Genomic DNA, 69,588 nt, shown 5'->3' with positions numbered 1-69,588 from the left:
GGTGAGGGCTGTGGAGCAGCCTCTGATCTTCACCTCCCAGGTGCTGGATTTCAAAGCAAATCCCATCCCTGCTGGGGAGATGGGCCCCAGTTTGGTGTTTCAGTGGTGCTCAGCCTGCCTCTGGAGTGGCTGAGGAACCGGAGCATCCATTTACCCCATTCCTCAGCTGTGCCCACGTGTGATCACCTCCCTCCCACTCGGCTGAGAGCTTTCCCGAATTGCCCCATGGCAGCATCCGGGGCAGGGCACAGCCTCGCTGAGGCACTGCGGGTGGTCTGGCTCAGGGTTTGGGACAATTAGCCCTTTGCAGCAAAACCCTTGTGCGGAGTTAAGCTGTTCCTTCTACTGCGAGAAACTACCAGACGTGTAGCGTTCTGTTTCTGCTAATGGGGAAATTAAAAATTGATAATCCCAGTTGGAGCTTCCTTCAGCCTTCTGAAATGGCAAGTGTTGAAGGACAAAATAATAGGTTCGCTAAACAAGAATGCATTCAGGCCAGCTGCATAGGGGTGAGGAGCTTTGCTTGGCCCCTCTGCCATGAAAGCGCTGCGTTCCCTTCCAGCACAGAGCTGCGCCCATCCCAGGTTCAAGAATTCCCTCCAAGAAAGCTTAAGCTGCCATGAAAAAAAAAATAAAAAAAATGCTGCTGGTTACATTTTAAGGTACCTCTTGAAGCCAAAGTACAATGCAAACTAAATTGGCTTGACAAAAGGCTGGCTGGAAGCTTCCAAATAGACAGGCTCCTGTGAAAGCATTTAATCTGGTATTAAAGCCCTGGCTGGTTTGAACTGCTATTTCCTTTTCAGATATGAGTTCCCCAGACCTTGAGATACAGTAATGCAATTTTGTCCCATGCTTGGCTGCTATTGTGGGCCCAGCCGTGTGAACTACCCGGGGTGGTTAAGCTAAATTACCCGCTTTAATGTCACTGGGGGCTTTCCCATGCCTGGGGGAGCAGTGTTGGCATTGAAGTAGGCGAGCCCTCACCTCGCTGGGTGCTGCTGTCCAAACTGTGTCTGGTGTCCTCGGGGTGGGCCAGGATGTATCCAGGCATCCTGGTATCAAAACTCCCCTTCCTAAGACCTCACCTGGCTTGCTGGAGGGTGTGAAGGTGCTGTACCTCTGTGCCCTTCTATTTCCCCTAAAATCATCTTGGGGTTCATGCAGTGGAAATTGCTGTCTGCACCTGACTCAGCCACATCACTCCTGCAGGATTTTATTATTTTTCCTCATTAAATTAACTTGCAAAGAGGTGATGTGAAGAGTGGCACGTTCCCATCCCTGCCGTGGCCAGCCAGGGCTCTCCCAGCCTGGCGCTTGCGGTGACAGTGAGCTCCAGGAGCTGCCCGCCACGGACACGGGTGTGATACAGGTGATGCTGTCACGAAAGCAGGCTCTCAGATGTCCCCGACACACTGCTTTGTCCCCGCGAGTTCATTAGCGCTAGCAGCTCGCAGTGAGTCATCGCTGGGGCCGCGTGCTAATTTCTCGTTATTTACTCATTGGCAAAACCGCTGCAGGAATGGACTGTGCGGCTCGGAAAGGTCACACTGCAACAGAAGAAACCTTTATTTCTGGAGTGCTGTGAGAGCAGGCACATGCCCAGCCAGGACCTCGGGGCTCATCTGGCCTCATGGGGGGGACAACGTGGGAGGGAAGAGCCCTGCTGCTAAATGCAGTGCACCCTGCGTGGCCTGATGGCATGTGGGAAGCCTGGGCCACCTCCCTGTCACTCCCGAGAGCCTCTTGGTTAGGGGAGAGCTGCACTTGAAACACAAGGATTTGCTTTCAAAATAACCTGAGATCTGACAGCAGTAGTTCTCAAAATGCTTTCTTTAATCAAAATCATTTTAAATGGGTAGATTTGGGAGTTTCAGAAGCTCTTCCCGATGTGCGCGTGCATCTGCATGTGTCTTCTTTGTCCCAGATTTTTATGAGGATTGTCTCTGATTTCTGGGTCAGAGAATTAAGAGATTTGATGTTACATTAAAAAACCACACCAAACCACATATGCGAAGTTAAATCTAGTGCAAAAAACAAAGCAGGCGTGCAGGGGCGAGGAAAGAAGCTTCTGAAGTCGAGCAGAACTGGAGAGTTTTAGACGAGCGTCATGAGAAACTGCCTCTGACAACAGGTTTCTTCAGAGAGAAGTCCTGCAGTGACTGACACGTAGTAAATGCTGGAGTTCACCAAGGAGTGTGGTCTTCAGATGAGACTGACAGTTTGATTAGCCATGGTGATTTAATAGAAGAGAATCCGATTAAATCTGAGGAATTTCCTGCATCAGAGAAACCATGGGCACAACAAATTGTTCTTCCAAGAAATCTGGGGATGATCTACAGTGCCCAGCAAGAACAATCCCAATAAGGTGATTTGGAAAGCAGCAGAATATTTGGGTATGGGATTTCTTATTTTTCTTTCTATTTTTTTCAGGAGGGATTTTATGCCTGTTGACTGTCAGTGGTCAGGTGGAGTTGTTCACATCATCTGACATATTATTTCATCCTGACAATATTGATCTTTTGGGTGAAAAAAGCAATTTTACCTGTGTCAAAGGGTCCTTTCTGGAAGGTGATGGACATGTTTGGATTATATTGTCTTGTTATTTAACAAACCCCAAACGGCATCCCCTGCGGCTCAGCTCCCAGCTGCTGAAGATCACCCAACAGCCAGGGTCTGCTGTTACATCCTTAGTTTACTCTGCAATTCAAGTTCATCTTTGGAAACCTCCCTATGCACGTCCTTCTTTCAGGTGCCACACAAAAGCCGCCATCATCCAAAATACAAGAAGGAGATGAGATGTCTGGACTGTTTCAACAGAGGTCAGAAATACCCTTTGCAGCTGCTGTCCCAGGTTGTGTAGGTTGCCTGTCCTTCACTGCAGTGGAGGCACCTAACCCTTGTACAGTTTCCCAAGGGCCTCCATCCCAAACCATCCAGCTCTGGACTTTTTCCACCTTTCTTCCCACCAAGTGACCTTGCTGGAGATGGCAGATTGTTAACAGAGCAAAAGGAAACTTATTGGGTTGTCAGCGTTTGGGGACCTCACCATCTGAGGGTTTTTTGAAGTTGAGGGAGCAGATCTGGGAGCACTGTTGGGACCGAGTGACTTTGGAGGGACCTGAATGGGATAAAAAATGGAAAAGGTGTGCAAGGAAGGCAGTCACATGGGACCCCTTCCAAGAGGCAAGATGGACACACTCATCTGAAGGAGGGTTCACATGGTTGGCAGCTACAGGCTGTCGAAACCACCGCAACTCTCGGCAATACTGTTTGTCCTTGGGCTTGGATGGTCGACATATTGCTCAACCCTTCATAACAACTTGTGTTTCTCAGCAAGATGTCACACACAGAAGTATTAGGGCTGGTGTCCTGACTGAATTGCACCTCAGGAGGCTGTTTCTTGCCTTTCCTTCCAGGTCGGCGATGTGACTCCTGGGCTGCTCTGCAGAGCTCCTTGCAGCTGCCCTGGGGGCAGAGCCTGCTCAAAGGCTGGTAGTTACCAAAAAACTTGGAGGTATGCTTGTATGAAGGGCATAACACAAGCAAATGCTCTTTTGGCCCTACTGCAAAGGAAAAATGAGGAGCAAAAAGATAGTGACTGCTAGAGGTGGCCTGCCACTGCCCAAATGCAGTTACCTGTATGGCCTGGAGTTGATCAATCCAGCCTTTGGGAAAGGCCATCAGGTCTCATGTCTTGCTGAGTGAGAGAAATAAAGCAGTCCCTCCTGGTTTTCCTGAGCTGACCGTGAGGGATCTCCTCTGAAGGCACTACAGCCACCCAATAGTTGTGTCCCAGCTGGAGCTTGGCCCAGGCTTGGTGCACGGTGGGGAATGCGGTGAGGTCCCTAGGCCTTTTCCACCTCTTTCCCATCTTTGGTTAATTGTTGCTGTCCCTCTGGCATATCTGCTACTGGAAGGGTGGCCAGCCACACTGCTTGAGAAGCATCTTTGCTTCTTTGATGTCTTCTCTGCATTAAATCAGCTTTTATTTGTCTTGTTTGTTCTCCGTTTTGTTGTCACTTGGCAAATTCCCCGTTGCTCTAACAGATCAGAGTATGTTGCTGTCTCTTCCTTTGTACCCTTTGCGTCAGAGGTGCTTTTCTATGCAAAAGGAAATGGGAAAGGGAACCCCCTCACAGACATACTTGTGAAATGGCAATGTGATAGGAAAGCACAGCTAAGGAGAGTTAGGTGGTTTGGGACTTTCACCACATTTTGTTTACGCTGCAGAAATGTATCCTTCAGGCCTGATCAATGAGACTCTGAAACGAGGAATAATCTTGCTTGGCCTCAGCCGGCACTAAAGTGTACAGCAATCCCGTTCTTCCTCCCGGGCTGGATGTGTGTCATATTTCATGACAGAATGACAGCCCTGTCAGACAATCTGCTGCTGTTTGGCATTTCTAATACACCTCGTGCTTTGGTATGTACTCACTCAGTGTCCAGCAAGATCAAGATAATCTAGAGGAAATCAGCTGCTGTGCTCCAGGGCCCGGACAGGCAGTGAGCAGGGAGATTTGAGTAGTCTTCTGCAAGCTCACCTGGATTCAAAAACTCCCCCCAAAAGATCTTATATTTATTTTTCTGTGCTCAGAGCCATGAGCACCAGGTACCTGAGAGACCAGATGTAGTCGCTGACCAAACTGCATGGCTCTACGAGAGGCAATCTGGGCTCCAAGCACCAGGTCCTCAAAAGCTTCTCCTCGTGAAGGTGTCCGGTCCTGTCTGTTGCTGGATGACTTTCACAGAGTCCCTTCCTCTCCTCAAACTGCAGCACTGTGTAGAGTTGTGTCATGGTGAGCTGTTGGCCTGTGGTCAGTCCTGGCCCTGCTCGCAATGATGCTGTGGGGAGCCAGATGGGAAGGGTGTTTGTGCCTGGCTTGCTCGCAGCAAGAAGGGGAGGAGGTGGTAGCTGGGGCTGAGCAGCCTGAGAGCCCCTCTCATGTGTTTTGTGAAACCTGGGCTTTAAACAAGGGGATGAGTAAATACGTAACGATGCTGCATCTCCTCACCGGTTGCACCTCATCTCCTCACTGGTTTCACGGGAGGCCTGGCACCATGTCGTTTGGCTTGGGCACTGGTGGGCACCGCTTCCTTTTATCTTTCGTGGGAGTGGGTGCTAAAAATTTGCTGGTGTGTGAGGTAAAACAGTCTAAATCCTTGCTCGCAGCTCTCCCAGGTGATGCCCTGAAGTGGCTTCTGCCTCCCGGACACTGGGAGATGAGCTGGCTGACACTCGGGTCGGGGTAGGTGCATCCCCTTGGGTCTGCTCTGTGAAGTCCACGGGCTGAGCCGGGCCAGCCCTTCTCAGACAGCCTCCTGTCACCTGGGGATTTATTTACCCTGGTCTCTCCCTTTCCAGCTAGGTCTGTCCCCACATCGGTGTCTGTCTGGGGCACACCAGCACCCTGCAGACACAGCCATTTGCCAGAGCAGCTCCTCTGCTCCCTGCAGACCCCTACCTCAAGTAACGCCGCGGGCCTTGTGGCCTGGTGCTGCGTGCCTGTGGGACGGAGGGGGTCAGCAGAGATGGGTGGCGGTGGTGGTGGCAGTGATGGTGATGGTGGTGATGGGTCGCTCTTCCCATCCCAGGCCCCTCTCCGGAGACCTTTACCACTAGCAGAGCCTCTCCAGAAGAGCACCTCTTGTGTGCCTAGGGGCTTTCTGGAAGCCCTTTTCAGTGGTGGGGCTCAGCAGGCGCTGCCTGGGGACACCACTGTGTCCCCGGCGGTGTCGTGCCGGTGCCCTCTTGTGGAAACTGGGAAAATATCCGAGGAAACAACGCGTGTGCTGTGCGGGGTGCAGGCCTTGGGAGCCTGCCAGTGGGACACAAACAGATGCCTGCCCCTTGGTGCTGGCTTTTGGTCACTAAATCGCTGCGTGGTGACAGCAGCCCTGCTTAAGCAGGTAAAGTTTGCAAAATGCCTTATGCACCTCCATGCTCTTATTCTGTAGTTTCCCCTCTACCTCTTAGCAAACACCTTCAGCCGTCAAAGGCAACCTGTCTCCTGAATCTCCTGGGCACTTGGCAGCTCCATCCTCTTCCATCCATGGTTTCCTGGAAGGAAGCGTCTGTAAATTCTGATAGGCACAGGACGTGTGTCATAGGAGTAGAAAGGGAGCCTGAGCAGTGGCAGCTTTGTGTCAAATTCATCTGGAGTCCTTGGGGTGACTCGCTTGCTGTCCCTGCCGCATCATGCCTGTCTGTGCAATCACAGATAATCGTTTTTGCTTGTCTACTTAGAGGAATTGTTTCTCAGGGCAAGGACATCTGCTTTCTTGTGGCTCTGGGATCATTTCTCAGCCTCTATGTTATCTAGACCCACATGGTGTCTGAACCCTGACAGTCTTGAGCACATTTCCCTTCAGTTGTATTCCCAGCACTGTGTACAAGGAGCGAGTGCTAGGAGCCAGGTTTGTGCAGAGCCAGGTCTGAATGGGGGCAAGGAGCTGAGCCCATCTTCACGTGCTCAGAGAGCCCGGATTGTATTCAAAGTCAATAGATGCAACTGTAGAAATTTAATTAATGCTGCAAAACCCTTTAAAGCAGAGTTTCTGGCAAGACTGCCAGCTCCACCATACGAGCAGATAGGATGCCTGAGCAGCCTCCACAGGGAACTGTCACAAAATAACAAATGTTTCTTTGCCCGGATCGTTGCAAGGACAACGGAGGCGATCAATATGGCATGCTCTCCTTCTCCAGGGTAGCCTTGAACCCTAGAGAGAAAACAAACCCACAGCCATCTCCCAGCACATCACCTCAGGGTGCTCCAAGGAGCTGAGAGGTGCTGGGCGGCAGCTGGGGTAGGCAAAGTGCCCTCCTGGACCACCTGGAGAGGGTGCAGGGTCTGGGCATCATCCGTGGGTGCTGGGGTAGAAATGCAGCTGAGGCTGTGTGCCCAGGCTTCCTTACCTTCAAGGGCCATAAGGGCCTATTAGATAGAAAAAGGGAGCTCCTGCTCTTCATTAAGGATCACAAAGGACTGAGTTGTTTCCACGGCATCCTCCCAGCCAAAGGACGAAGCAGAGCCAGCACTGCGCTCTCCCTGGGCCAGGCTGGCGGGCACGGGAGCTGACCTCAGGATGAGCAGCCGCTGGAGCAGCTGCAAACAAATCCTTTAAGGACTCTCCTGACATAAATAAACATGGAAAATAAATGATGTCCCCGGCACGCTGCCCTCAGCGGATGGGAAACAAGCTGCATTACCATTGCAGTTCAGTAACCTGGAAGAGCTTCAAAAGCAACATGCTCACCAGCCCTGGGAGCCAGGGGAAAGCAGAGAGCTGCTTGGGACTGTGCAAATGAGGATTAGGAAATGTGGCAGAGTGCTAAACAGTGTGGGGAGAAAGTACTCGAACACGGATTTACGACTGACAACGGTTTTCCTACGAGGACAAGCAGAAAGAAGAGGTGGTGGATGTGCAGGGTGAAGGCGAGGGGAGGGCGCTGGGTTTCTGTGCTCAGCTTTGCAGCTGTGACCTGGGAACATCGCCTGTGTTCCCACAAGTAGTAATCATACTTTCTGCAGCAGAATACACTGAGCGTTAAGATGAGGTCACATAAATCCTCATAGAGCACTCAGTGATGTAAATCCCATCCCAAACAGCACAGAATTAGGTGCCCAGCAAATTAAAGGCTTTTTGTTTGTTTGTTTGTTTGTTTGTTTTGGCTACAGACCTCCCCAGAGGCACCTCTGGCTTCAGGGTACAGGCAGCTGGCATGGGTGGTGGAGACCATGGTGGGAGGACCCCCACGGGCTGATGTGCGCATGTGGGACATCCTCTGGTCCCTAATGCTCACTGGGTCTCTTGGGGAAACATTTGCCTTGCTCCTCATGGTGGGCTCATGGCATTTGCATGACTTAGCTGGGGCTATGTGTGGAGGTGCTGGAGCCTCCATCCCGCCTGTAACCAGCAGCACACTGTGCACGCTGTGCGCCCCGCTGCCACGCAAAGGGACATGTCCCACTGTTAAGGGACCTGCGAGCACACAGCCACTGCTGGCAAGAGCAGGGAGAGACAGGGAAACGACAAATATTCGAGCTTCGTGACCATTCATTTTCCTTGTGTTCTGTGTAGCCGCAGGCAGGCATGGTGAGAATGATATGGATTTTAGTTTTTAAAGCTGAGAATTTGTCTGGTTGTTGGGCACAAATCTGCAAGAAGGAGAAGTTTGTTTTCATTGCAGAAATCTCCCAGGGCTTTTGTGAGTTTTGTCTCCCTTGCCCCATTCCCTGGGGCTGCTGGGCAGTGAGGAACGTCTCCCCATCAGGGTGTGAGCAGGGAGCTTTTGCCTCCTGCTTGCTCCCCGCTCCGTGCCGGTGCTGGAGGCATCGCAGCATGCTGGGCTGCCGTGTCCTGCTGCGACCTTTTGCAGTCTGTCTCTACCCCATGTGTTTTACGGATGGGGAACCATCGCTTCCTTTCTCTGGTGAAGTCCTTTGGCGGTGACAAATGGGAAGTGCGGCCCATCCCACCTTCTGCAAACCTCTGGCTCCCCTATATTAACCAGTGTTTTTTCAGCCCTCCCTGAAAGCTCATCCATCGTAACAGCATCCCAACAGAGCAGCCACATTACCACTGCTATTATTTAGGCTGCTGCATTTCTCCTGCTCTTTTTGGAACACCCCCCAGCCGCCCATCTCCTGGCAGTGCTGGGAAATGATTGCCAGGCTTGTTACTACTGACCTGCTAATGAGCCAGGCCTCTGGACACAGGTACACTCGTCCCATGCATTCCCCGTGTTATATTGGGAACACATAACAGGGATGAGGGGACGTTTTGACCTGTAAATCCCATCTGGTTTATGACCTGCCTGCCTGGCTCCTTCAGAAGGGGTGCCAGAATCTCCTCCTGGCACAGGTGGCATCGCTGGAACCGCTCCATCCAGGTCTGCATTAGCCAGGCACCAGCGAGGCGCCGTTCCCCGTAGGTGAGCAGTGACACAGCTAATGGCTTCTGCCACTTGACAAATGTTCCCTGACACTGCTGGGGAGGTCATTGGATTTCCCCCAGAGCAATTTGTCTTCCCTTCCCTGCTGCACTTGCACTCAGCGCTGGTGAGGAGCGGGGGTTCCTGAGCCGTGCTGCTGATCCTGGGCACTGCCTGTCCCACGGCCCTGTGGGCGAGGAGCATTGAATCCAGCCCCATTCACACCCTGCATTTAAAATTATGGTGGCAGGTAGATGGAGAATAAACTTTTGGAGCAGCACTGGTGAGCGTGTCGCTACCAATTTGCCAAGGCAGGGAGCCTGATCGGAGGTGACAGCAGGGAAATTGGCAGAGAAGCAAGCTCCAGACCCAGTGAGCATCCCCGCGCTGCAAGGCGCTCGGTTCTGCTGCTGGGTGCACAACACCACGGCCAGCAGGATCTGTCCTAAGCAAAAGATTGAAACTGCTGTGAGCTCTGGGAAGTTTTGTCCTGGAATCAATACTTTTGGCTTCACTCCGTAATGCTAAATGAAATGCTAAGTTCAGCTGTTTAAAGGAAAAACAAGCAAATAAACAGAAATCTCTAAGCAACCACATAGCAAGACCTTGAAAACAAGTCCGAGTGAGATGTAAGGGTCTTGAATTTTCATGTTGGGGTTGATGCTGGGTTATTTGTGCCATGGGGAGGGCACTGCAGGGGGCACAGGATGGGTACAGAGCCCCAAGGCATCACTTGTGCTTTCCCTGGGCTTTGCTGCCAAAGGCGCAGAGCGTGGCAATGCCAAAGCCTTCAGGAGAGTGGGAACTGAGATCCAGGTCTGGAAGGATGGTGCTGCTGTCCCCAGCACCCCTTGGGTCCTGTTGTGCTGCTCTGCAGGGAGGTTCTTGGGCCTTTTCCAAATAGCTCCCGTGTGGATGGAGGGATGGGGTCTGCGTTTCACATCTCATCATCTGTGCGATGTGATTAATTCAGCCGTCTGTTAAAACCTCCTGAAATTGGCCAATTTTTCTGAGGTTTAAAATAGATTATATGCATCTCCTAACATCGGTTTTGCAAATAACTACTTGGCAGCTTCTTAAAATGTTAAAGATAGGTGCTAGGCTGCGCACTGCCAAGGAGAAGACATATTTAAAAGAGATAATATGTCTTCTGTGTGAGCTCAAATGAGGAAATAGATGTTTGTGAAGCTCTTTAAAGCATGGTTATGTCAAGAGCAAGAAGATCACATTTGTATGCAAGGTGAAGAAAGGACTAGCATTTTTATTTTCCTTCTCGTCTGAACACTTGCCGTCTCCCACCAGAGAAATTGGTGGTAATTCCTGCAAACCGAACTGCCTGGGTCAAGGTGTAATTTTGAACCTTGAGTACCTTTCACGTCAAGAGAAATTCAAATGATTTGATTTTGACACCTTGGCAACCCATCACCGGAACAAGTAGGGAGATAGAGATGGAATATGCAGATGGCAGCCAGAAAGCTGCATCGATCCGGGCTTTGCACAGCCCTGGGAAAGGCCAACTGCTGCTTTCCCAGCACCCGGGAGCCTTTTTAATTGATTCACCTCTGTTTTGGGTAATTGGCTGCTGCACATCAGGCCACGTGCATATGAAACTTGGGACTTGGGGTTCTTTTTGGGGGGTGTATTTTTTTTCCCATTTCTTTTCGGACAATTCTCCCAGTTTTGAACAAAAGAAGAATTAAGTTTTGAGTCAGAGGGTGAAGATGAGCTTGTCGCAGCAGGATGAGTCCTGGGGTTGTGAACGGGCTGGGGCTCAATCCCAAGCTCCTAACTCATCTCCTCACTCCCTAAACTCCTCTGTAACTTGGACTCCTCGCAGCTTGGACTTTGACAGCCCGAATTTCTTGTTGCTTTCTGAATCTTCAGCTTGCTGCCAGCCACGACAAAGCCCCTTGGTAAAGGCTGTTTGCTCCTGGGACAGTCCCAGCTGCACGGGGCTGGACTGGGCCCTTCGCAGGGCTGGGCAGGCGGGGCTGGAGGCAACCCAGAGCATCCCCCTGGGTTTTGAGGGGTCACACACTGGGTTCTGAGGGGAGGGATGTGGAGGAACTTGATGTCACCTTGAAGCCATCGGCCGCAAATCGCTGCTTTGCTGCTGTGTTGTTGCATCAGTTCAGGGAACTGCCAGCACCCAACATGTAATGCCAGCTGCGCTTTCATCAGTGCCACTGCAAAATCTGATGCTATCTTGGAGTAATGTCTTTGTTCCCAGCCTGACTCACTTGCAGGAGGACCATGCAGTGACTGCGCTGCCTTCCGGGCATGGTTGGCCTGGGGCACGGGAGTTCCCCGCACCTCTCCCCTTCCGAAAGCAGCAAGACATAAGCAGTGCAACAGGTCTTGGGGAAGCAAAGGCTTCTCCCAGGTGGTAATCAGACTGATCCACTTCAATAGCTTAAAAACACTGCCTCAGCAACCAGGAAAATATGCACATGTGTACCACCGTTCAGTAATGACTAATTTATTCACACACCTGGAACTTAGAAACTTAAGCACCTGCCTAATTCTCATTGACCTTGCTGGGTCTTGGACACAACTGCTTGCTGAAGCGAGACCAAAAGAGCAAGAGCTTCCACTGTGAAGCATCTTTTGTCTGAGCCATGCATTTTTAATGCAGCCTCTCTGTGGGAATAACTGGAAGGAAGGAAGGGAAAGTAAAAGCCTGGCTGCACAGATGCCTGTGGTCCAAGTCTTGTTAGTTGTGTTGGGACAGACGTTGTGCAGGTGGGTTTGTCTGTTTCTATGGGAAGGAAAAAGAGAGGCAGGCACATGAAAAATTAAGGTGTTGTGCTGCTGTGTAATTAGGAAAGCTGGCAAACCTTGTTAGAAAACTGTTTGTTAAGCAGGTACTGGCTGTGGGCTAGAATGAGTGGTGCCCCTCTGGGGGCGAGGCTCTGCCTGCACCTCCCTGGGGGCTGTTCTGGGGGCACTGGTGCTTAGCGGCTGTGTGAGACCTGCCCTGTGCCAGACACACCGGGGTGGCTCTTCTCTGTCTGACCTTGGTATCGTGGTGCCAAAGGGAATGTCCTTTCCCAGCCCCAGCTGTGCTGTGGGTGTCCAGGGCAGCAGGGACTGGGCAGCTGAAGGCTTCCCCTCCTGGCTGTGCTGGTGCTGCAGGTTCGCTGCCAGGCTCTCCTGCCTGTGTGCCTGCCAGGGACCTCTCCTGGGTATTGATGGTCTCCACGAGATGCTCTTCTTGCACAAGCTCCTCGCTTATGGCTTCTGAACGAGCATGTGTGGCGTGGAGGAGATGTATGGTGTTGTCTTCTGGGTACCCTGGTGCCCCATCAAAGTGTCAGGCACCAAGAGGGGCTCCAGGACTGCTGCTCTGGGAGGAATTGGTGCCTGGTGGTGTGTTAAATTATTCACAGGTAGTTTTGTTGGTGGCTGGGTATAAGAGTTACGATGTATGTGTAAAAGAAAGGTTTTCAATAATGAAATAACGTAACAAAAAGATAAAGCCATTACAGGCATAATTAAAATGATGCATAACTATGTGTTCTCTGTATGGCTGCTTCAGCTCTCATCCAGCTCGTTAGCCTGAGTAATCAGCCCACAGGCCGGGTTCACCCCCTGCTCTTGCTGGAGATGCTGCAGAGCTGCTCAGAGCAGGGCATGGCCGGTCCCTTGGGGACAGTGCTCCTGCCTACTCCCCTTCCTCTGCTTTCTGGGCTTGGAGAGTGGGCTGCTCTATGGAAAGGCAGAAGGGCAAAGTCTTAACTCTTTTTTTTTTTTTTTTTTCCCCCATATCGTTTCATTAGCATATTCTTGGTTCAAGGCATTCATAGCCTTTGAAGAGTGCGCTGGGGGAATTTTATACATCCCGTTATGGGAAACAGTAAATATTTCCTGCTCGCCTATTAACTAATCCACTTCTTGGCAGGGTGTCAGGACCAGGCACAGCACTGCAGTGCGTGACATGTGGGAACACCTCCCCTGGGAGCAGCCAGCCCCCAGGAGGCACGCAGCGTGCTGATGGCCGGGGATGGAGGTAGCTGCTGAGCACAGCTGGACCAGAGCATCCCGAAACACCACCCTGCAGCAGCCTTTGTCCTGATCGAAAAGGGGTGTCCTGCTGTCATGAGGGGTATGGGGTAGGAGCCAAGCACCCTGCATGTGCCCTGCCTGGGCTGTGGGCTTAGTGCTGGACTTGCACCTTGCTTGGGTGGGGAGCCCTGGGTGATGGCTGTGTAGGACCTGCTGAGAGTCACCTGGCCTTGTAGGAACTGCTCAGTCCCCCCAACCAAGCAAGGGGAAGGACATCTGAGGATGCTGCCCCAGTTTTCACAAGGCATCCTGGAGGTGCCTTGTTCAAAAATGCTGCAAAAAGAGCTTGAATAATGGCGTATTCAGCCAGCTCTTTAATTTAGAGGAAAAAAAATAATAAAATGTGGGGGGTGTCGTCACTTCTGTATCTAGTCACAGCTGGAGCCTGCATTGTGGTAAGTGCAAAAGTGCAAAGAAATCTCATCTCCTGCGAACTTCTTGTCTTTCCTTGAAGCCCCTGCAGCAGCCAGATCCTGCATGAGGCTGCATCTCCAGTACCTTAACAACATGAAAGGCGTCTCTCGAGCCTCCCAGTTCAGAGAGAATAACTTAAGCTTCTTTAACCTTTCCTTATCAGATGCATTTCAAAAGGAGCCTTTCTGTTAAGTCCACCCTTACGTAATATTAAAATGCACTCGGGGTGGCTCGGAGGATGCCCCCTGCTCACCCACTGCTTCTTTTTTTTTTTTTTTTCTCTCTCCACCTCCCCAGTTTCTCTGCCCAAGCAGCAGGGGTTTGGGGTTTGCCTTGGATATCCCTGGTGTCGAGGTGGCTGGCACATGCCCGGATCTTGCCCATACTAGCTGCTCACTGGGACTGTGAGTGGGGGAAGCCAGCAGAGCCCCTAGCAGCAAAGGGAGGCAGCAGCAGGGTGCTGAGATAGATGGCTGCCCTCGCTGCCGCAGTTTCCCATTTTGCTGCTGCTCTCTGCTGACACTTGTCCTCTTACCAAGCAGTCTGTGAGGTTCCCTATTGGGATGCGCAGTGCTTTCTTCTCCCCCTCTCTGTGTATTTAGTAACCTGCCTCCCCCACTGCTTTTTTACACACTGGTTTTTGGGAGGTGCCGTGGAGGAGCCTTTCCCCATAACACCCCGTCAGGCAGGTGCAGAAGCTGCCCTATCTGTCACTCACGCCATGCGAGCTGCAGAGCTGCTTTAATGCTCCTTGTAGTGCAGCATGAGGGCTTAAGTGTAGGAACTCAGACACGATGTGAACAAAGAGCCCATTAAAATGGGCCCTGCTGAGCCAGTGGGCTGCTGCTCCCACCAGCGTCTGCTCGCTGCTGCCATCCTGCTCATGGCTTTTAGTCGGATTAAATGCTGCCGGAGCACTCTGGATGTGTTTTCTGCTGTTCCTCCCTTTCCAGCCATCCATCAGCAGCCACCCTTAGCTGCCGTGCTCGTCCTCAGAGCTTTGGGCTGGGTCTGGCTGCAGTGCTGCAGGACTGCAGCTCCCCCATCTCCTGGTGTGGGGCAGAAATCCCAGCCCCTGCTGAGCCGTGGGGTTTTGCCCTGGTTTTGGAGGAGCTGAGGCTTCACTTGTCCTTCACCCACTGTGTTTCTTCCCAAATTTACCAGTCTAGAAAGTGGCAAATTGGAATGGATTTAAAGTTTTTTTGGGGGCTTTCACAGAGAGCCCTGAGGGTGCTGGGATCAGCACATCTCAATGCATCATAGGTGGATGGGACAGGAGAGCACTGGGGTGCACTATCCCAGCATCAGCTCTTTAACTGTACCCGTGTTTTGTTCATTTTTAGCCTAGTGAGCCTCCCTACCAGCCGGGTATGCGGGCTGTCTGCATCCACACGGCCACCCGCGCGGTGTCCATCAGATGTGTGGGCGGTCAGAAACATGATGTCCTAGCGGCTGGCAGCAGCCTGGATGAGCAATGCTGCCCGGCGCTGAGCCACCCCCGCTATGTGACGTGCCTGGGGCTGGCCGTGCTGCAACAGGGTCCCAGAAGAGCTGCCCTCACTGTAACTGCACCCACCAGGATCTGGCAGGGAAGCGCTGCTGGTGGGTTATGTCAGGAAAAGATCAGACCTCTGCAGTGGTGGAAGTGCCCTCAGTATTTGGGGACAGGCCAGGTGGGACAGTGAGGGGTGCCAGATGTCCTGGTGCTCCAGCGTATCCTCTGGGAGCACGGCTCTCACTGCTCCATCCCTGTGTCCATCCTGTGAAGGGCAAATATACTCTGCTCTCACCAACCGTGCATCCAGCAGTGTAGGAGATGCTGCTTCAGGACAGAAAAATTCCTTCCTGGCTGTTGTCAGTCAGTAATTAAGCCCTGATATATGTGGATTGATTTGATTTCTTTCTATTTTCCCCCATGTCATTATCTGGCTTTGTGTGGCTTGAAATATTCCTGATGATCATAAAATTATCTCGGCCTTTTTAAAAGTCAATACCTGCTACTTAGTGAAACCATAAGCCTACAGGCTGGAAAAGATTCAAGTCTCGCTAGCTTAGCTAAAAGGCATTAATTCACGCAATATATACATGACAATGCCAGCCTAACTTGCAGCAAGTTCTGCCTGCAGGATTTCTTCCCTCGTCTACAAGACAGACTTTGGACATCTTCTTTTATTGCTTGGAAAGCTCAGCCTGGGGGAAAGATTGTGCAAAGCTGAGCGAGGAGGGGACTCCGCACCTTCCTTTTGGTTACTGAGCTGGGAACAAGGCCCCCTAGTTTTGATGCTCTGTATGCAGGTGGAAAATGGGGATGAGGAAGCCCCAGGGTGAGGACTCTGCCCTGCAGCCTGGCTGAGCTACTTTGGGGTCCCTGGTTGTGCTGGGAGCTCCATGGGCTGCTGCCACCCACACGGCCAGCCCATGGTCACGCAGCCAGGCTAGCAGCTGGCTTGTGAGGCAGAAAGGAGAGAAGAGAGAATGCAAAAGGTATTAATTGAAGAAGAAACTAAGAAAGAAAGAATAAGGAAAGCCTCTTGTGTGTCCCCATTACGCTTGTCCACACAAACCTGGGTTTTTGCTGAAAATCCCCAGGACTTCTTGCATGCAAAGCTGCCACTTTTCCCAAGGGGCTTAAATACAGAAAAGCCAAAGCTGCCAAAGCAAAGCTGCTGTGGGTTTGTTAACCATCACGGCCCAAATATGTGCAAGCTGACAGCACGGCTGCCACACTGTCCTGCTTACCGTGGGTTAGTGGTTGTACTTTGCTGCTAGAAGAGTGGTGATTTGGGTGCTTCTAGATTAAGCTATTAAATAAGTATGTGATGGGCAATCGATGCAAAAGATTAAACTTGCATTAACTTCTGGTTTTACATTTTGATTTCTTGGTTATTTTGCCAAATAAAATTAACTGGGATTAATAGCTCAGTCGATGAAGTTGGTCTTCCTGCGCTTGGGAAGCTGCATCCCTTTGAGGAAGGGGCTGTGTCCGGCTGCTGTGGTTTTCCTGGGGACAGCTCAGCTCAAGTGGGTTAATTGCACTGCTGCAGCAGATCTGCTCGCACTGAGTCTGCATCCCTGCTATGGAAGAAAGCAAGGGATAATGTCTGTGCTGGTGGCTGCAGCTTCTTGTAGGAAAAATCTGCATGAAACAAGCCTGGTTTGTTATCGTGGCTAGATAGGTCGCAGTAGCTGACCTGCTTAGGGCTGTGTGAGTGCTCTCCATGCTGCTTCTGCAGGTTGGATGTAGCCCAGAACCCCTTCTAAGAGGCAGGTTTGGGTTTGTCGAAGGTTGCAGGTATCTGGAAAGGTCAAATTGTTGTGTTTCCCATGTTAAAGAGCAAATAACGCTTATTTACTGGTGCTGTTCTCTCCTGTGCTAGCTGCAGTTTGAGCACAGCAGTACTTTTCCTTTCCTGAGCAAAGCAGGAAGAATTAAAATGAGGACGATGAGGAGGCCATCACCCACCCTGCTCTGCAGGTCTGTTGCACGCTCAAGGCAAACCCCAAGCCCAGCAGCCAGCAGAACCTGGTGCTTTGCTTTATTCCTTCCGAGAACGTACCTGTTCCACCTTTTTCAACATTCCCAGAGGGTTTTGCTGGCCTCTTTTCATAGCAATGTCCTTCACCACGCCACAGCAGGGTGCGGGACCTATGGACTGGCTCTGTGGCTGCAGTACAATGCTGGTCACCTTCTCACTCATGCTTCAGCAAGAGAGGACCTTGTCCTCGTGGTATGTGGGGCAGGAGACAGCAGGCCTGGCCTGTTGGCTTCCACGTAGTTAACAAATGGCATGCTGTCCATAGGGCTGAAGTGCGTGGCGGGGCACGTTCCTGCTCCTGCTGGAGGAAAGCTGTGGCTGGCAGGCTGCAGATGGTCACTCTGACATTTTCAATCAAACGTGTTGACAGAGCTTGTGTCATGAGGCTGAGGTAGTCAAAATATATGGGCCTTAAAGGAAAAAAAAAAAAAAGAAAAGAAAACAAAGCTGGTATGATTAAATGGATCCAATTTAGCAGATGGGTTTTCTGCTCTGTTGTACAGGATGGCTGTTCCAGGAGTTTCTCGGTGTTTCACATCCACGCAGGAATGCAGAAGGCCTCTCTGTGTAATGAGTTTGGTTGGTGTCAGACATCACCCCTGTGGTTCCTGACAGAACGGGGCTGGGGGGTAAATTGCCCCATAAATCTTGGGTAGTGCATCAGCTGCTCGGGGCTGTCCCTCTGTCCTGCCATCACCAACGGAAGCCTGCTTGTAGCAGTGATCTGACAAGAGACAAACGCCCATTTCCCTGCAGTGCTCGTGCAATAAAACACAAGCCTGGTGTGCCAGAGATGTGACTGGGGGCTAAGGAGAGCAGCCAGAGCTGGAGCAATTAGATGGGGTCGTCTTAACTCCATCCCAGTGCAGGGTACTTGGCTGGGAAGCCCAGACCCCTTACCTCGACATCTGTCTGCAAACAGACCTAATGGGTGTGTGAAGTCTGGCTGTTTACACCTAGGAAGGTGAAGGATGCCTCCAGCTGTGTCAGGCTGTATCAACACCGTGGAGAGGCTGCAGAAGATTGGGGATATTTTCCCATTAGAGCCCTTTCAAATACATAAGTTTTATAATCTTTTCATTTCATCATTTGCCGAGCAGCAGGGGAGAGATGATCTCTATGCGTAAATGTGCCTGTTTCCAGCCGTGCTGGGAAGGGGATGTGCACGCACACAGGCTGGAAGGTGGGGCGAAGAAGGCTCATTTGTCACAAGCCGTGTAAACACAAGGAGTGTAAAATCGCAGGCAAGGCTTTAATTTGCATGTTGGTGCGAGCAGGATGGCAGCGAGTGGAGACACTGCTGTAACTAAGATCAGCTGTGGATCCAAGACGTCCCGTGGGGCTGGGATGGCACAGAGTGCTGTCATGGCAGGAGAGGCATCATCTGTATGTCAGGGCTTCAGATCACCCCCACCCTTCACCCTGAAAAGCTGATGTGAAAAATCCCACAGACTTTGAAGGGAAGAGCTCAGGGATCCCTGGGGAGCAGCACCCCAAACTGCACGCGGGCGCAGCAGGACACTTAGTCCTTCAGCTCACGGCTACCGAGTTCCCTGCCCGTTCAAATAGACATGAGTCACAACAACAATATTTTGTACCGGTGTTCTTCAAGGGAACATTAAAAGCCACTGAAATATTATTTATTGTCCGCAGCCGGAGTCAGGCCATGCATAAAGCATCGCCTCTTGTGTGATGACTGACGCGCTGCCTTGCCGATGCCATTGCTCACTGCAGCACCTCGCAGGCTCCTTGCTGCTCCTCTTTGGAGCCGGGGACAGGGACTCCTCATGAGGGACATTGTTGTTCACTCATGATGCTCATCATTGTTTATGCGTGGTGTTCGGTCAAGCCCAGACCCAGGCTGCTGTCTTTGATTTTTAGGAGCATGAGGATCCCTGAGTTGCACCAGGCAATTAACATAAGGTGCTGGCTTCAGCCCTGTGCATGGCGCACAGGAGCATGGAGGCGAGTGCCCCAAAACACCTCTGCTTAATTAAACACCCTTCTGTGCCCTGACCTGTTTCTACAGTGCACCACCAGCATGCGCACTTCCCTCTTCCTCCGCTAAATGCAGCCCCGAGCTTCCCCAAGGACAGGCAGGGTTCGGAAAGCTGGACAGCCGTGTGCTGACACCAGCATCCCACGTGGCCCAGGGAGCACAGAGGGTCCCCTGGGGAGCTGCAGTCCTGGCAGGGGCAGGAAAGGCGAACAGACCTAGCAGTGCACAAACTGCAGCTCGTACCCACAGCTCTCTGACCAGCAGCTGCAGGGGTCCTGTCCGCACACAAGCGGTGCTGCATAATTTGGTGCGGCTCGCAACGCCCAAGGGGTAACAGCCTGCGCACCTCTGTATTTATTTTTATGCAGATTGGTGTTTTGTGGAAGTGCTGGGTAAAAGCAAGCTCTGGGTTGCAGGGTTCAGCTCTTTGCCAAAGCCAGGTTTTGTATAATTGTAATTGCTCTAGGGAGGTGTATGAGCTGTGGTTTCATTCTGTTTCTGCTTTGTTCTGGTTGTTTTCTGCAAAACTGCTTTGGTCCCAGGCCATGATTAACACAAGTTCTCACTGAAAGCAGAGTCTTCCTGGTAGCCACAAGAAAATGCCCTGGACTAGTGAGAGCAAGTTAAATTATTCATTGCAGTGTGGTTGTTTAAATCGCTAAAGAATTTTGTCATGTTTTGCAAACTGTCCAACATTTTGTCATGTTTTGGGGGTCTTTTTTATCTCCCTCTGTTCAGTGGGCAATTTCTTACAGCTCCCACAGCCTGTGGTTGTTCCTGAAGTACTTCTGAAGAGTTCCTCCTGCCTGCTGTTTTCACCTTAGGGCTGGTCACCCGAGGACTGCGATATTATTGCTTCCTTTTGATTTAATAGCCTCGCTCCTGAACAGAAGGCTCTTTCTTTTCCCTTTTTTTTTTTTTTCTGTTCAGCAGTTGCCCACAGCATCAATAATTGTTCAAGACACTCGTACAGCTAATAGAAAGAGCCTGTCAACAAGAAAAGCTCATTGTAATGCTTCTGTTTTAAAGAGCTTGTGGGAAGCAACAGAGCCAGCCAGGTAGCAAAGGTGCTTTTCCTGCAGCCGCACAGACCCAGCGAAGTAAGCGGGCTAAATTCTTTCCCAGATGGATGCTCTATTTCACACTCCAGCAAAGCTTCAGATGTATTGATTTCTTAATGTCACAATATTTTCATTGCTAAAAACTAAACGAGAAGGAGAAGCTAAGACCCAGCCCGAGGGCTGCTGAAGTGAGCGCAGGGGCAGCGTCTGCTGTCAGCAGCCCCAGCATCAGCCCTGGCATGCAGCCATCAGAGACTTTGAATTCCCAGTTTGCAGGGGGTGATGGAATTCCTGCAGTGTCTCAAGGAAAAGCAAGCCGTGCTGTGAGCATATTTGAACAGGCAGTCTGTGTCCTGAGGTTGTCTCAAAAACCAAGTGTATGGATCTGGAGTGAAGTGCGATGCTACGAGGGGCAGGAAGGAAGCTGCTGATCTCACAACCAGTGAATGGAGCAGGAATGTGCACCTGGGAGGATTTATCAAGGGAAAATGTTGGCTCCTGGAAGGGGAGACAGTAAAGCTGTGCTGGAGGTGCCACTCTAAAACCTGGGATGGAGGCTGAGAGGGAGGACGTGGATGGCCGAGGCAAACACTGGTGTTAGTGGTCGTGCTGCAGGAATTCAGGTCCGGAGCCCATCCTGGAGGGGACCCTGTCCTAATAAAGGAGCCAATAAATGGAGTTAGTGAGAGATTTGTTTTGCTGTATAACAGACTGTTCAGTTAGCTACCAGACGTGGTTTGTTTAATGACTGAAACCGAAAGAGTAGGAGCTCGTCTTGGTGAGGCCAGGAGGGAATATAGATGAATGCCGCTGTGTTCTCGATGCGCCATTGACTTTCCCTACGTCCTGCAAGCAGACGTGCTCTTCGGGTCCAATGAGATGGGCAGGCTCGCTAAGCAAAACCAGGACCTCTAAGTCACCCCACAGGAGAGCCTTGCTGCTCGTTCTCACTTTGCTGAAGAGCGATTCATTCTTCTTTTCAAAGAATTCATCATCCCCTCGCTCGTCTTGGTCCCGATCCAGCTGGAGGATGGGAAGTGTTTGGGAGTTCGCTGTGCAGTCTGCCACGGTAATGTCAATGGCTCACCATCAAATACTCGGGAGGCCTGGAGATTTTAATTAACATCCAAACATCTGTGTGTGGAGAGGAACCAAGGAGAGCTGCCCTTGCAGGGTCACAGTCCTGGCTGGCATGGTGGAGAGTGCTTGTGGGGGCTTCCAAGGGGGGAACAGCAGCTGACCTCCCTGCCAGCCCCCTTTGTTTTGGGGAGTAGGTGAGAAGGGCTTCACTCCTCCCTGCTCCCTCGGTGCCTGTCCAACAGATGTTTCCTCAGGAGCATTATCCAGCTGGCCCTGCTTGCCGCAGCCCCTGGCTGCTCCAGACTCTGCTGAGTCTTGTGCAAAATTGTCCAGGAAACCACGGATGTTCCTGTGTCCTGTGCCCAGAAAACCCTGGATTCGCAAAGTCCTGGCTTTGGTTTTAATTCATACAGAGATGATGTGATTTCACACAGCCTCCTGCCTAGATTTATTTCCCCATGTTGAGCAGGGAGAGCTCTCCCTTGGTTACGTGTGGACATCAGCGGGGCACATGGGGAGAAGACTTCTCTTGGCTTCACAACTGCTGGAAGAACTGCATCTGGTGACGTTTCATTTAACTCCTTCGCACCGCATCTGGGGCTCGGAGTGATCCGAGGGGGGAGCTCAGAGCAGCCCTCCAGGTGCTGAGCGGAGCCAAAGGGGATGCCCAGGAGCACAGGAGGGGCAGGGCTCTTTTCACAGGTTGCATTCAGTGGCAGCTTACGTAGTTTTGAGCTATTGCTGTAGCGAGATAGAAGAAAATGAATTCAGTCATGTACCTAGCATCCCATTGTAGCTCAATTGACTGTTACATGCCAAGACTTTTTTTCTTTTCAAATAACTAATTAGTGACAAGGATGTTTCACCATGACAGGCAGCATTATGCAAAACTATTAAAAAGTAAAATATATAATATTTATATAAAAACTATTCCCTGTAACTCCTGTTTTGATGGTTATCTGGAGTTTCAGCTACACAAAAATTTTTGCATCATTCATTGCCTTTGCATGGAAGTTTTTGGAACATGATGAAAAAACCTCCAGTGACTGAAACCCCTCCAAAACCCTGGCATATTAAATCTCCACAAAGAAAAATGCACTTTTATATTGAAAATACAGGAGAAACTGTATCTTGTTTTATGTTTTGTCAGTTTTTCTTGCTCGGGAAAGAAACATAAACCAGCTCTAGTAAACATTGCTCTGTGCTATGCTATTCTGCCTGTCTCGTATGTATGGGAATTGATTCTTTGATCTGCAGTACAAAGAGGTTGAAAACACTGTTTCTTTGGTCCGCAGAGAATTTCTTCCTGCTTCTGCAGCATCCCTTGATTACCTCGGTGTTTCTGGGAAGGTGCTCAGGATCCATCCAACCAAAGAGATGCTGATAACTTGTGTAGCACCCACAAGGGCCTGGGGGACACTGCCTTCCAAATCCCAATAATATGATTTCATGCACATGTTGCACAGCATGATGTGTCATTCCTCAAAGCCCAGGAGAGCAGCAGCACATGCACAACCCTGCAAGCAAGCGTTTGAGGATACAGGGGAGACCTGAGCACATCCCACAAGACCTGCAGGCAACCAACCTGGCATCTGGGTGCTGGCTGACAGCGAGCCACGCCAGAGCAGAGATGCTCTCCTGCAGGTTCCTTAATGACCTGGATGTCCCGTGTCTCACATCACCAAGTGATGTGATTTGTCTGCCCCAGACCTTGTCGAGGGACCTGCTGTCTGTGAGAGCTGCAGGTCATGGCCATTTGCAACACCTCTGTTGTTAACCTGAGCGAGCATTTAAAGCAAGGGGAGGGAGAGGGCATTGTTAGCAGCTGCATTAACTTCTACCCTGGACTCTGCACATAGCGAATTAAAAAGCTGTTTGGATTCAACCGGCTCCTCCAGCATGAGCTAATGAAACCCTTCCCGCAGTTCAGCAGTGGCAGCAACAGGCATCCTGCTTCTAACCCAAACGGCACTTTTTCTCCTAATTAATTAATCAGCTGATTATGTGCATGCAATAGCTCATTAGAGAGGTGCGTGTCAACCTTTGGAAGAAAATTATTGGCTTTGCATGGCCCAGAGGCTGTTACATCACAGGAGCACACTCCTTGGAGTATCGCAGCACTATATGCGTCGCTCTAATTAATGGGCGTTGTTCCTCAGGTTGTTTGATCTCATGAAAATTACTTAAAATTTGAATTCTGTAAACCTGTGAAAACTTGGAAGAAAAACTCAAACAGCCAAAAGCAATTTGCCTTTAATCTAGCTTTCAGTGGTGGTGATGTTTGTTTTTTTATTATTTTTATTTCTTAAAAAAAAGGCTTCCACCCTATTTAATGGTAGCAACAGAAATAAAGTGAAGTGTAATTTGGAAATTAGTTCCGGATGTTTGAGTTGTAGCTTTATTTTAGTGATCTGGGCCATTAACACTGGTGAGCAGTATGTTTGCCTTTTCTTCCTTGCCCAGCATGAGGCTGGCAGCATCCCTTGCCTTGCATTCGATGGTGCCCATGCCCCTCATCCTGGCAGAGATTGAGCAGGGTGAAGGGGGCTGCTGTGGCCCACTCTCCCTAAGTATATGGAAGGCATAAAAATGAGCAACATATATATATTTTTCCATGTTGCTGAAGCTTGCTGTGCTGCGTGGTGGCTGTCGCTGAGGCAGGGCTGGTGTTTTTGTGCTGGGGGTGTCCTGCTGGCGGCACCTCTGGCTCAGGTTAACGCATCAGTGTGGGAGCTGATGCAGGGGGAAGGTGGTCCCGTGGTGTCAGAGACTGGTGCGAAGCTCAGGGTGCACAGTGGTGTCTGCAGAGGGGCTGGGGACGAGCTCTGCTGTGCTTTGGGGGATGTGATGGGTGAAGTGGGAATAAAGATCTGCATCTCTGAGCAACGGGAGTCCTGCCAACTCTGCGGGATTAAGGCTGTTTTTTTTCCTGGATGTTTATGCAATACCAAGACCCTGATGGTTTTGGCTAAGCTTTAGCAATGTGGCTATTTTAATAATACAATGGAATTGGCAGAGTTTTTCTGTTTGTCCTGATTTTGCTGTTTATCCTGTTTATGCTCTCCTCATTATCCTGAACTATGTTGTCTTCTTGTAAGCACCAACCTATCACCCTTAAGAAGAAATCTTCAAGAAGACAAAAATGCTGACTGAGACTTCTTTTTGCCTGTGGCAGTTGAACAAGCCCATCAGCTTATATGATATTAATATTTGTAAAAGCAAACTTACAGAGCTCATAAATATTCCATAAAAGAGGGACAATATCTACATCTATTTCAAAATGAAGCAGGTAAGTAGGTTCTAGGACAAAAGGGTATTGATACAAAGGAAGTGGAGATATGAAAGAAATGAAATTGCCATTTTAATCTGAAAATTGGCTCTAAGTGATACCAAGGTGCTGCTGCTGCTGGAGCCAGCCTTTTGCTCTGGCCCTGGAGAGCCCCACTCCCAGATGTCTCCACAGCAGCATCACTCCCAGGCCTTCGGTTCAAATTGCCTAAGGAGCAGAAAAGTCTAAAGCTGAAACTGGGCTTGTTTGCAGGGCAGAGGACAACTTCATGAACATTTTCCCTAACTTCATGTCTTAAAAAAGCAAACAAACAAACAAACAAAAGACCTACAGTTTTGGCTTTTGTTACCAATTTTAAGGCATGAAGCAGACTTTTAATGAAGCAGACTTTTCCCCATTAGGCTATGCTCAGCAGTATGGGGAACTCAGACAAGAAAAACTGATGCAGCTTATTTTTAGCCAACAACACGAGCAAGCTGCCTGCAAACATGCACACAGAGCAGCTCCAGTTAGAGGATGCTGCTGTTGTGCCATCGTCACCACGGCTGCTTTGCAAAGGAAGAAGGTCACTTTGAAGCAGGTAGGACATATTTTGCTGGGCACCACCTGCAGCGGGAGGGGAGAGGTAAGAGCAGGCTCTATGAGGGCCTAGGGGACCCTTCCCTGCCCCACAGGCCATCGAGGCAGTGCTTTCTGTTTTTCTCCTTCCCATCTCGTCTCGGAGCTGGGAGCAGTATCAGTTATCGGCTCCATCTGAATGTTCTGGGGAAGCAATTTTTTCCCCTTTTGAAAACAGAGAGTTGCTGAAGCTGCTTCTCCTCATGGGATTAGGTCAATTTGTTTAACTCAGCACATTTTTAAGGAGAAGTTTTTATCGTGTCAACTCAGGCAAGAAATATATTTAAAGAATTTTAGCATTCAGCTGAAATCACGGCTTCATTTAAACATTTTAACTTAATGAGAGTTGGAAAAAAAGTTTTTCTTTTTTAATTTTAAAAAGGTTGAAATAAGCAGTGAATGTATTGAAGTTATCTCAGAGGAGGATGTTCTCATCTTTCCACGTATGAAAGTTCATCGGTTTAACTTTTGTCCTAATTAAGGACAAGAAAATATCTGAGAAGCTTTCATAGGGCACACCTAATTAGGCAGACAATTCCTTCTGGCATTTGTCATCTCCGAGTCCAGCTGCTTTTTTCCCTAATGAAATTGTCTGCCCCAGCAAAGGTAGGATGTGAAAGTTCAGTGTTATGAATTAGTTTATTGGGAGAGAGCAAGCTGGCCAGATCCTTATGTTGGTAAGGAGATGAAGGAGAGTGGTATAGCAGAGGTCTGTAAAACTGTGGGGAAACCTGGAGCATGATAATCATGGTCTAGATGAAAAGCACATGCTCTTTTCCTGTTCCTTGTGTCTTTTCTTGAGAGCCCTTCTTTTCCTCTGAAGCAGCCAGTGGTGTTCATACTCCTTCTGTTCCTTTGAATGAAGAAAGAGACAAAACCTTGCCCTCGGCCAGGCCCTGCCACTGCCTTGCTCCCAGCTCGGCCTCCTGCTGCCACCTCCTTTTCCAGGAGGCAGGGGCACAGCTGAGCTCTGCAGGTCTCATGTGCCCATGGCTCTGCTGTCCTTAGAGGAGAAACGACGCTGGCTCCACGGCTGGGGGAGAAACCAAATTAAACCACACCATGCTCATCAACTGGTGGGCCGACTGCCGAGCTCCATGTCACAGCCGATTTCTCAGGAGCAATCAGGAGCGAATTGTGTCTCTAATTTCTGTCACAAACATTTTTGCAATGCAACGGGGCACATAAAAGCAATGATGAGGGAAGTAAGCGCCAGGCCTGGCCCTCAGCCTGAGGGCAACAGGAGGCCGAGATGCTGCAAACATGCTTCTACCGGGCACTCGCTAACAGGGTTGTTCCATGAATCAGCAAGAAATGGCAGGATAGGCTGCCTTCAGTAATACACAACCTGCTGAAACAAGGCAGCCATGAAAGAGAGTGGGAAAGGAGGAGAACTGCCAGGGAGAAATTCAGCACAGGAGCTGTGCTCCCCGATGGCGACGGCTGGTGCTGCGGCCACAGCAAGTGTGGGGAGATCTGTCATAAAGCTGTGTGTGAACGGTTTGATGGGGCATGCTGGGGACATCTGGGGATGCTGTGGCATTTGGGATGGCTCTTGCAAGCACTGAGTCTTTTGAATTTTAGTGGTAAGCAGATACAGCCTCTTGGCACTGATCTGACTACCGTAAATTTGTGGCGTATTGACCGCAGTGAAAGTCAGGATCAATAACAGTCTTCAAGAGGCTCAATGGATCAATGCTTCTTTGATACAGATGAAGCAAATAGAGGGTAGGTGTTCGTGGTGCTCTGCATGCGGTATTATTCTCTGCTGATCCCTCTGCTGAGGTAGGAGATATCAGCAAGCAAGAAGGCAAGGAAGGATTTAGGAAGATAATTCACCAGACAGTTAAAAAGCAGTTGTAAAAAGGAGATTTACGGTATTATTTTCATCAGTTTTAGGCTGAAAAGAGGAAGAGAGAGATACTTGTAAAAGCACGTGGTGCCTTGGAAGACAAATTCCTATCGAACAGCGGTGTTGGTTTTAATGAGGCGCTCGTGTCAGCGTGACCGTGGGCATGCAGCCGTGCTGGCTCGCCACACAGGTGTCCCTTTAGCAAAGAGGGGTGCATGGGTGCTTCGCAGACCCCCCTTGCTTCACCCACACCCAGCCCTAAATGCCTTAAGGCAACAGGCAGAGGGCAGCTAGGCATAACACCATGCCTCCCCATGGGAAGAGCCATCAGTTGCTAAAAGTGACTTCTACACCTCTGTGGTGTTTGCTCTGGTGGGCTTCATTCGGTGGCAGCTCCCTGATCACCACGCTGCTCAGAGTCAATCGGGGGTGCCATCGGCCACCAGGACATGGGGACATTCCCCGTGGGGTTTCAGCATGAATCTGTCTGCAGGCCTGGGGAAGGGCAGGTGTTCATTTCCTTCTGTGAACCTGGGTCTCTGTGTATCTCACCACCCCGTTTGCTGTCCAGTTTTAGGGGCCTCGTGGTTGAGTTTGTTTCTAGTCAAAACCCTGCTGAAGTACAAGGCAAAACTCTGCATCCTCAGCCACCAGGCTGCACTGAGAGGACTTCAGAGCCCAGTGTCTGTTCACTAGTGGGTGACAGCCCTGTCCCCACCCCACAGGGATGCTCTCGTTCCCCTCTATGTGCTCATCCCTGCAGCAGGTTCCCCCTGAGCACTGCAAGGCAATAGTGTGATCCCCACGGGCAGGGCCCCACTGATGCCACTATCGGGGATGGTTTGCAGATGGATGAGAAAATTAGATGTCAGCCCTGGAATGCATGAAGGTCACTGGGTCCTGCTACTTAAGCAATGTATACAGATCTGTTGTGACACCTTCATTTGTTAGCAGGGCCCACGCTGTTCAATAGGGAAGTCGGGTGTAAATGTGTAAATGGGAATGGTATTTCCAAGCAGAACGGGCAGGATCTTCAGCACTTCCCTTTTTATGCATCTATTTCTCTCATTTCCTTTTCTCACCCCCCTTAACCTGTGTCGCAGGACTGGCTGATGAAATTTGGCTATCTGCCTCCACCGGACCCTGTCACAGGACAGCTGCAGACACAGGAGGAGCTGACAAAAGCCATCACGGCCATGCAGCGGTTCGGGGGACTGGAAGCCACGGGGGTGCTAGGTCAGTGGATGCTGGGCCCTTCTGTCCCCACTGTGGCAGAGGAGGGGGGATTGGTGCTGCCGTGCAGCTGGGTTGCATCCCCGGGAAAAGCAGCCCGTGTCTGACAGACGGCCAGGTTTGCAGCTGGAAGAGTAATTACATGGCTCAGGTGCTTTGTTGCCTTGTGCTTTCAACAACCTGAGGCAAACAATTATTTCACCAGACCCACACACCCTTGGGGTTCCTGTCGTGCTTAAAATAGCTTAAAATAGCTCTTGATGTGTTCAAAAAGAAAAAAAGACAGAGAAACTAAAGCTGATAGGTGGTTCTGTTCAAAGCTTTAATTGCAGCCTCAAATTGAGTTGAACAAAAAACTTGATTAAACCTCCCAGTTTGTACAGGGAGTAATCTGGTTTCTTGGCCAGTGGGGCACAGGGCAGGGAAGGAGGAGGACAAGTCCTGCCACTGGTGGCAGTGAGCATGACCGTCTGGGATGGGGCAGGTTCACAGCCCGGTATGGCTGGGACCATCCCATCCCCATCCTCGCTGAGGACAGGAGAAAGCAAGTTTTAACCTGGGCAGTTTATCTCCTCTCCTCCCCACTGTCCCCCCAGCTGATCCCTGCACTGCCGTGGTGCTTGCGTAGAGCTGTCCCTACCTCTGTTCAAGGAGACAATTAGAGAGAAAATGCTAATTAGCAGGCTCATCTCTTTGCAGCCCTCACCAGCCCCTTGGAGCAGCCAGTGCCACTTGAGCAGCCGCTTCCTGTGTCCCCAACACACAGACGCTGAGACTTTCCCCTCCACTCTTAATTAAACATGCGCAATCATTTCTCCTCCACCTTATCACAAGCTGCAGGAGGCCTACGAGCAAGATTGTACCTTTCATTGCCTCTGAGTTTGCTGCTTGGGAAGGGCAGTTTGCCCCTTATTTAAGGTAAAGAGGTGAAGCCAGTGTGAAAATCAGTGAACACACAATCACCTGCATTTCTATAGGTGAGAACAGGGACTTGAAGATTTCATTCAGTTTTTAAAATAAATAAGTAATGTGAACAGCTTCTATATGAGCTCCTAGCTTAACAGGGATATAGTTTATCTACATGAGAACATCTCTTGGCTTTGCCAGGGGAATAATGGCCAATTCACAGACAGACTAATTTATGCTTAAGGGGACAGCTAACACTTAGCCCAGGTGGCAGCAATCTGGGTGCTGGAGCTGGGCATCACCTCCCCTTGCCACAGCCAGTGGGTGTTTAGAGAGCGCCTTCAAGCCCAGATTGCTGCCACAGCCAGTGGAGGTGGCTGGTGGATGTGGCTGCTGTGGTGTTTCTTCACCTAGGGCCGCACCTTCCTCCTTGTGCCCATTTTTCCCTTTTCTCTGCCACCAGACGAGGCCACGCTGGAGCTGATGAAAACCCCTCGCTGCTCTCTGCCAGACCTGGCTGGCTCGGTGGCCAGGAGGAGGCGGCACACGCAGGCTGTGACCAAGTGGAACAAGAGGAACTTGTCCTGGAGGTAGGAGCTCATGCTCCGTGAGTTCAGCGCGGCCACGAAGGGCCGAGCACATGCGCACCCTAGCTAAACAAGACTTTGTGATGAGTTTTGGGCTGATGTTTTAAAGCGTGTCCCTCCATGCTCCCAGGACCCAGAGGACTGTTTGTTTAAAGCCTTCTCCTTCCCACCCTTAGCTGTAGGACCCCAGCCCTGTGTGGCCACAGGCCGGCAGAGGGGTAGATTTGGCCAGCAGGTTGGCTGGGTGCTTTTTGCTGCATTGCAGCATGATTTCTCTTGAGTTCATTGGGACTTTGCGCTCTCTCAAGCAGCTGCCACATTTTTGGCTCAGCACAAATGGGTCTTTTATCTTGCCTCACATGAGACCAAGGACCAGGAGCGCTTTCTGGTAGTGGAGGCATTTGGTCCTTTTCTTCTAGTTCTTGCCGTGGGAGAATATTTTTCTCCTAAAGCTGGTGAGCAATGTGTGTGGAACACAGACCCTGCAAAACACAGAGGTTTAGGTCTGACTTCCAGAGCATCCTGCAGCCACACTGCAGGTGAGGTCTAGAAATGGGCACCCTGTCCCACCGAGACCTGTACTCTGAGACTTGTGTTTCCTCTCTCACAGACCGTGCATGGCAGTATTTGTTCTAAGAGCTGCTGGTGTGCCCTGAGATGCTCAGGCTGTCCTGAAAACCCCTGTGAAAAAAAAAAAAAAAAAAAAAAAAAAAAAAAAAATGACAGATCTCCTAATTATTAATAAACTTCTCTTTGATCCTGATGTAGTTCCTAGAGCAAGTCCACCTTCGCTACAGTCACAAATTGGGGCTCAGCTGTCGCTGTTGACAAGTGTTGAATCCCTGGCCTTAATAGGGATATGGTCTGCGTGACAGCACATCCTCCTGAGACAGTGTCTTCAGAAAAGAAAAATATAATTTAGCCATTAGCTTCGGAAAGAAATGATTTTGGTTTGTGGATGGCTTCTTTTAATGGCTGGGGCAAGGGTGCTGAGGCAGGGAGGAGCCCGAGGGATGGCCCCAGCTGCAGACAGGTGTAAAAACTCTGTAAACCAGCCCTATCCTCACAGGTAAGAGGAATAACTGCATGTTTCAGAGAGGAAAAAATCCCTGTGGGTGAATCAGTAAAACCTGCCCTGGTGCCCTGTGAGCTTCTGGAGCCAGCACAGCAGTGGGATGTGCTCAGTTTGCTGACTCCAGTGGCTGTTCTGAGCAGAGCCTGGCAGGGACAAACCCGAGCTGTGTCCCACCACGGGGCTGGGCAGTTGTGCTTGGAGCAAGGCACCGAAGGGAAATGTGTTGGGTTTTTCTGGTGGTCACGGCCCCAGGATACACCCCAGCCCTGCTGCGATGCTGCTGCAAAGATTGTCATAAAAAAAAAAAAAAAAAAAAGCTTTCAGCTCTGAAACTATTTTATATGTCTGATATAAAAATTCCATCTCCTGACAAACTCATTTCTTCTTCTTTTTCTTTCATCCTTTCCAAGATCTTGGCTTTTGTTCAAGAAAGGGCTGTATTTTATGACTGGGAGCTGTATAAGCCAACAGAAGGCTATAGCATTACAGAAACTCCAGCATGGTATTTACACCCAACACTTCAAATTAAAATAGCTTTTTAGAAACTGCCATGAAAATCTGCCAATAGAGGCATAAAGTTTTACATACTTACCTTTTACATATGGATTGAAGATTAAGAAAAAAAAAAAGCCAAACTCTCTTATGCCACATGTTTTAAAGGTGAAAACTTAAACAATTCTGAGGCTGGGATAAAGGGGCAAGCAAAGTGGTACTGAAGGATGGGCACATGCAGTGGTGGAGTAGGCACCCCCTCACAAACAAGATTTTACAGGCCAGCAGGTTGTTCGGGTTTCTTCTTTTTATCCCCAGCACAGGCAGCCTGTGGGACTGGAAGGCTCAGGGAGCAAACCAGGAGAGCCTGCAGCCTGCACAGCTTGCAGTGCAGCCTCCAAGCATCCCAGCACAGCCCCAGGCACATGCTGTCTCCTGTGCCTCATCTCCATGGGAAGTTTCTAGGATACCAAGACATATGCATCTTATTTGCATGGGATTTCTCATTTAGTGGTACATAGACACCGAGGCACTCAGCTGACTAGAATGAGGTGGCAATGGGCTAAATTTGGGGTTTGGTGGGGAGCCGTCTGCTGCTGTATCAGCACCAGGAGCTGCATCCCCCAGCTTCCCAGGAGCTTCCCCTTGTGTTTTCAGCCTGGTTTTCCTCTTGCTAATTCTGCTCTAGTGCCACTGGATGCCTCTGGCAGAGAGGAGCTCCCAGCTTTAAACTCCATTTCTGCTCAGGTGCTCACTGAGCATGGCAGCAGGGGATGAAGCGGTATAGGAGAGGGGCCCCAGTGACACCTGTGATGTGCCCTGTGTCATGCTGGGGTAGCGCTGGGTCAGGGCTGAGCCTGCAAGTGTCCATCCTGTCAATTACTTCTCTTTCGTTCTCGAAAAAATCAATTTGGGTTTGTCAGGCAATCCATGACCCACTGTGTTTGGTAGTTATTGGCATTTATTCTGTCTCTCTGAAGTTTTAGGCCTGCGCAACATGAAGGAGCTCTTTCATTAACCAGCAATTGATTTCTCCTCCATTACTAATACTCTTTGACTTTTGCCTTTTTGAGGACCACACCCAAAAGGGAACCTGGAAATCAAACTAACCACTTGTACAGTTGTCCTCCGTAGCTGCCAGCCAGACCAGCTCTCTCTTGGCTCTGCTCGTAACGAACTTGGACCCCAAGTTACTTTGGGATGGGACAGGAGAAGGAGAAGGGGGATGCATGATGGACTGGCAGCGTCTGGAAATCTCGATCCAGAGCCTGCAGCTCCTGCAGGGAAGGGGTTTGCAAAGCTGGCAGGGAGTAGAGGGGATGGTGGGGACGTAGGGAGGGACCAGGGAGCTGATCCTCACCCGCCCTGCCACCATCGTCCTCCGTGCCTCCCTGGTGGCCCAGCAGACACCATCTGGAGGAAGGAGGTTTCTCTCCGAGTACTCAGATCAGGCTTTTACCCGAGATTGGAGCTCTCTGTAAGGGGAGTCTCAGGAGGGATTAACATCCGAGAAGAAGGAACGCTGCTCTCCACTGGGTACCTAAGCACCATTTGCTGCAAATAATAATAATCAAGGTGGGAGGATGCTTATTTAGCCCTGTGTGCTTTTGCGCTGTGCTGGAAATGTACCTCCTTTTCAGTGGAACTGGGTAATGCAATGCCGACAAATGTCTTATCAGTATAATAGTCTTCTCTTAATCTCATTGAAAGTAATTAGCAGAGCTCCTGCAATCAAATCAGATACTGAGCTGCAAACTCTGATAGGATTTTCATGAAAAATAATGCTGGTAATGAATAAAGGATGTGGGGGCGGGGGCTCACTTACACCTGTAGCATGCTAATAAAAATGGGTCAGCTCAGAGGTGCAGGACCTTTTATAAGAAGCAAAGTAAGCGTTGATCCTGTTTATGCATTTATCTAACATTTCTGGTGTCGGGGATTGGAATGAATATTAATTATGTTTGTCTATTTAGATGTGGCTTTTCATCCGCTGTCCTTTTACAAGGGAGATCAGGTTAATTGTAATAACTCTACAGCCATAGAAGGTCGAGCAAGGCTTGAGGAGGGAAGAGCAGATAATGTCATCACATCTGAGTCCTTGCCCTGGGCACCACTGTCTTGGAGAGGAGGTCTTAATTCCTAGAATAAGCAGAGTGTGCATTATGCATGTAATTACTTGTTCAGTAAACATAAGAGGAGTAAAGGGTTTAACGAAGTCCGGAGTACTCTTGTGGAGGACAAAGATACTTAGTTAAGAAATATCTGGAAACCAGGAAACCTTTTTTGTTTTGCAGAGGTTCACAATGGCACTTTAAATTACAGCAATAGCACGTATATGCTGTGGTGTTAGTGGGCACCATGCTCTCCATCTAGTTATAGGCAGTCTGCTCTGTAAATAAAAATTTTCCTGACAAGTGTCTTGTCTAATCCCATGCTCATGCTGTTTGTGTCACCGTGCTGTCTGCCTTACAATGTGTTTTGTTTGAAGTCCTGTGATTATCCGGTGCTGTGTGTATACAAACAGCCTTACGTTAGGTGTGAACCACCCTCTTTGCCTACAGATAGCAAAGGCAGAATTATGCCCAATTTTTGCTCTTCTGCCTGTGATGATTGATTGCCTGATTCCCCATTTGATCCCCAGCACCTCCAGGCTGGGGTTCCCAAGCTCCTCCAAGAAACCATTCGGCAGAATTTGGCAGTTCTCACGTGTCCATTTTTGCTCTGTCCTGAATTTCACACTCACTAGCTGTGGCCAGGTCAGGAGGTGTTACCCACTTGGGGCTGCATGTCTGAGGGCATGCGATAGGAAGCAAACACATGAAAGCATGAGCCTCCAACTTCAACCAGTGTGTCATTCCTATTCCCCTTCACTGATCCATAGTGCCTAACAATACCCAAATCATTATTCGATGGAAGAGCTGAGTGGCATGACATCCCTTTCTGACACCTGTAATTACCTCTAGGGGTTTAGTCAGGTCATTTCTCCGTGCTGGGGTGTAGTACTGAGTGATGTTCTCCCAGCTATATTATGCAGAGGGCAAGTGAGGTGATCATAATTGTTGCTTCTGCTTTTAAAATCTGTCAGGCCATGAATATTTCATGAACACTTTGGTTGGTGTGCTGGTACACAAGAAATAAAGTGGCCGTTATTACTGGGGTAGAGCTGGCCAGAAATTTTCCAGCAGATTTGTCTTTTGTCAATAATTACTCACTTAACAGTATATTTCCCTGGAAAGTGTTTATTTTTGTCAGAATTGTCAATGAAAGATTATCCAAACATACTCTTTTAGAAGCCAAGGTGCCTCATTGCGTCTTTGTCTTTTCACCTCTACGTTAAATCAACAGTATTAGGAATTCTTTCTCAAGGTTTGGTTGTACTGGAGGTGTTAGCTTTTTTCATGCTAGTGCAGATCAAAAGGGAGGTTTGAATGCCCTGCTGCAGGGCAAACACCAGCACGCTGCTAGTCCCACCTGGCTTCTCTTCCAGGGCAAGGCAGAGCTGGGGACCGAGTGATGCTGTGCTGATACAGAGAAACCATGCAGCCTCTCGGTGAGTGCGCTAGGGTGGTAAGCCTCAGCTAAGCAATGCTTTTTCCACTAAGAAGCAAGGCAGGAGCTTCTCAATTACAGCATGCCATCAGTCTGTCTCCTGCAGGCAAGAAGTTGGAGGGGTTTTGAATGAGATTTGTATAAAATGCATCTTTTCCTCTTCCTCCTTGTTATGATTGCAGTTTGAGAGATTGCTGGCAATGTCCTGGTTTTGGAGTACATTTTATACTGCCAGCAGACCTACTGGGAGATAAATGGAGGCAGCAAATCTCTGCTGGATTTCCATGTGCGTATAGGAAGAATGAGCAATGATCTGCTTTGTTGCAAGAAAACCTAGGGGCCTGCGTGTTGTGCAAAGGCTGCAGAAGTCAAATCCTGGCACCCACGGGGCTCTAGGCCAGCAGGATCTGGTGTGTCAGACGGGGTCAGTATTTCCAGAGGACCCAAACTCAGTCTCTGAAATCCTCATAGGCCTGGAAGAGAAGTGGTTTAGAGCCTTGCCAATACACGTCTACAAAACATGTTGGGGCATTCAAGAGGTACCTCACCGAGGCTCTGTGATGCACCAGGCACCTGCAGAGCTCTTCCAGGTGGTCCTCAGAGAAGTTTGCTTGTGCTCCTGCCCTATCCTCTTTGTCTTCTTTCTTTCAGAGTTCGCACCTTCCCAAAAGAGTCCCACCTGGGCCACGACACAGTTCGAGCCCTGATGTACTACGCCCTGAAGGTCTGGAGCGACATCACCCCACTGAATTTCCACGAAGTGGCAGGTAACAATGCCGACATCCAGATAGACTTCTCCAAGGCAGATCACAATGATGGCTATCCCTTTGACGGGCCAGGTGGCACGGTGGCACATGCTTTCTTCCCCGGAGACCATCACACGGCAGGAGACACTCATTTTGATGATGATGAATATTGGACCTTCCGTTCATCAGGTACGTTCCTGTCACCCACCTGCAGTCCTTGGCTTTTCTGGGACCTGGAAGGCTGCAGGTGTGTGTGTGACTATTGGAGCTCTCAGATGGGGGCTGCATTCTCCCACTTTTCTGTCATTTGGGTGGCCTCACTGCCTTGTGCCTCAGTTTTCTGTTTTTAAAGCATATTGATGCTGAATTACCTGATGAGAGCTCTTCAGGCTACAGGGAAAAAACAGGCAGGGGAAGCACCAGCTCTGCTTTGCAGACAAACAGAGCAGAGGTGAGCACTGAGGTCCAGGAGCTTGCCATAACAGGCGTGTTATTGGTGATTAAGTAAGAAGCAGTGCCCATTTTGTGACTGCTGGGTGCACCCACCTGGGAAATGCTCAGGTGGGGGAACGGGCTCAGCACCACCAAGGGACAAGGGGGTGAGCCCAATGGCGAAAAAACTGCCCTCTGTTTTGAAGGTCTTAGAGCTATCCAACCTTCATCTTTTATTTATTTTGCTCTCCCCAGTGATTCAAAAATAACAGCTCGGTAGGTGATATAAAAATATCCCCCAAGGTTGTCAGTTTGGCATTAAAATGTCAGAAAGCATATGTCTTATTCTCTCCCAGTGCTGGGGAAAACAGGACAGGTTATAAACACCCCGGCTGTTTACAGGCACTGTAAATAATAGTCATCAAGAAAAAAGCAGATTTCAGCAAAAATAGCCCCCAGTGCCCTAGGCCCAGTGGGGAGAGCAAAGCACTGCACAAGATTCAGGATCATGAGCTTTGCAGAGACGTTGGCTTCCCAGCCTTTTCCAGCCCTTTTATTACACTGCTTGCAGTCATGAACTTGGTAAGAGCCATACTTAAAGTCATTGCCACCTCCTGGTGCAGCTCCGCACAGCCCCGTTGTGCGGTGAGGACAGGCAACTGCACGTGTGCCTGGCCCAGCCAGCCTGGAATGGGGCGGCAGGGAGGCACCGACCAGGATCAGCTTAGGGAAAAGGGAACAGAGAGAGAGCCCAGGCTGAGAAGAAAGTCACTGGGGAGGTGTTGCTGCTGAATAAACTGTCCCTGATGCCCAGGTTCAGGCACCACCAGTGACGTGAGAACAAAAGGGGTGATGCCCAAGCCTCCGCAGGGCTAGGGATTCACGCTGCAGGCTGGTGTCTGGCTTTCCATTTTCTATGACCCACTTCAGTTTCCTTTTTCCAACAGGAGACAAATTCTTTTTCATATTTCATCTATTCCAAAACCTTGTTTTCCAGTATTTTCAACATATACCTATTCCTTTTCTTACAGCCTGCCCAAAGCCCCTGATACATTCAGCACAGAGTGACTTTTATTTCAGCTGTGTCTTTATTTCCAGACGCCCATGGGATGGACCTGTTTGCTGTAGCCATCCACGAGTTTGGCCATGCCATCGGCCTGACCCACATCTCTGCCATAGAGTCTATCATGAGACCCTACTACCAGGGTCCAGTGGGGGATCCTCTGAAGTACGACCTGCCTTACGAGGACAAAGTCCGAATCTGGCAGCTCTATGGTAAGGTCGTGTCCCTCTCCCAGCTGCGGCACATTTCTGCCCCAGGGCGGAATAGATGTCTTCTGGGGTGAGTGGGCTCATGGGGAGGACGGCATTCCCCTCTACTGCTTCTCTGTCTTTACACAGGAGTCAGGGAGTCTGTGTCCCCCACGGCCAAGCCTGAAGGGAGCAAAACTGATGACCATCCTATCCTGCCAGAGCTGCCAGAGAACCGCTCCACTGTCCCGTAAGTCTGGTTCATTTCTTCTCAGCTGTTGGTGATGTTCCTGCGAGGACGTATAACAGCAGAGCTCCACATCAGGGTCTTGTCTTTGCTGTTTCCCTCTGGACGTCTCGTGATCTGATAAACACACACACACAGTGCCCCTTCTTCCTTGTATCTCCCAGTCATTTCCTGTGTACACTGTTGCTTTTTTTAAGCAGTATGCATAGGGCCTGGCCAGATAGACCACAACTGAAGTGGTTAAGAGCAGCAAAGAGTGGCAGTTGCTATTTATTCATTAGCTAATTCTTATCATTCAAGGCATGTCCAGAAATTCTGCATTATCTTGGAACACTTTGCCTTTCCCTAAGACTTGAAATTTGACTTCTGTTAATGGCAATTTGTCCCCACCACCCTTAGGTGAACTCATCCTTGCTGAAATTTTAATCAAACTTCTGCAGGATCCTGATTTGTGCGTGCATAAGTTACCTAAATCTTTCCACGGTGAGCAACTCCCTAATGTACCTGTGGGGGTGAATATTGGAACAAGCGGACCGGCAGCCTGACTCCAACGCAGGTTTGAGTTGGCAATGGACTGCTTACACTGAGAGTGTCATCAAGCAGCCAGCGTGCCCTCATTAAGGGAGGATCTGGATCTAGCTCATTAATAAGCGTTGGAGTCACCAAATTGTATTACTACCAGAGCAGCAAGGCAGTTAAGAAGGGAAGGGACACTGCACAAAAAGGCAGGAGGTCACAGTCACGCATTTTGGCTGCGTACCAGGAGCACCCTAAGTGAGAGCAGCAGAGATGGAGCCGGTCACCTTCCCCTCCTGCTCTGTCCCAACCAGGGTGTGACCTGGAGGAAGGCACTTCATCCCCCTGTGCCTCGATCCTGCACCTGCAAAGAGGGGATAGCAGCTGTGAGAACATGGACAGTGGAATATTCCTACAGCAACGGGGCTGTAGAAGAATCCTATCTTGAATAAATACCCTGGGCACTGCCGTTCTGCCCATCTCAGCTCCTTTTTCACCCCACTTTTCCCTGCTTGGTGTGGTGCCCATGGTACAGAGGTGCTGAGCACCTGCACTCAGGAGGTGTCCCAGCTGCCAGGGATCAGAAGGGCTTTTCCTTTTGCATTTGCCACTCTGAGGACCTAGTGAGGACCCTTTGTTGAATGCAGGTGCCACGTTTGTATGCGTGTGGAACCAGAGCTCCTGCAATGAGTGCCCCAAGGAGTTAGCAGTCACAGTGGCACAAAGATAAATGCCCTCTCTGCACTGCTTTAAGTACAGTGAAATCTTGGATGCAAATTGTGCCTGAAGTCTGTAGGGACTGCGAGTAAAGAGAGAGGAAAGTGCTACATGTGAGGTCTTCAGTAATGGCAAATGCCAGCAGCATGTCCCACACGAGGGACTTTGGTGGCATTACGACGTGGTTCTTGCTGTGTACTGCTCCATGCGAGGGTGCTGCCACCAAGCTGGGCTCCTCGAGGTCAGGGATACTTCACCTTACTCTGGAGCCCCCATCTCTCCCAGCCTAGTGCACGTCCAGTTTAAGCGGCCGGGTGAATTTGCAGTGCCATGGGTGACCTGTCTTGCTGTGTAGCTTCTCAGGGAGCCTGTCCATGTGGCTCTGCATGGCCAGATTTTGGCTGGAGCCTCTGGGTGCTGGGCAGGGACCCAGAGAGAGGAGGGCAGCTCTCCTGTGATGCAGGAGGCCGTGGTCTGGTGACAGCAGCAGGAAACTTCTTCGTGGTGACCTCTTCTTCTCACCCCTCATGTGACTGTGAGGGTGAAGGGCATTCACCGCCACATCTCTCACTTTGTGCCTGAGCTGGTGCTGGCAGCCCAGCACGAATATTCCATCAGCAAATTAGATGTATGCTTCCCTGACACCCACCACAGCTTTTCTCTGCATGTTCCCAGCATCCTCTCCTTGTTCTCTATTGATCATCATTTCTCACATGGGCTTTGTAGCTCTTAGGCCCTTCATGCTCTGAGCCTTTCCCACCCACCTTGTTAAAAGCAGCTCAGCAGCTCAGCCTGATGCTTGCCAGGTGGCTTTCCCCATACATCATGCTGCATCACCTCGCCTCTACGTCCCTCTGGTTGGTCTCGGCTGCCTTCTGCGTCGCAGCTCTGGCACCTCTAAGTGGTGTCTGAGAGCACCAACGTCCCCAGGTGCTGGAGTGACGTGCTGGTGGCTCTTCCCCGTCACACATCCTGCTGCCTGGGGACAGCTGGCCACGCCACACTGTGCCACCAGGGAGCGGTGAGCCACCTCTGCCCCCACCGTGTAGAGCTGGTGGACGAAGAGCACGTCCCTGCTCTACTCCCTGTGACAGTCACTGGTGGTCTGGGGAGAGCATCATCCACAGAGCCGTCTGCAGGCTGGTGTTTGCTTGTGTCTGCCTTGGAAATCCATACACACGTGGCTGGGCTCGAGCAGGAGGAATGCCAGACGGACACAGCTTGTGGTTCTTCTGCTCCCCTGTGCTTCACCCCGTGGCTTGGGGCAGGGAGGGGGCTGCAGGACGGGGGCCCTGGGGACACAGCCCCCACTCACCCAGCCATCTCTGTGCAGGCTGCAGCGGGACGTGCCGAACAGATGCAACACTCACTTCGATGCCGTGGCTCAGATCAGGGGAGAAGCTTTCTTCTTCAAAGGTAAGAGACAGCCTCAGTGTGCCCGCAGCCCTGCGGTGACATTTGTGTGACAGCACTGCAGAGGCAGTATCGGATAGTAAGGATAAATTGGCTCCAAGTTTGCAGACTGCAGAGTACCCTGGGTCCTGCGGGACCTGCAGACCCAGGAAAGTGGCCCACATGCTGCTGGCTCTTTCTGACTCAAATAAAAAGTCTGAAACCTTTAATCAGTCCACCAAGGCTGAGAACGGCTGATGAGGATGTATCAATGTCTGTGCAAATCCCATAGCCCGGCTCCGTCATGCCAGGCCCAGCGCAGTGACAGGGGTGACAAGAGGCTGGTGGCTGGGGACACACAGTGGCACTGTGAGGGGATGGGCAGAGATCACATCTAAGTGGGGACTGTAAGGGAGGGGGAGGAGAGGGATGTGCTAGGGCTACCCAAAAGGTTGAGCGGTAAAGTGAGTGATTTTTTTTATCCAAAAAGAAGAGAAATCCAGTGAAACCAAAACAATTTATTTTCAAATGATGAAAATGGATATTTTTTCACCCAGCACACATAGATTTTCTTTGACCTTTGGGGTCTGTGACCAAGAGCAGACATGGGGGCTGGCAGGTGCTGGGGATGGAGGGAGCAGAGGTGCCTGCAGCTGCACTGGGGCAGGTGACCCCTCCCTGTGACACACACCATCAGACCCAAAATGTGGATTGAACCAGGGAGCAACAGTAGATCTCCCTTGCTTTTTTCCTGGATGCCTTCAACTCTTCTCCCACGCTTCATCTTCTTTAATGCCGCTTGCTGTGCATCGCTCAAAGACAACACGCGCACAATTACAGAGCCATCTGGTTCCGTGTTAGCAAACACTTGCTGGCAGCGAGTCCCTGGGGTGCCCGGCTGCCGACAAGGATCCCATCAACGCCTCCTCAGCTGCACAGAGACCATCTATGCTGGCCTCCACAAGCTTTCTTTTCCATCTTCCCTTGATGGAAAAGTGCCCAGTGGGCAGTGCTTTCCATCCCTGGCCACCTCTTGGTGACCCCAAAGCCGGGAAGCAAAAGCGTCTCTGCAGGGGTGAGGAGCAGCCTCCAGGCAAGTGTAACCCGCAAGACCTCCAGAGAGCTCGGTATTGTCTGTGCCCCCGAGGGAGCACAAAACGGCGGCTGTTCCCCTGTGGCACTTGTACAGATGCTGGCTCCAAAAAGCCACAGTGAAGAAGGGAAAAAGAGAGACAAGAACTGGTGTCCAGGATAAATGGCTGTCTGTCTTGCAGAGGAGATTGGAGGGAAAAAAAAAAAAAAAAAAAAAAAAAAAGAAAAAAAACTAAAGAGAAATCCATCTCAGTGTCTATTTTTGGATATATTTATTGTGGGCCAAAATGCAAATTCGAAGAGCAGAGTGTCAGTGCGTGCCAGCTGCGCGGCTGCGTCCGGAGCCTGGCAGCCAAGGCCAGGGAGCGGGGACATCGCCTCTGGGCAGGGATCTGCGGAGCTCCAGGGCTGAGCTCCCTCTGTCGATGGACATTTTGTTTTGTTCTGAGCTGGCCCAGCTGGAGAGAAGCGTCACCCACTGCCCCCGATGCAACAACCTGAGCTCCCTAGGATCTTGCCCTATTGAAGGCAGCGGTGAGTTTCCTGCGCTTCTGAAACCCTGCTTGCTTCGATTTGGGTACCTTGCTGCAAACTTCTGAAGTTTTGGAGCAACTTTGGCCCATGTGGGTGTTTGCAGGCAGCGATCTTGCCAGAGGCATCTGAAGTACTGATAGCGTGGTGCACAGCTGGAATCGAAATCACCTGCTATTAAGGAAAGCAATTGCCTCAGCCCATCATCCATGTAAAATGAGACGCTCGGGATGGCAGGAGTTCACACTTGGCTTTCATCCTTCTCCGTCTGCCAGCTTGGAAGATGGTTTTAAATCAAGCTCTTTAAACAAACATGGGGTTTGGGAGTTTTTATTTTATTGTATTTCTGCATGCTGATGGCAGCAGTTCCCCCATGGCTGGCTCAGGCAGCTACTGTCCAAGCAGCCACAGCACTTGGGCAAGCAGGCTTAACTGTGACAAGAGATGAGCCCAGGCAGAGTGGGGCTATCACGTTAAGAATTCATTGCTGCCTCAACCGCTACCTTCCGAGTGTTTTTGTTTGTTTGTTTGTTTGTTTGTTTTTCTGATAGTTTTCAACAAAACTAACTGATGACCCAGAGTATGCCTGCCTTTAGATGTAGATGTAAAGCTTGCCGGCTGCAGCTGCACGCCCACCGAGCCCATCGCTGGGAGAGAGCTGAAAAGTCAAAAGCAGCTGGGGTTTCCTCTGCTGTGCCAACAAGCACCCAGCCCTCAGGAGCTCAGATATACACCTACTAGAAAAGGAATTATGTTGGGATGTATTTCTTGTGAAAAAAAAAAAAAAAAAAAGTGAAAATGTGTCTTTGTCTAGTGCCTCTCTAATTAGAGATGCAGAGATCATCTTTATTTAATTACATGTGTTTCCACAGATATGCAATGGCCACCAGATTTGAATTCTATTCTTTATAACATTCTTAAAAAGAATCTGTAATTATAGCAATTCCTACCACATCTGAATACATTATTCATTTGTAGGTCTCAGTCAGATAGAGCAAATGTGCAAACGGGAGCAGAAGAACAAGAATGATATAAATCCTTATAATTATAATAACCCCCCCTCTCTGCAGATGTTTAAGTGTTAGAGTTTTGCCTCCTGCATTATTAGGCTAAGATCCAATTTCCATAAAATTTTGAAAGACGGTGTCACAATCTGCCAGCTCTGGGGAAAGGGCTGAATGCCTTGAATGCAAATCCGAAGGCGCATCTTTGGTTTCTGTTGCTCGTTTCCCTTGGGAACCCAGGCGAGAGCAGATGTAAATAACACGCAGTGATTTCTAACGGGCAATTACAAACGTGAGACGAAGTTGAGGGTTCGCTCTCAGACGTCTTGTTCTGACCGGGATCTCGCTGTGTGGAGCTCCCTGGGGAGGACAAAAAAGTCCGGCTGGGAGTCCCAGGCAGTGCGGTGTCTGGAGGATTGTTTGGATTCCCAAAAAGGGGATTTCTTCCAACAGCTGCCAGGAATAGCAAGCGCCAGCCGCTGCTGCTGGGAAGCCTGTAGCTCCCACCTTCTGCCTGGCTTCCCGCTGCCAACGCATGCCACGGCGCCGGCTTCTCCCGCAGCGCAGGCGGGAGGCGGGGTGGGTCAGTAATGCCCGGTCTGTCCCTCCAGGCAAGTACTTCTGGAGACTGACCCGCAATAAGCACTTGGTCTCCCTCCAGCCGGCTCAGATCCACCGGTTCTGGCGGGGCTTGCCGCTGAACCTGGACAGCGTGGACGCCGTCTACGAGAGGACCAGCGACCACAAGATCGTGTTCTTCAAAGGTGAGAGCAGTGGGGGTTCTCAGTGTGCAGCCCATGCCAGGGTCCCCCTGGGCTCTGAGCCCTCCTGCAGAGGGGACACCGGTGCCCACCTCCACCTGGGGCAGGTCCAAGAGCTGTCCATGTGTGAGGCCAGGAGACACCTTGCGGGGGGCAAGCAGAACGTAGGGATCACATTCTGCAGAAAATGGGGGAAATTTCACTTAGGGTAAACTGCAGCCAAACCTAATTGAAATCTCTGCTTTTCAAGAACAAAATAAAAGCAGAAGTTACCCTTCACATACTTACAGAGTTGGGGTTTTCTTCCTGCCTTTTGTTTTTTGTTAAGAAGAGAAGCCAGAGGGGACAAGAATGTAAACCTGAAGAGCTTGCTTTTACTAATTCTGCTACTTTTATTTTTTTCTTAAAATACATGATATAATCCTCTATTTAAAAAAATAGCTCTCCCGTTTCTTCCACAAGAGTTGGAAGAAAGAGATTAGTAGGTCTTGGTTCCTAAACAAATGTCCTCTGAGCATCCCACATATGCCATGGCGTTGGCTAAACCCCCTTGGTGCTGTTGCCCCACCAGGTCTCCGTGTGACCCCCACCAGGTCCCCGTGCCACCCCCATCCACTCCCGTGCCCGCCGCGGGGCCCTGCAGGCAGGCAGCAGATGTGTAGGAGGAGTCGGTGACACTGAAGTTGTCCCAGCTGGAAATTGCTTTTTGTCTGCCACTCGGCTGCGAACGCGGGTGAATTATTGATTTCAGAAGTGCTGAATCATGAGAGCCAGGCTGCAGGCATGGGCTGTGTCTTGGTAGCGGATCCCACACCGCCTGTGTGCTCAAGGAAGCGTTTCCAAGCCCAGATGATGCCCAGGCACCTGGGGGCCCTGGGTCCTCCAAAGCCATGTGTGCACAGAGCAGTGCCTGACCATGGGCTCGCCCTGCAAGCAGCACGATGGGGACTACAGGGACGCGCCTTCCCCTGCTCTCATCGCCCAGCCTGTCCAGATCTGGGGCTGGCAGCTTCCTTGCCCTCCTGCACAGCCCTCTGCGGCCACTGGTGATGTGTTATTTAGCCCTGCCTGCCTCCTAAGATGAAATGAGAGGTTTACTTTCTAGCTATAAAATATTGTCTCATTCTGGCTCTCCAGTGCTGTTTCATTGATCCCTGGACACAAACCAAAGCACACAAATTACCCCATCCTCTGAGTTCCTGCTGCTGCAGCTTGGGCATGTGTTTAAGCACCTCTTCACGTTTTCTAGAAAACCAAGCAAAAAGCCTGACATTTAAAATAGGTCAGGTGAGACCCACAGGGTGCTGCAGAGAGGCTGCCATGTAGCGGGTCCCCAGGGAGACCTCGTGCAGGCAGAAAGCCAGTCCCCATGGCAGAGCATGAAGTGGGAAATGAGAGATGTGGGCTCGTTCTCCCTGTGTGACCATGGGGACCTTCAGCTCAAGCAGCCTGGCACAAACCCAGCAGCTGTTCCAGGGCAGAGGTTCCCCGATGGGCTGTTCCCCTCTGGCCCATCCTTCCATACCAAGAGCTCACCCTGAGGGTCATCACGACAGATAACGAAGCATCGGCTCGTTAGGGAAGCCTGGCCTCGGCTATGAAACTAACGCGCTCATGCTCCGTGCTTCTTTCCTCAGGAGACAGGTACTGGGTGTTCAAGGACAACAACGTGGAGGAAGGATACCCACGGCCCATCTCGGACTTCGGGCTGCCACCAGGAGGGATCGATGCCGCCTTCTCCTGGGCTCACAATGACAAGACTTATTTCTTTAAGGACAACCTCTACTGGCGCTACGATGACCACGAGCGGAGGATGGACCCTGGGTACCCCTCGGAGACCATTCTGTGGAAGGGAATACCGAGCCCTTTAGATGATGCCATGAGGTGGTCAGACGGTGAGTCCGTATGCTGGTTCGAAAAAGAGAGAAAAAAAGCAATGCTTTGTTTGCACCTGAGATACAGCCCCGTCTGCAGAGTCTGCACTGCTAGCCCCAGATGTGACGGCATTTTCCCTGTCTAAAAGCTGCAGAGGGAGGTAGGCTTTGAGCCAGAGCTCCCCCTGCTCACTAAAAGCCATTGTAAATTCAAGCAGGCAACAGAAATATCCTGGGTGCCTAATAACTTGATTTTACTAAAAGACCACAGCTGAAGTTGTTTTGTGGCGATTTTATCTTAATACCTGCTGGTTTGCTCTTCCCTGCATTTTTTGTTGTTGGATTTTTTACCTACATATGTGAGATTGTGGACAAAAATATTTTTAAAGGAAATGTTTTGCCCAGACTTAGCACTTTTTTTCCAGGGATGAAATTTCTCAGTGGCCCCGTCCCTCTGCAAAAAAACACAAAAAAATTGTCACAGGAGGTGTTTAAAAGCAGCCATTCGCTCACAATAAAGTGGTGATTCCACATTTTATTCACTGGTGACCTAGCAGTGTAACTGCAGCCACTAAACCAGGCATGGGAGGGACATTTCCAGAGGCTTTCCAAATTTCACACGCTCTTGGGCACAACCGGCCACCCATGCAGGGAGGATGAGTCAGGCTCAGGTTGGTTATCATCTGCAGCCTCACCATGCCCTGTTACAAGACTGGGATGCGTGTGGCGTGTATGGCTGTGGGCTTTTAACCCTGCACTCCTGCAGTACCAGGGGATGCACCTGCCCCAGGACCTGCCACAGGAGCCAGCATCTCACCCCAGTCTGTTGGCTCACGGCTCCATGGGGTGGGAGTGTTCCTTTGCTGCTCCCAGTGCTCTGTGCTGTCCTCCTGGGCCACTGCCTGTCCCTGCTCATCTCACCTCTGGGCTTTGGTCTCTTCCCAGGTGCAAGTTACTTCTTCAGGGGCAAGGAGTACTGGCGAGTGCTGGACAGCGAGCTGGAGGCTGAGGCTGGCTATCCGCAGTCCATCGCCCGGGACTGGCTGGTGTGCAGCGACATGCAGGCTGACTCCCCAGAAGCAGCCGGGAGCAGCAGGACTGGGGCGCGCTCCAAGCCCGGACAGCACGATGAGAGCCGCTCGGAGAACGGCTATGAGGTCTGCTCCTGCACCTCGTCCTCCGAGTCCCTGCGGGCCTGCCCCGTGCTCAGACTGTCTGCCAGCCTCGTGCTGGTGAGCGTGTGGACAGCAGCACTGGTGCGTGCAGCCCTATGACATCTCACCCCGCGGGGAAGACAGCGTTGCAGTGCTCCAGGGACTGGAGGTGGATGCGGTCCCGTGCTGCTAACTGTTGCAAGCAGAAAAACATTCCTAGGAACATGCCAGTGAAGGTTTTGAATTCTCCATGAGAAGTGAACCGTGGTTGTTTTTTTCTTCTTCTTCTTCTTTTCTTTTTAATTTTAGTTTAAAGGTCTAACAACAGATTTTGAGTTCTGCACCTTCTTATTCCCCCATCCTGTTAAAGATGAGAGCAGCCTAACATTGAATTTAGAAATGTCCCATGCAGATGTGTTGCTTTGGATGTTCGAACACCGCAGATGAGGGAGGGGAGAGCTGCTGTGATCAGATGAGGACAGGAGAGGCGGCAGCACCCCGGCAGGAAGGCAGCGGTGCTGTGGGAGCAGCGCGGTAGCTGCGCTGACATAACGTGCACATCCCATTGGATGTACTAGGTAGAGAGAAACTTTGACTCCACTAAGATTAACTGCAAGGTGATCATTTTACTGTCAAATCCGCTGTGGTAACTGATTTCTTGGTAACCTGTATCAGTTTCTACAGGTCAAAATCACCTTTGCCTTTCAGAAGGCAGTGCAACTTATCTTTGTGTCCAGGTCATTTGAATTTAACAATTTATCTAATAAACCTTGGCTGCCTACACACAGCTCTCCCGCTCCTCTGCCAGATCAAGCCTGCCACCTTCAGTAAGGTGCTGACTGTTCAGGCTCGGGCGCAGCCTTACCACCACACAAGCAGCAACTTGCTGAGCGCAGCCTTACAGGTGGGATGCCACTGCAGCTTTCCCACCAGCCTAATCCCTGTGCAGGAACTCCTCCGCTCTTGGAGCTTCTGTTCCGTGTTGTTTTACATTTTGGGAGGGATTGAGATGTACGGAGGTACGGAGTTCAGTTGTGGTGCTGTCACACCTGGCTGCACCAGAGGGTGGGCCAAGGTGGGGAGGGAGGGATGTACTCTTACCGGTGCCTCAGCCAAAGGCTCCGAGCAATAGAAGTAAGGTCAAGAATTGCATTAGAGTGGTACTGGACTTTCTTGCTCCTGTGGTGAGCCCATGGTGAGTCCTGGGGCAGCCTCTTGTCCCCAGGCCTTCGCTGCACCGGCATATCCCAGCCTGCTCAGACCATGGCTCCTGTTCCTCTTCTGAGGCCTGATGCAATTTTGGACCAGGCCCTTTCGGAGGTCCCCTTTGACACCTCTCCCAGTGCAGGAGGAGCCATTGCCCCCTGACTCCGCCTGCAGATAATAAACATTTCAGTGGCTTTCAATGTTCCCTTGAAGAACGCAGGTACAAAATATTGCTGTTGTGTCTCATGTCTGTTGGAATGGATGGGGGACTCGGCAGCCTTGAGCTGAAGGACAAAGTGTTCCCCTGCACTGAGGTCTGGCAGACCCCAGAATACCTCAGTGCTCTGCAGAGGATAAAGGCCCTGTTGAATGTCTCCATGAATTCAGCGTGTAAAGCAGCTGAAATCCACCGCAAGTGGTGCATAATCATTTTGCCAAGTGCAGGCATGTAACTGTGCTAGGTGACATTCAGTCCCCCCTTGTCCCCTCTCTGTCCCTGCTGGCATCGAGGATGTCCTGCTGTGCTGCTGGTACAACCTGCTGTCCCACAGGCGTGCTTGCAGTGATGCTGGTACCCAAAGTAACGGGATGAAAGCTGAGGAGGACGTTCACTGTGCTGCCATCACAGCTCTGCCTCCAGTGCAGGCCCCAAGCAGCTGCCGGCAAAGCCGCCCCATGGCCATGATGAGCTTTGGATGAGGGATGATCGCATCCTAGGACGGAAATGGCAGCTGGAGAGTTTCCTTGGGAGGTCACTGGTTCACTGTGGGGCCACAGGGGTCAGTGCTGCCTGAGGGTCACTGCCGGAGGGCTGGGGCGATGCGAGCAGATGTCCCCAGCACAAAGACACCACTGTATCGAGAGCCCTCGGCAGCAGGCAGAAAAGGAGCCGAGGGTTTGGGCTGTGCCGGGGCATCCCTCCAGTGTGGGTGGAGGGCAGGGTGGCTGAATCGCTCCTCCAGGCCCAGGAGGACACGGAGGTGCCCAGGCCAAACCCGTGGAGGTGGATGGGGTCATCGTGCTGCTGCACAGAGCCCCCATTACAGCGGGTTGGGCCCCCCGGGGGTCACAATGGTCCCGCCTGGTGGGGCTGAGGGCCCCCGGCGTGCCAGGCGTCAAAACCACCGGGCCAAGACCACTGGGCAAGGCCGATTTTAACCCAAACCAGAGCTCGGCCCCGGGTGCTGCCTGAAGCCGGCCTGGCCCGGCCTCGCCGCCAGCGGGAGGCCGCGGCCGCCGGAGGGCAGCAGAGCCCCGGCCGCGGCCCGGCGCCACGGAGAGCGGGGGGGATAAAAGGGGGCAAGGAAAAATAAAGGAGGAAGAGAAAAGAGAGAAAGGAAATGAAGAGAAAAGAAAACAAAAGAGAGACAGAGAGAGAGAGAAGTAAAAAGAGAAAAGGAAAAGATGAAAAGGAAAAAAGGAAAAGAAAAAAATAAAAGAAAAAAAGTAAAAAGAAGAAGTAAAAAAAAAAAAAGTAAAACAAGAAAAAGGATAAAAGAAGAAAAAGAAAGAAAAAGGTAAATAAATAAAAATATATAATAATAAAAAATATAAAATAAGAGAAAAATATTTAGGAAAGAAAATGAAAAACTAAGTTGGGCAGGAGCAGTTTTCAAATGCCAAAGGCATGGCCATGCCTAGATTTAAAAAACAAGAATAACATTAAGAATAATTTATCTCAGACAAGACCCAGTGTTTAACAGCTTGAAAAACACAATAAAGCTGTTGAGAAGGGGCTCCTCTTTACTTGCTGATTCAAATCATATGTCAAACTTGTGTGTAACAGAAGGCTGCTGCCTCCCACAGCCCCAGAACAGCTGAGGGGAAGACTCGACCCTTATCCCTGAGGGCTTATCTCAAATGCAACTTTCTGATTTATTAATAAAGAAATTTCTCTCCTCAACCCCAAAGTTTAATCAGGGAATGCCCCTGCACAGCTGTGGGCCAGGAGAGCAGGTCTTGGGGATCAGCCCCTTAGCTCAGGTGGAGTTACTCCAGCTGATGCTCTCTGCCAGGAGGTGGGTAGGTGCTCCTAGTCTCTTCTTGCCTTGCTACAGACCCTGGAGGTGCCTTTTGCTTCTCAAATGGCAGGCTAGGAGAGAACAAATCCCAGAGCTGCCTCGAGCCCAGCCACCTTGCTTTTTCCATCTCCTCTGCCAGGCGCATGTGGTGCACGAGCGAGGCTGAACCCAGAGCTGCTGGAACAGCAAGCCCGGGGGATGCCTCATCCAGGCAAGGGGACCCGTCCTGGCTCTCCATGTTCTCGCAGTTCCTGGTAAGCTCAGTGCTGTGGATCACTTCCTTGCTTTTCCCTGAAATTTCTAGACAGGGGGAGTTGGCTGGCCCTTGTGGGGCTGTAACAGGCCAGGAAGGGATTTAGGACAGCCAAAGCAGGGAGTACATGGCACTGCAATAGTCTCTAAGAAGGAAAGTTTGTGCTAAGAATAGGAGAGGCTATTAAAGCTGGATGGTATGTGGAGGATTTCTGTAGGCATGTGCTGGGGCTGTAAACTGGGAAGCAGTCTCCTGCAGTACAAGTTATTACTGGCCTCATGGTACCAACAAGATTATTACAAGAGCTGCCAGAGCAGTTCCATATCCTCCACCCAAATTTCTGATGTTTGGTTTGGAAAAAAAATAATAATAATAATAATAAAGCCAAATCCCAAACCTCTGGCAAGATTTATTATCCTGTCAGCAGTGAAACCCTAACCTGATGTTGGGTTGCCAGCTCTGGTGGACTTGTTTTTCAATAATATAGAAGGGATCTGGGATGTGGGTTTTTTGTTTACGTGTGTGTGTTTTAATGGGCTTTGAGCTTGACTGCACACCCAAAACAGTCAATAAATAAATAAAATGAAGCCCAGTCCTGGCTTTCACTGGAGTAGTGATCTGTCTGCTCCAAGCAGCTTTCAGCAAGCACAGCTTGGCAGAGGAATTGCTGGCCCTCTGCATCAACAACAAGGCCACTCTGCTGCGGTGGGGACCAGACTTCACAGGCTCCGCAAAGAGCTTCATCAAGATTTATGGGTTCTGCTGCTTGTCTTGTGGTGGCTTCTTTGGACTTGACATGAGGAAACACATTTCCTAGGGAGAGGCCTTCCCACCCCACATATAAAAAGCCAAACACAGCCAGTGTGTTTGCAGCTGGAAACCTCAGGGGTGAGAGGGTCTCACTTGGGCTCAGACATTCAGTGTGTTCCTGTCCCTCAGGACAAGGGGTGATTTGAGGGTGGGAGCACCCGTGATGCCTGCAGAAGCCTGTCTGTATGCAGAGTCCCTCCTTTGAGCTTCAGAGGGTGGAAGTGCCCTATTAACTTGCCATTCAGCCATGCTGTACAAACCAGTGTTCTCTGACCAGTGACATACTTCACCTGTGGAGTAGGACAGGACGCTTGGTGATAACAGGGCAACTGGGTGACAATGTCTCCCTCCCATCTCCAGATAGTTTGGAGAAACTGATGGTTGTTGGGGATCTGGGGCTGTTTTTGTCTGGCGAATATGAATGTATGGTGCTGGGTGGTCTTCATGAGGAGTCTGTTTGTTACCAGCTCTGTGAAAACATCTTGCATCCTGTGGCTCCTCTGCTCCTGGGGACCCAGCCTCCTGCTCCAGGTAGGTGGGGAGGCAGCTACACGCTGCACACATTGACTCCTGTGCATCAGCGAGGAGGCAGAGCCATAGGATGGGTTTGTTTTTTTTCTGAAGTTGCCAAGTAATGGGGTAACTGTGGCCAATGAAGGCCTGTGGTCATGAAATTATGCTGGTGCCTCAGAACCCTGCCTTCAAACAGAGCTTGTGGGGAGGGATTTCCCCAGAAGCACTGGTAGCTCTTTGTCCCACTTATTTGCATCACTGTGCTTGAACTTACCTGAAATGTCATCATTATGCTCAGCCCAGGCTTGTAACTGCTCTATTTTTCTGAGCACATAAAAGTAAAGGTGCTTTGCAGCAATTACTTTAACAGTCTCTTTTTCCACCACTGTGTTCATATGCCCTTCTTTTCCTCATTTGCCATGAAGTCCTGCCCCCCATCACAGAAGTGCACAGCTCAAGGTGGAGTCGGTGGCCTTATAGAAAGATCCTGGAGCTTTGCAGGTACCTGTGGTTAGAGAGCTCCTCATTCCTCTGAATAATGGGTAAGCACCACCCAGGAGAGGACAGCAGGCTCTCAGCCCAGGCTCATGAGGATCACAAGTCCCACATCACTTGTAGCAACCCTCTGATGGCCCAGCCTGGGAACAGAAGGCCAGGAGTGAGCAGGACCAGAGTGCTACCGGGCCACAACAGTGTTCCCAGGCTGTAGTGAACATGGCTGTAAAGAAACAAGCAGAGTGGAGCAACTTCACAATGATATTGGTTGCTTAGCTGTCTCTTCCTCCTGAGGTACCCACGTACCTTGGGAATTCCTGCTTTTCCTCAGCCTGGGCCTAAGAGGTGTGTGGATGTCTCTCCTCAGAGCATTTCTAGTGCTCAGCAATGCTTGCGCAGCACCACAGTGTCTATCTCCCTCATCCATCTGCCCATCTCCCTTCCTTTTCCGATGAGGAAGATGTGAGGGGGATGTTGAGGTTCCCTCAGCACATGAGCGTGGCTGGCAGGGGGAATAGCACCACACCGAACACAAGTGAGAGGCCCAGCCCTGGGCCTGCAGCAGGCAGGAGCTGATCGTGTTGGTGAATGAGGCTTCTCACTGGGTCCTGGGCCTCACTTCACCACTGCTCTGTGGCTTCCTCCATTACCTCAACCCGCATGGGATGTGGTCAGTGCTGAGCCTGTGCAGGGGCCGGGTGTTACAATGAGAGCTTGTGAAACAGCTCAGAGCTGCTCTATCAGTAGCAAGCGCTTTGTCTGGGCCCTCAGGATAGCTTTAAAGAGGAAACTGCACATGGATCCTATTCTAGCCTCATAAGAAACACAATACCTTATGTATGCTGCTGATTCTTAAGTTGAAAGAGAAGAGGCTGAGAGCAGCTTGTCAGGAATGCACTTCCTTCAGCTCTGCTGGCTCTGGAAGGCTTTCATGAAAACCAGCATCTAGGATAAACAAGTGAGACCAGAACCCCTCTAAGCAAAAGCCATGCTCAGGTGGGCAGAGTTTTGCAAGGTCTGTGCTAACCCTCCCCTGCAAAGCACATGCCAACCACTTGGCACATCCCGTGCTGTAGGAATGAAGCTATGTCCCCATCGGCCTCCAGCTCCTTGGGGTGCTGCTGGGACTCACCTCGGGGCGGCCTTGCCAGGGGAGCCAGCCCGCTGCCGCCCCGAAATAGCTTCATTCTGGCAGCGTGAAGTGGTGGAGCCCAGCTGCTATTCTTAACCCTTGGGTCAAGCAGGGTAGCAGTGATGCAATGGAAAAGCTTGGTCCTGTAGTCCCACATGTGCTGTCACTGGGGCAGCTCATCCATCAGCTGCATCCAGACCTGCGTTGGGCTCTGTGCAGCAAAGGGTGACGGTCCCAGTGCTGCTGTGCCACTGGGGCACAAGCAGTTTCTCATTAGCAAAGTGAAATGTTCTTCAGCACGTTATGATCTAATTGTTGTGTGCAGCTAGGTCAGGCTTCCTTGTGCCTCTGTGCCTTGTGCCTCTTCCTTGTTCCTCCCGTGCCTCTGTAGGTGCAGGGCTCCATGCTTGGCCCTGGCCTGCCTGTCCCCTCACTGTGGGACGTGGGGACTGCAGCTGTGCTTGCTGGCACCTCCACGGACCCTGGGCAATGCCATTCAAGGGTACTGTCCCTCCTTCCATAAGTAGCTGGGGAATGACTGATATGGGCTGGCTTGGCCAGTGCTCACCAGCAGACGTTGATCCCTTCACAATTCTTATCTCCTTGGGTCCCAGCAGGAGGCTGCCAAGAGAAATGGGCATGACAAATATCCAAAGGGCCCACATGCAATACTCCTGGGAGTGCTCTCCAGCTCCACCTGAGCCACATGAACACGATTATGGCTTTCAGTTTTAATTCAAGCCTGCTTCCTACTTGCTTTTCCATGTTCCCAAGCATGAACAAGCACCTGCAAATGGGCTCCAAGAGGCAGAACTGTCTGGCTGCCCGTCCTTGTGGCGTGTGTATTGCTGTCTCCAGCTTTGTTTGGGCTTGGCTGGACTCGGCAGGTGTGGGCAGCTGGGCTGCTGGGGGTGTGACCGTGGTGCAGATAGCAGGAAGAAAGCACAGCATTGTTCTGCAGCTGCGTCAGGGCCCTGGCCTCACCTGAACCCAGCTTCTGAGGCAGGCGGGCATAGATGGGTGTGAAGTGCTCTAACAAATGCTATGAAATAATTCAGTAGCAAAGAATATCCATCCTAACACTGAGCTTTGGGAGGTGGACACTGGGTTGCTCTTCCCAGTGCTGAAAAAGCTCAGCTGCTGCAGAAGACCAACTTGTGCAGCTGCTGTGTATGGTTGAACCCATCTTTATGGCACAGCAGCAAAGACAGCGCTGCTGCTGGGCTTCCTCCTCCACCTGTTTCCTCTTGCAGTCAGGAGTGTTGATTTTTTTTTTTTTTTTTTAATGGCAGAGCAAAAACCTGTGCAGTAGTTAGCCAATCACACTGAATTCAGGCAGGGTGAACAGTAGGAAATATATATATATACATATATATAAGAAATTAACTCTATTTTTACCTTTTATATCCATTGCAAATTATGTCACTGAGGACTTGTACATTAAGCTGGTGATGAGCAGCCCCTTCTGGTCACTGCTGTCCTCTGATGGGAGGGCGAGGGGAGCAGCAGCCAGCTGGGGGCCTGAAGCTCTGCAGCAGTGTCTGCCTCGAGGGCTTTCCTCTGCACACTTCACTATGCTCTCCAGCTTCTCTCCTTGGGCCACCAGCCAGGGAATCAGACGTATTGACCAATGGGCTGGGTTTGTTTTTCCACAGCCTGTTTGAATTGCACCAATGCTATTAGCGAAACCAAGCCTGCTCATGGCCTCGGGTTCTGCAGATGGCAGGGGCCTCAGCTGCTGCTCCTGGGCTTCTTGGGATGGGTGAACATCTTGCACAGATTTTCACAGTGCCAAGTACAAGGTGACCACACTGTAACTGCTCATATAGATAAATTATCCCTATAATCAACAGCAGTGCTGTGTATTTGGACTTGCAGATGAATTTAAAAAATGGGGTAAACAGCTATGGTCATGCAGCTGGGATCACAGAGCTCTCCAGTGTCCCTGCTCTGAAATAAGGACAGGAGTGGGCCATTATTCTGGAGAGTGCCACTGTTCAGCTAGTGCTTTGCTCTGGTCAAGTGGCATGTGGCCAAGCTGGAGCAGTGTTAAGGCAGGTCCAAGTCTGGACCGCCTGAATGTTTACTTGGAGCTGGGGCCTTTTGGTTTGGCTCTGTGCACATGCACAGGCTGAGGATTTACCCGCTGGAGTTTCTGCCCTGTGCTGCTCTTCCCGATAAACAACCATCCTTGATCTTCAGCCTGATATGGCTCCAGGAAGCAACTCGTCCTGGCTTGATAAAAGTAACTGTGCTGGTACACAGCCCTGCACTCATGGGCACGGCACTGGGAGCAACATTTGCCTCTGCTGCGGGCTGGATTTGGCTCATACCCGGCTGTCTCTATTGCTTCTCCCATCCCAGCAAAAACAAATGCAATCTGCTCACATGTATGCTGCAAGAGCCCTGCCAGGATCAAAGAGGAACTCAAATATTTGTGTTCAGTTGTTACTCTTTCCATTCAAGCAATACATGACAAGCTTCTGCAGAGCCTGGTGGTGCAGGATTTCCACAGTGCTGGCTCTGGCTTCGCAACCTCACCAAGCTGAAACACCTACAAGTAACAATTGGGTTCTAAGTTGGGGGAAATTACTGAGTGTGATTGAAATGTGGCCTTTGCAAAAAGTCCTCAGACTTTTCCTGTGTCAAATGGAAAGTGTCTGCTCTTTGTGCAGGGTTTCCTGCAGAACAGCATTTTCACCACAAATTTCGGAGCTCTGTTACTGATTTCCTACTATTAGTACTGCATCCCTACTGCCTGGGATGCAAGCTGTCAGCCTGCATGCAAATACTTCAGAATGCCTGAAACAAAACCAAAAACAAACAAAGAAACCTGCCTTTCATTGAAAAGTCCCAAGCTCAAAGCCATGGGGAGGGTTCTGCGTCTCTGGGACTGGAGCTCTTATTTTCATTTGGCTGAGCTGATGAAGGAGCCAAAGAGATTTGCTAAGTAATTAATTCATGAACTAGAGATCTCTGCTTCTTGTTCCCTGGGAAGCTGCTATGCTTCAGCACTTGTTAAAGCCAGGAACGGGACGGTGAAATGATCAAGTATGAACTCAGAAATGGAGCTGCATTGGTGTCACTGTGCCTCTTCAAAGCTGGGGGATAAAGGTGGGAAAGGCATTTCCAGTTGTATGGGATTTCACAGGCCAGCCTGCCAGGCCAGGAGTTTGAAGAGGCCCAAGAAAGCCCATGGGGGGCTTTCTGCCTTGTCCTGGGGGCTCTTCTTGCCTCCATGCATCTTGCTGGGTTATTTCTGGAGCAGGACTCTGTAGCAGAGGGATGGACAGTGGGTGTTTCTGCCATGGGTACCCAGCTGGTTCTGGATCATGCCCAGAGCATCCCAGTCCTGCCAGCCTGTCCTAGCATCAGCCTGGACTGGGTAATCTCTTTTGCTTAACAAATTCTGATTGCTTTCTCAAGTTAATTTGGGATTTTTCCATTAGTCCCACTGTGAGTTTTTTTTTCTTTTTTTTTTCTTTTTTTTTTTTTTTTTCTCAGAAATTTCTTATCAGGAATTTGTTAGCCCTGAAATGTAAAGGACTGAGTCTTCAGGCTTAAATACCTTTTATAATTACCTCCTCTTTGTGCTCTACATTGGAAGATACCTCTAGTGTTTCATTTTACACAGCACGCGGTATTCCCCTAATTTCTATGCTATCACATAAAGTTAAATCATCTCTACTTGAGCTAACTGAAAAAACTATTAAAATTTTTCAAGAACTTCAGGACAAAAATAGTGTCAGAGATGAGGCTTTTCCTGGCTTACTTTTTTGTCGTACTCATTACAGGCAACAGAGACAAGAAGCACTGTTTGTCTGCTTCAGCTGCTGTCTGCATTTCCAAAAAGGATCAACTTTGGCAGGCACTTCCAGCTCCCTGCTTCTTACTGAGGTCACTTCTGAGGCCGTGTAAGAACTGAGGAATCTCCCAGTAGCCTGCTTCTCCAAGTGCTCTGTCGTGCTCTCCTTCCAGGCTCTGTCTGACACTTGAAAATCATGCCTAGCGGGGAGGTAAGGAAAGTAGATATGAAAATGTAGATATTCCAGGCAGAGTGCAAGAGGTGGGTAGCTTCTTTGTGGCCCACATTAGAAATGCTTAAATTCAGTTTATCGGCATGGCCTGACCCCAACATTTGCTGACATTTCAGGCTTTGGGTAGCAGAGGGCTAAGTCCTTTACATTCCTGGGTCCTTAGCACTGGCAGGGGTTAAGGTCAAAGACACAAGGGTGCGGGGAGAAAACTTTGCCAAGCAGCTTTTCTTTTCCAGCACGTATGGAACTTAGGTTGAAAACAACCCCTTTGCAGAGGTTATGCATATATCATTGTCTAGGTAAAAACAGTCGATTGATAACTGCTCCTGCAATCAGCACAAGGAGTACCGTTGGAAACTTCCTGGAAAACACATGTACACAGCCAACCTGTTACAACGGGCTGGGTGATAAGAGGCATTACACTTTAATGAAGTTAACGTGTAAACAATTAAGAGGCCTTGGTTTCTCGGATAACAGCAACGACAACAAAACCAAAAAAAGAGCAGGCATTATGTAAGTCAGCAGTGCATAAGCCGGTCATTATGTGCAGTTACAAAATAGGTTTAATGCCGTCTTTAATTATTGCACACCGTGAACCTGGAACATCCTCATTACTTATGTTCTTCCAAAGGTTTTTACCTCTTCTCCCCTGCCAGAGGTTATTGGGCAGGTATTCCAGCAGCCTTGTAGTCTTCATTCCCACCATCAAAATAACCTAATATTGGCAAGTCTGTTAAAAGCTGAAGGGCTGGCAAGAGCTTTGCTAAAGAAAAGCAATGAAAGACTAGCCTAAATTCAGAATATGGTGTGCTATTCAGGACCTATTGGCAGGGATGCTGAATAATTCACTGCTGCTGCCATGCATAGTGCTGTCTTTATGTGGGTGATGCTGTGCTGATCGAGGGAGAGCTGGGATGTTTCCTGCATGATGCAGACGGGCATGTGCCTCTTCTGTATCACGAAAGAAGTGGCTAAGTGATTATAGGGAGGGCATCGGATTCATTATGCAACAGTAGATCCTCTATGATTCAGATAAGAGTATACTTACATTGTTAAAATGGTATCATTTGCTTCAGGGCCTATTTGTCTATGGTCTTTCTAACTGAATCCAGCCACAAAGAATTTCTCTAATCAAATTAGGCTGGTTTGACATGAGTGGGTCTGCGGACTGCAACTCATTCTTCGTGACAACGCTGACTTTGTATTTTGGTTGTTTCTGGTATATATATTTATTTCTGTATTTCTTTGAATGCTGTTGGGGTGTCCTATTTGCATATAAGGGACCCTTCCTCTTAAGCTCACTGTAAGCATAATTAAACCTCACATCTACAAAGACAAGATCCTCCTAGCTCTCATTCATATGCAATGATCAGCATGAGACATGCACACAGGAGAGAAAATGAGTGTGCACCTTGCTATGGCTGTCCTTCCTGCTCACGTATAATGGCTCGTTTTGTGTCAGCATCATAGGGATAGTGCTTCTGTGCCTTGTGCACCATCTGTACCCATACATGTAGCAGCAGATTTTTTATCATGGCCTAATCTGGTGTCCCATGACACATTAAACTGATGCCACAGGGGTTACATGTCTTTCAAGTTGATTCTGTTCCTAAGTATGCTGGTTGGCATTAACCTGATCTTCTGCTGGTGCAGGTCAATGAAGTCAGGTTGGTTACTTCTGACTGAGACTCTAGGTTTGGATATGAGCAAGATGTTAAATTCTTCGGCTTTTGGTCTCAGGAGAGTAGGCTGCAAGATCAGACCGTTAGTTTGGTCTTAAAACTTGTGACCTGAGGTCTGTGAACTGCTTGGAGTTCGTTTCATGTTAGTTTAGAAGTTTGTCTGTTGACAGAAAAATCTGGTTTTCAGTATAAACCATGAGATCTGAAGGAAGTTATGCCACATAAATCTTAGTCTAATAAACCAGAAGATAATTTCATCATCAAGAAAATAAGTTATCTTAAAACAAACAGTTGAAGTGTTCCCTCTTTCCCCTTGATGGCACTTAAATCGCATTTTTTTGCCTGTTTTTCCACTTTATCCATATGTCAATTCTGGAGAAGGAAATCACTATTAACACCTAACCAGAATTGTTGAAATGATGTAAATTAAACCAGACTGGCTGTGATGTTTTAAATGCAAAATGCATTGCCTTGCTCCCTGGGCTTAGGTCTGTATTATTATGGTTATAGAAGAGAATTCAAACAGGCCATCGGGATGTCAGATATGTTAAGTGTCAGGTTGAGACTGAATACCAAATTAAAAATACTGGAGCACTTTCTATCCCCTGCAAGTGCCCCACTGGACAAGCTCTCTTCTGCCAATCCCCTTGTGCTCCTCTGGATTTCTGCCTGTTTAAGAGGAAGCATCCCAGGTGCTTTTATGGCCTCTGGTACTGCAGTCAAGCAGTGCCCCCCAGTACTTAATGTATTCCATCTGCCCTACTCTGCAATCCCACCCTCCCCATTTTACAGAGAGAACAGGGGCATAGAGAGGTTCATCTACACTATTTAGTTAGCCACTATATCATACTCTTGTAGCTCAGAGGTGGAAGCAACCTGTGCAGAGCTTCCCAGGAAGTTCATGGCATAACAGGGGAGCGTGAGGCCATGTTTCCAAAGTCCTGGATGCAGTCAGACTTCGCTGCCCCGTCCACAAGGTCAGCTACACAGTGTAGTGTTCCTGTTAGAGTTAAGCAAGTGTATAACCTTTTCGTAGAAGGGGGACCAGTTAATAGTGGTTACAGTATTTTTATCAAGTGGTTCATTTAAGGCTACTTTCTGGTTTCTGTCTCTTTACCTAACGTTTATTTGCAGTAGAATAAAACGGAACTGTGTTTAGGTACAAGCTAGTATTAATAGTTTGTTGCATTTGGTTATGCCTTCTGTAATTGGATTATATTAATGCTGCTATTCAAGCCTCGGAGCTGCAAAAAATGTCCCATCCTAATGACACAACCTCAGCTCAGGTCCCCTGTTAATGACAGGGTGGATACAACTCTTCCTTAAAAGTTTCTCAAGAGTCGAAAAGATGATGTTGGTGTCCTGCTTTTTATGGTATGTTAATTTTAAACACGCTCTTGCCAACCAACAGCCCAATAGCTTTTCTTCCCTCTGGGTTTTGTTAGGTTAACCATGAGTCATGGAACATTTGACTAAATTTCATGAGTCATGGAAAACCCCTGTAGTCTTCATAGTTTTGAATGATCTTGTCCAGTACTGCCAGGTCGAGTGCCTTCCCAATGCCTAGATGTACCGAGATTGCATCCTGTAACACTTTATAGTGTCAATAAAAACAAAATACTCTGCTGGGAAACATTAGGGTTATCTTGGCTTATTAGCTGAACAACTCTCCCGGCTTGCACCTACCCAACTGTGGACAGAGAACTCCTAAATCACGGTTAGCCTTTTTTCTCTTATTTTCATTCAGCTTTTTTTTTCTTTTTTTCTTTTTTTACTAGTGACTGTACCCTGTTTTTCCTGACAAAGGGCAAATGACAACAGGGCTGCTTGCTGAGACACATACAGTTCTGATCTTTAATTGGATGTAGCAATTACTGTATTATAGTTGCTTCTGAAATCAAAGTAGTACAGAAATAATTATGAAAAATTAAGTCTTCAGAGACTTTGCCATTTACACAGATGAGAGGAAAAGGCAGGCATCGAGAGGAGATAAGTAACTAAATACCTTTCAGAAATGCATCTTTCCTTTGCGTGGCAGGAAGTCAGCAACTAGAGAACTTCAAGCCCAGCCAAGTCCTTCAGCTAGACTTCATTTCTGGGTAGTTGCTGTCTGTATTCCTAGAGCAAAAAGCTCAAATATTTGAAAAAAAAAAAAAAAAAAAAAAAGAAAATAAATTAAAACAAACAAGCAAGCAAACAAACAACAAAAAAACACTCATCATTGCTTCCTTGCGCTTAGATCTTCCTCTGCTGTGAGGCATAAGTGCTGGGGTACAGACATGGGCAGGTAGGACACCTTAGCTAATCTGGTATATATTTATTGTTCATGTCGTAAGTTTATTTTTTTTTAATTTTTATTTTGTGTGTGTGTGTGTATTTTGTCTGTGTCTTTGTTTTGTTGTTCTTCTTTGTTTTTTTATAAAATGAGCCCAGAAACACTCAAAACTAAAAGTTTTCTGATGCTCTGCTGAAAACCTTTTCTCCCCCCGTTGCTTCAGGTGTCAGTGTTGAAGTACTGTCCCTCTCTGGTTTCCTAGAAACGTGCAAGGACAAGGGATCATTGCTTTGGAGGATTGCAACGAGTGTGCTGATCCCAGCTTCTTGTTGTTGCAAACAGCAGTGTCAAAACTCACTACAATGTTCATCTGTGCCTAATTTTATATTTCTGTGAGGCAGTCAGTTGAAAAAGCTGGCTGATAACAGGTCTGGAGGAAGAGCCTGTTTTTTTCCCAAGCACTCTTTCTTTGTCTGTAGGAGCTGGAAAAGAATGATAACATCCAAGGTCTGAGTTACTGCTAACTGCTCATCTTGGGGATTTAGCAGAGACATTCTCAGCTTCTGTCCCAAATTAGTACACTGAAGACAAATCACAGAAAGCAGGAGAAAGCTGAGCATTATGCAGCCTGCTTGTCCAAGGCCAGGCTTTGGCCTTGCCTGTGTCCTTCCTGCCAGATGTTTGCCCAACCTGCTCCAAAAACGCTCCCTCAGTGATGGCGCTCTGCTGCCCAGGCAGCCTCTTCATGTCGGCCCTGCTGTGTCTGGAGAGAAGCCAAGCCTAAAGGCTGGGTAGACACTATCTGAAATGTACAACTCTGTAGTTTTGAAATATAAGGGATATGACACTCCTCCTCCTCCTTCTCCTCCTACCATGAGGTGAGAGGCTATTTTTAACACAGAGGTCATCAAACCGAGGGCTGGTGCTGAAGCATACTGGGGCTGCTGGAGAGAATGTTGTTGACTTGAGAGAGTTCTGGAGCAGGTCCCAGAGGAGCAGGCTGCAGGCTGAGTCAAGGCCCATGTCCCTTGGCTTCCCCAAGAGGAGCCTGAGGGGCCCCGTGGATGGCATGGACCTGGGTGAGGAGGATGAAGGTGGTGGGGACTGAGTTGTTCATACCCTGGAGGGAGCCCACGTTTTGTAAGGAACTGCACGACGATACCTGCTGACTTATGGACAAGCAGTGTGTGTTTTGGCAAGCGATAGGTTCCAATTAGCCTGAAAACAGACTCCTCCAGGTGGAAGATTTGCAGACTCTCTCTTATTTATTGGCAAATCTCAATTTAATATAATCAGTTGTTTGACAGGCAGGTTAGGTAACGGTCCTTGATGTGGGCACTAACAGATTTGAACACTGAGTACAGCCCCCAGAGCCCTCTGCCAGCAGCTGAAATGCATCTGATATTAAAATGTAAGGGAACCTATGAAGCCCCTTGCCAGAGCACCTTGCTGAGTACATTAAAACACTGCCTTCAATAATTCATGAAATCTGTTCAGTGAGCTGGAGTCTTTGTGTGGAGAGGGGAGTAATAAAACATCTCAGACCTGGCCTGCCAGGATAATTGAGTGGCTGGTTAAATCTCTCAACAGTATTAATCAATAAAGGGGCCCACAGTGTAAATAAATCCAGAATGTAATATGACAGGGCTGGGGAAGTGCATGGAAAGTGATTCTTCCTCTCCTGCATATGACGCGAGGTGCCATACTGCTAGAGCAACTGGCATCTGAGTGCACTCCATATTCTGAGTTCCTTGCAGCTGAGTTCAAACATTCAGCCTTTCCAGCCGTGTTGGCCCATGTTTAGATGTCACCTAAATGTCTTTGATTCAGCTATGTGTGCGAGGGGGGAGCAGCTGGCTGTGAGCAGTGGGGAGTGGATTCTAACTTCATCATTTAATTCAGTTTCTATCACCAAAAGCTGACGCCGTGAGTGGGGGATCATTCCCTCTCTCAGATAAGAGTACTTCACCAGAGTCGGAATACTGTTTCTGCAGATCCTGTGTGAGGTAAGAACAAATACTCTTAACATAGCTTACACCACTGCTGTAAATTTACATGTTTTCAGGACTCCAGATAAATTTACTCATTCAGCCTCTCCAGGAAGGTAACGCGACATGGCTGTGTTCAAAGCACACATCTTTTCCTGCTGAAATCCCACTGAGGTCTGTGTTTTACCCTTACTGTAGCTGAGACAGAATCTAACCTACTGACAGCCATCTGAAAGGGGTGAGAATAAAAGATATTTTTAATTCACTCCTGCAGCGTGTCTTGTATTCCATTAGCGCTAAGCTAATATTTGCTTTTACCATTTACAGATATTGGTGTACGCAGGTGTTTTCCTTCCACCAAAGTGATTTCCAGTCAAGTACTGGATATTCATCTCCTTTACTCCTTCCAGATGAATCTGGTAAAAATTCCAGTGTTCAGGTTAGTGTTGGCTCTGCCCAGATACTTCTGGTTATGCTCAGCTATTAGGCAGTTTGTGGAAAGGAGATGTGTAACTGGTTTTAACATGTCCAAATTTTAAGTCAATTTTGAATCTACACAAATAGGGTCTGCTTTTCATTCAGAGGTACTCTGAAACTACCTGATATTGTGCTAGGCTGTCCATCTTTTTTTGGCTACGAAATACCAAGAAAAGTTTCCAATGAATTACCCAGCAGCAGCACTACCTGTGTGTCCACTGATGACTGTACCACAGCTATGCTAAAGCTCATCTTAAGGCTTAAGCTTTCATTTCATATGAGGAGATGTATGGCCAATTAACAGGCTTGGTCCATGTGCAGTCACATCTTGCTCATGTGCCCAAGCCTGATAGTTTGGCATTTCCCTTCCTCCAAAAACACGGATATGTTTTCCTGGGTCCTTATCATCTCTGTGAGGCAGTCGCTGTAAAAAAAAAAAAAATTACTACAGAGGAGAGCCCTGGAAATTCCCTCTGTGTGTTGTAGAACTTTGATTTCAAAACAGAGTTATACAGTGATTTAAATAACCTGTTCTTTATGATCATATCCAGCCAAGGATTCCCCCACATCTTCCAGATATGGTGGTTTATCTCTGTGATGCTTCTGGTCTCTCATCAGACAGTGTGGGGAACACTGGGATGGAGTTGCTGAACTAGAAAAGCAAAAACACTAGGATCTTGGGAAAGACAGCTGTCTGGCCCATGCAGAAGCATCCAGAAGCATGTCATGTATCTGGCATAGGTTCTCTGAGATGTGAATGCAGGTCTTTGCTATATAGCAGCAAGTGTAAAAAGTTACTTGTCCTAGAAGAAATAGTCTAATGGATACATCTTCCGTGGAAGCTCTGGTACTTACAGCAAAGCACACACAGCAGCAAGAAGCTTGGTGTGTGCTAGCCCTCCATAGAATCTAAGGTAGGATTTGCAGTCCAGAATGAAGTCTATGCTGCTTCAGGTTACTGGTAAAAGAGTTAGCTGGTTTTAAAATGGTGTAGCTGTACCTACATGAGCTTCATTCACACCTTGAGCTGCACTGGTTGGATATATAGGTAATTTATTCCTTTGGTTGGACTATGATGAGAACAATTATCCCTAGATGGAAATCTTTATTCTTTGTTCTAAATCTTTATTCTGTGTTTGCTTGTTCTTACATATTTCCTTCATAATCCTGTTGCTTTAGCCAATTCCACAGTACAGAATTTTGTCATAGATAATTACATGGTACCTCTGCAGCACTGAGGTGAGGATGGCACTCTTGGATTCCTGTAGATAGAAATGGACATATTTATGACTGCTAATTAAAACATCGTATTGGAAAAGAGTATCATTTGAATCTCCAGGTTATCAGCTATCTCATTGCTTGTCTTCACATGTGAAGTACAAAAAGGGATAAAGTTGCACTAACTTGCAAAAGAATTTCAAGAAAATATTCGAAGGTTTCCCACAGCTGGGTGTATGCTTGTACAGTTCTCCACCCATCATAAATCACAGCAGATCTTCCCACAGCCATGCATTAGTAAATTGAACTGTATATTCTGTCCCTCAAAGATGAATGCCTTCATCTGAGAAGCAGTTGAATACCTGTTGGTGGTAGTACTTACATCATTAACAAATGGGAGACTATGAGAGGAGAATAGAATTTACATGTGTTGGATGCTGGCCTAAATACAATCTCTCACAATTCTGGACATCGGGGAGGAATTGATAGAGCATAAGTATTTAATCTGCAAACCACAGGGAAGAAAAAAAAAAAAAAAAAAAAAAAAAAAGCTACCAATTCCAATTAAAAAGCTTTTCAGTCTTCTTTGTTCCAACATGAACAAATGTTTTGCTAATACCATGTGTCTGCAGACTGCACTTCAAGCATCTCAAAACAGTATTTGCTGTCCTTGGGAAGTTTTAAAATCTCTGTGGAAATTTGATGAAATCTTTTCACTGGCCTATTTTTGGAAGATGCATTTGAGCCATTTAATTGCTACAAATGTTAAGCTGTCAGTACAAAGATCGTGTAGTGCCTCAGTTGTGCACATGGCATCCAATACAACTTGGTCCTGATCCTTGCAGTGATCGCTGAGTACCTTCAAATTTCTTGTGCTGCTTTGAAGTTTCATTTTTTCCACTAGGAAGTTACACGCTTGGCCTTCAGGCCTGCTTATAAACAAATGCACTTTGCTTAAAAGAAAAATAAATGTCAGTGGAGAGGAGGCTGACTTTGCTGCCTGCAAGGCAGGCAACTGCATGCAAAAAGCTACCTTAGAACCCAGGTTTAATCAAAACCTATTTAGGGTGCACATTTTTTTTCATAGCCATCAGCACGTGAAATAGCAAATAAGCACATGCAGTACAGAACAATTGGACAGCATTCATATCAACTTCCTCCTTTGCCCTGCACTGGAACTGTGTGTCTCTGCTGTGATAGCAAAACAAAGGCAGAAGCACCTGTGGTCACCAGAGATTTTACCACAGTTGATGCAAGAGCAGGCTTGCTACCCATGGCACCCTGGCTATTTTCCAGCAAAGGGGGATACAAGATTTTGCCTACCTAGAAATTATCTAAGAAGTTTCAAAACATTTTCTTCACTTCCTGCCTTAAGCTTTTGCAACTGTTGTGTTCTATGTTAAAGACAGCAGCTTTGAAACAGCTGGTAAATTCCTGTGTCTGTCACGTGCCAAGGAGCTTTACTTTTCATTTTTTAGTTTTGCAAGTTTTATGATGTTTGCCATTTTACTAGTTTCTGTGTTAATTCTTAAATTAACCCCTTGTGATCATTGACAGAAGCCTGAAATTGTGGATGTTATGGGCCCAGAAGTGATAAAGCAAACAAGTAGCTTAAGTGTATTGTGTTTTTAAAAATGTAATGTTTTTAATTCTGAGGGCTGCCAGTACTGAAATCACAAATATACACCAGTCTTGTTTTGGATTGAAGGCCATTTCAACAGATACTTCTATCAAATTCACACCGAAGAACACCCTTCACTTGCACAATTCCCCCTAAAAACCTAACTCTGCTGGAGTTTGAGGCACAGACTACCACTGATCAGACACTGCAGCTTCTGTATCTGGTTTTGGGACAAGCTGTCATTTTTCCAGCTACATTTTAAGCTCAGAACAGCACCTGAACGTGAGTTATCTAGCAGCCAAGGGCAAGAGAGCGCAGGCCAGGCACCGTATCAGCCAGACACTGCTTTTGAGCAAGGCCTGATGCTGTGAGGTGCTGCCTGTTTCTGACTTTTGCCAAAAACAGCGATAACTGCAGATGTTTGGCGTCATGACACTGAGCACCCTCAGCCCTGCATGTCCGCAGAGCCAGATGGCCTTGTGTTTGTTTGCACTGTCAGGTTACGACAAAATGACATTTGGGATGAGCTGACGACACCTGGATGCCATCCCCTGACGCGTGCCCACCTGGCAGCTAGGGGTGGAGGAAAGGGGCCGGGATCCGAACACAGATCGATGCCACACGATTGAGCAAAAAGCAAACCCCACGCTGCACGGCGCAAACGGGAGCGCTGCCTGAGATGCGCGGCTGTCTCTGCAGCTGGAATAGCGTGTTCTGATTTTTACATTTTGATAAGGATGCACACGGGGACAGGGCGTGGGGACTAGAAAACAGCCCTGGATGTGGGGCTGAGGGCCATTTCGATGCCCTCAGAGGATGTCGGAGAGAAGCAGCACTGGGCCTCACCGTGCGCAGCGCAGGCAGCCTGTGGAGGAGAGGGATTACGGGGTGCGCATGGCCACTGCCCCCGCAGAGACGCTTTTGTGGTAAATTTTGAAAAAACTTGCCATTCACTTAGTTATTTACAACATTGCTGAAAGATTTTATTGGGGGGGAGGAGGGGACTGCCCCCGCAGAGACGATTTTATGGTAAATTTTGAAAAACTTGGCATTTAGTCATTTGAAACATTTCTGAAAGACTATTTTTTGGGGGGGGGGGGGTGGTGAGGGAGGGGAGGTAGGACCCTGACACTGCCCCCCTAGCAAAGTTTTTTTGGTAAATTTTGAATACTCGACATTTATTTAGTCATCTGAAAAAATTCTGAAAGACTTTTTTTTTAGGGGGAGGGGGGAGGTGGGGGAACATTGACACTGCCCCCTTAGCAACGTTTTTGTGGTAAATTTTGAAAAACTGTCCATTTATTTAGTTATTTGAAACATTGCTGAAACTTTTGTTTTGTTTTGCTTTGTTGTTTTGGGGGGGGGGGGGGGGAGCTGCTACCGCCCCCGCAGCGACTTTTTTGTGGTAAATTTTGAAAAACTCGCAATTTTTTTAGTAATTTGAAACATTTCTGACAGACATTTACTGGGGAGGGGGAAGGAAACTCGACATTTATTTACAACATTTCTGAAAGATTTTTTTTTTTTCTGGGGGGGGGGGTAGCTGACAGACAGCAGCATAACCCCCCCGCCTTCCAGCTCCGAGCGGGGGGACACCCCCAGCGGTGCACGCAGGGTCTCAGCGCCCCGCCGGTGACTCAGGGCCGGCGGCGGGCGGCGCCTTTAAACGCGCCAGGCTCGGCCCCCTGCGCCTCAGGTGGCCGCCGCCGCCGTGCCGGCCTCTCGCCTCCTCAGTACCGCGCACCGCGCTTGCGCCGCCGGGGCTGGAGCCGGCCGCGTGTGGGGGCCGAGCCGCGCCGCGCTCCGCCGAGCTTTGTCTGGGCCCGCGGCGGGCGGCGGAGCTCGGGGAGGCGGCGAGGACCCCGCGGGTGAGCCCGAACGGGCGTCGGGCCGCGGGCGGCCCTTAAGGTGGATCTGCGCTTAAGGTGGAGCGAGCGCTTAAGGTGGAAGCGGAGTTAAGGTGGATTCGGAGTTAAGGTGGAGCGGGGCTTAAGGTGGACTCGGAGCCAAGCCGCGCCTGCCGGGCGGGCCGGGCCGGGGCTCGGCATGGGGAGAGGCGCCTGAAGCGGCCGCCCCGAGGAGCAGCGCCCGGCCGTGCCGAGGAGGGCATGGGGAAGGCCCGCTGCTGAGGAGCCGGCTCCTTCGCTGCCGCCGAGGATGAGCAGCGCCCGGCCCTGGTGCAGGAAGAGGCAGCCCATGGACGGAGGCGCGGTGGGGGACAGGAGCCAGACGCCGAGCTGCCGAGGGGCTGACAGCACCGGGGCTACCCCCCTCCGGCCGGCCTCCAGCTCCTGACCGCCCTTCGGGAGCGGGGCAGGCTGCGCGCTCCCGTCCGGGTCGGGAGCGATTCCGTCTTCTTTAAAGGGAGCTCCTTCATCACCGCCACCATCATCATCTCCATCGCCTTCCAGCCCTGAAGTTCGCCCCGCCGGCCCTGGCAGCGCCATGGAGACGGTGGGAAAGTTTGAGTTCAGCAGGAAGGACCTGATCGGGCACGGAGCCTTCGCCGTCGTCTTCAAAGGCAGGCACAAAGAGGTGAACGAGCCCTTCTTCTTCTCCCTTTCATTAATTTTTATTTTTCCCCCCCTCACCCAGGCTGAACTTGGGCACAGAGAGCTCGGTGCCGCAGGGTCTCTCAGGGGGCGCAGGGCTTTGCCTTTGGGTGCTTATTCTGCCAAGTTTGGCCTTCCTCCGCTTCGCCCCTCCGAAAGGAGGGGAAGTGGGAAATACAAGGAAAGTGATCCTCCAGTGGATTTCCCATCATCAGGGCTTGGGATAAGCCGTGGCTACCATGGCGTGTTTATTTCTAGTGATTAAATAAGAGGATAACTGGCCTATAAAGTAATAACAAAAACCCAAACCTTGGGATTTTCTCCTCGGTCTGGCAAGCGTAATTCAGGAGAGGGCAAGTCTGAACAAGTGAGGGATATGCACCAGGGCATACAGCAGAGGCCTTTCGTGGTGCTGCAGGATGCTTCATTCTGTAGTGTTTGCAGTCTGTTAAGAGGCTGCTTATCCCAGTGTATGCTTATGGTGAAACTGACATCTAGCTCTGAATTACATGTGCTCTATTTCACTTTCAGAAACCGGAGCTGGAAGTAGCTGTGAAATGCATTAACAAGAAGAACCTTGCAAAATCACAGACACTGCTGGGCAAGGAAATTAAAATCCTTAAGGTAAAGGCAGACAGAGTTATTTTCTTTGGTCTTTGTTCTCCATGCCCATTGTTGCTCCTAACTTACCGTATTTGTTTTACTTTTTCTAGGAATTGAAACATGAAAACATCGTTGCCTTGTATGACTTCCAGGTAAATACATTCATTTATGTTAAAGCTTTCTAGATTTGGGAGAGGTTGAATGGAGTTCTTGGAATTTTGTTGTTTGTTTTTTGTTTGTTTGTTTGTTTGTTTTTAACAGTTTGTAATCAAACATTTTCTGGGAAAAAAAGTCTCC

General features: G+C 49.5%; 2 protein-coding genes and 2 long non-coding RNA genes across 6 annotated transcripts in view; 3 read left to right on the top strand and 1 right to left on the bottom strand.

Moving 5' to 3' along the window:
- Window positions 1–24,725: 24,725 nt before the first annotated feature.
- On the top strand, window positions 24,726–48,967 carry MMP17 (matrix metallopeptidase 17). Its single transcript, XM_035340782.1, has 10 exons — window positions 24,726–24,959; window positions 27,953–28,085; window positions 29,452–29,578; window positions 35,343–35,626; window positions 36,968–37,144; window positions 37,271–37,370; window positions 39,934–40,016; window positions 43,231–43,383; window positions 45,018–45,275; window positions 46,200–48,967. The coding sequence occupies exons 1-10, from the start codon at window positions 24,741–24,743 to the stop codon at window positions 46,526–46,528; spliced, it is 1,863 nt and encodes a 620-aa protein (XP_035196673.1). The 5' UTR covers window positions 24,726–24,740; the 3' UTR covers window positions 46,529–48,967.
- Window positions 48,968–49,080: 113 nt separating this feature from the next.
- On the top strand, window positions 49,081–51,583 carry LOC118174790. The gene is made up of 2 exons (XR_004754776.1): window positions 49,081–49,889; window positions 50,828–51,583. It is a non-coding gene; the product is annotated as an uncharacterized LOC118174790 (long non-coding RNA).
- On the bottom strand, window positions 50,395–50,794 carry LOC118174791. Its single transcript, XR_004754777.1, has 2 exons — window positions 50,680–50,794; window positions 50,395–50,605 (listed from the first exon to the last, which is right to left on the bottom strand). It is a non-coding gene; the product is annotated as an uncharacterized LOC118174791 (long non-coding RNA).
- A 16,097-nt stretch (window positions 51,584–67,680) lies between the features above and the next one.
- Window positions 67,681–69,588, top strand: part of ULK1 (unc-51 like autophagy activating kinase 1) — a 78,947-nt gene continuing 77,039 nt past the window's right edge. For 2 of the 3 annotated variants that reach the window (XM_035340416.1, XM_035340415.1), the window contains exons 1-3: window positions 67,682–68,671; window positions 69,220–69,312; window positions 69,402–69,443. In XM_035340416.1, the coding sequence (XP_035196307.1) occupies window positions 68,582–68,671; window positions 69,220–69,312; window positions 69,402–69,443 (225 nt within the window). In that variant the 5' untranslated portion in view covers window positions 67,682–68,581. Of the gene's footprint in view, window positions 68,672–69,219; window positions 69,313–69,401; window positions 69,444–69,588 lie in introns of all 3 variants that reach the window. The other variant, XM_035340418.1, reaches the window with a different exon arrangement.

The sequence above is a fragment of the Oxyura jamaicensis genome, chromosome 15 (genome assembly GCF_011077185.1).
Source record: "Oxyura jamaicensis isolate SHBP4307 breed ruddy duck chromosome 15, BPBGC_Ojam_1.0, whole genome shotgun sequence".
NCBI lineage: Eukaryota > Metazoa > Chordata > Aves > Anseriformes > Anatidae > Oxyura > Oxyura jamaicensis.
The sequence above is the reverse complement of the archived record's forward strand: the minus strand, read 5'-3'. Positions and strand labels throughout refer to the sequence as shown.

Bases quoted from the DNA above. Each gene is read 5' to 3' on its own strand.
- MMP17 (XM_035340782.1), top strand. From the start codon at position 24,741: ATGAAGCAGACTTTTAATGAAGCAGACTTTTCCCCATTAGGCTATGCT. The intron at 37,145-37,270 runs GTAAGGTCGTGT...GTCTTTACACAG, and splicing joins CCGAATCTGGCAGCTCTATG to GAGTCAGGGAGTCTGTGTCC. The intron at 45,276-46,199 runs GTGAGTCCGTAT...GTCTCTTCCCAG, and splicing joins TGCCATGAGGTGGTCAGACG to GTGCAAGTTACTTCTTCAGG.